Source organism: Cadophora gregata (genome assembly GCF_030347475.1).
Source record: "Cadophora gregata isolate MNR1 chromosome Unknown scaffold_14, whole genome shotgun sequence".
NCBI classification, from domain to species: Eukaryota; Fungi; Ascomycota; class Leotiomycetes; order Helotiales; family Ploettnerulaceae; genus Cadophora; species Cadophora gregata.
The window spans coordinates 1,328,874-1,398,450 of NW_026695937.1; the positions used below are offsets into that span (position 1 = coordinate 1,328,874).

The 69,577-nt window shown below is 40.4% G+C and overlaps 16 protein-coding genes across 17 annotated transcripts; 12 read left to right on the forward strand and 4 right to left on the reverse strand.

Moving 5' to 3' along the window:
- Positions 1-7,313: 7,313 nt before the first annotated feature.
- ONS95_004484 (uncharacterized protein) lies at positions 7,314-7,816 on the forward strand (the record flags this gene model as incomplete). The annotated part of the gene is made up of 2 exons (XM_058497847.1): positions 7,314-7,488; positions 7,731-7,816. The coding sequence occupies 2 exons, from the start codon at positions 7,314-7,316 to the stop codon at positions 7,814-7,816; spliced, it is 261 nt and encodes an 86-aa protein (XP_058352576.1).
- Positions 7,817-18,128: 10,312 nt separating this feature from the next.
- Positions 18,129-18,670, reverse strand: ONS95_004485 (uncharacterized protein; the record flags this gene model as incomplete). Its single annotated transcript, XM_058497848.1, has 2 exons — positions 18,129-18,436; positions 18,490-18,670. 2 exons carry the CDS (start codon positions 18,668-18,670, stop codon positions 18,129-18,131), a joined length of 489 nt encoding a protein of 162 aa, XP_058352577.1.
- Positions 18,671-18,838: 168 nt separating this feature from the next.
- On the reverse strand, positions 18,839-20,848 carry ONS95_004486 (uncharacterized protein; the record flags this gene model as incomplete). The annotated part of the gene is made up of 4 exons (XM_058497849.1): positions 18,839-19,796; positions 19,884-20,426; positions 20,544-20,693; positions 20,805-20,848. 4 exons carry the CDS (start codon positions 20,846-20,848, stop codon positions 18,839-18,841), a joined length of 1,695 nt encoding a protein of 564 aa, XP_058352578.1.
- Positions 20,849-22,139: 1,291 nt separating this feature from the next.
- Positions 22,140-22,707, forward strand: ONS95_004487 (uncharacterized protein; the record flags this gene model as incomplete). Its single annotated transcript, XM_058497850.1, has 2 exons — positions 22,140-22,338; positions 22,406-22,707. The coding sequence occupies 2 exons, from the start codon at positions 22,140-22,142 to the stop codon at positions 22,705-22,707; spliced, it is 501 nt and encodes a 166-aa protein (XP_058352579.1).
- A 139-nt stretch (positions 22,708-22,846) lies between these two features.
- Positions 22,847-23,477, forward strand: ONS95_004488 (uncharacterized protein; the record flags this gene model as incomplete). Its single annotated transcript, XM_058497851.1, has 1 exon — positions 22,847-23,477. One exon carries the CDS (start codon positions 22,847-22,849, stop codon positions 23,186-23,188), a length of 342 nt encoding a protein of 113 aa, XP_058352580.1. The 3' UTR covers positions 23,189-23,477.
- Positions 23,478-23,588: 111 nt separating this feature from the next.
- On the forward strand, positions 23,589-24,628 carry ONS95_015030 (uncharacterized protein). Its single transcript, XM_058508713.1, has 2 exons — positions 23,589-23,602; positions 23,681-24,628. The coding sequence occupies exon 2, from the start codon at positions 23,772-23,774 to the stop codon at positions 24,294-24,296; it is 525 nt and encodes a 174-aa protein (XP_058352581.1). The 5' UTR covers positions 23,589-23,602; positions 23,681-23,771; the 3' UTR covers positions 24,297-24,628.
- A 1,283-nt stretch (positions 24,629-25,911) lies between these two features.
- ONS95_004489 (uncharacterized protein) lies at positions 25,912-26,517 on the forward strand (the record flags this gene model as incomplete). Its single annotated transcript, XM_058497852.1, has 1 exon — positions 25,912-26,517. One exon carries the CDS (start codon positions 25,912-25,914, stop codon positions 26,515-26,517), a length of 606 nt encoding a protein of 201 aa, XP_058352582.1.
- A 1,681-nt stretch (positions 26,518-28,198) lies between these two features.
- ONS95_004490 (uncharacterized protein) lies at positions 28,199-28,688 on the reverse strand (the record flags this gene model as incomplete). The annotated part of the gene is made up of 2 exons (XM_058497853.1): positions 28,199-28,549; positions 28,620-28,688. The coding sequence occupies 2 exons, from the start codon at positions 28,686-28,688 to the stop codon at positions 28,199-28,201; spliced, it is 420 nt and encodes a 139-aa protein (XP_058352583.1).
- A 417-nt stretch (positions 28,689-29,105) lies between these two features.
- On the forward strand, positions 29,106-34,154 carry ONS95_004491 (uncharacterized protein). Of its 2 annotated transcripts, none has more exons than XM_058497854.1 (9): positions 29,106-31,472; positions 31,531-31,667; positions 31,717-31,974; positions 32,036-32,077; positions 32,135-32,461; positions 32,523-32,637; positions 32,763-33,480; positions 33,565-33,608; positions 33,660-34,154. In XM_058497854.1, exons 1-9 carry the CDS (start codon positions 31,411-31,413, stop codon positions 33,916-33,918), a joined length of 1,962 nt encoding a protein of 653 aa, XP_058352584.1. In that variant the 5' UTR covers positions 29,106-31,410; the 3' UTR covers positions 33,919-34,154. The 2 variants fall into 2 exon arrangements, with proteins under 2 accessions (XP_058352584.1, XP_058352585.1); XM_058497855.1 differs by having other exon boundaries at positions 29,106-31,293; positions 31,352-31,472; positions 32,763-33,608.
- Positions 34,155-34,976: 822 nt separating this feature from the next.
- Positions 34,977-35,415, forward strand: ONS95_004492 (uncharacterized protein; the record flags this gene model as incomplete). Its single annotated transcript, XM_058497856.1, has 2 exons — positions 34,977-35,267; positions 35,353-35,415. 2 exons carry the CDS (start codon positions 34,977-34,979, stop codon positions 35,413-35,415), a joined length of 354 nt encoding a protein of 117 aa, XP_058352586.1.
- Positions 35,416-35,957: 542 nt separating this feature from the next.
- On the forward strand, positions 35,958-36,803 carry ONS95_004493 (uncharacterized protein; the record flags this gene model as incomplete). Its single annotated transcript, XM_058497857.1, has 1 exon — positions 35,958-36,803. One exon carries the CDS (start codon positions 35,958-35,960, stop codon positions 36,801-36,803), a length of 846 nt encoding a protein of 281 aa, XP_058352587.1.
- A 1,703-nt stretch (positions 36,804-38,506) lies between these two features.
- Positions 38,507-39,177, forward strand: ONS95_004494 (uncharacterized protein; the record flags this gene model as incomplete). Its single annotated transcript, XM_058497858.1, has 2 exons — positions 38,507-38,634; positions 38,700-39,177. 2 exons carry the CDS (start codon positions 38,507-38,509, stop codon positions 39,175-39,177), a joined length of 606 nt encoding a protein of 201 aa, XP_058352588.1.
- A 1,865-nt stretch (positions 39,178-41,042) lies between these two features.
- On the forward strand, positions 41,043-44,489 carry ONS95_004495 (uncharacterized protein). Its single transcript, XM_058497859.1, has 2 exons — positions 41,043-41,731; positions 41,785-44,489. Exons 1-2 carry the CDS (start codon positions 41,403-41,405, stop codon positions 43,034-43,036), a joined length of 1,581 nt encoding a protein of 526 aa, XP_058352589.1. The 5' UTR covers positions 41,043-41,402; the 3' UTR covers positions 43,037-44,489.
- A 186-nt stretch (positions 44,490-44,675) lies between these two features.
- Positions 44,676-45,801, forward strand: ONS95_004496 (uncharacterized protein; the record flags this gene model as incomplete). Its single annotated transcript, XM_058497860.1, has 2 exons — positions 44,676-45,165; positions 45,218-45,801. The coding sequence occupies 2 exons, from the start codon at positions 44,676-44,678 to the stop codon at positions 45,799-45,801; spliced, it is 1,074 nt and encodes a 357-aa protein (XP_058352590.1).
- A 3,428-nt stretch (positions 45,802-49,229) lies between these two features.
- On the forward strand, positions 49,230-50,276 carry ONS95_004497 (uncharacterized protein; the record flags this gene model as incomplete). The annotated part of the gene is made up of 1 exon (XM_058497861.1): positions 49,230-50,276. One exon carries the CDS (start codon positions 49,230-49,232, stop codon positions 50,274-50,276), a length of 1,047 nt encoding a protein of 348 aa, XP_058352591.1.
- Positions 50,277-52,522: 2,246 nt separating this feature from the next.
- ONS95_004498 (uncharacterized protein) lies at positions 52,523-53,662 on the reverse strand (the record flags this gene model as incomplete). The annotated part of the gene is made up of 3 exons (XM_058497862.1): positions 52,523-53,259; positions 53,317-53,520; positions 53,650-53,662. 3 exons carry the CDS (start codon positions 53,660-53,662, stop codon positions 52,523-52,525), a joined length of 954 nt encoding a protein of 317 aa, XP_058352592.1.
- Between the last annotated feature and the right edge of the window lie 15,915 nt (positions 53,663-69,577).

Genomic DNA, 69,577 nt, shown 5'->3' on the forward strand with positions numbered 1-69,577 from the left:
CTTTACTAGCTATTATATCTGAGCTGCCTGATCTTTTTAAGGAAAATGTAGAAAGCATTTAAATAACAGCTTTTAAAGTCTTCACTATTACTTTTGCCTTTTAAAGTTTTTACAAGAAGACAAGTTGCGAACTTAACATAAAATTAAAGTAATGTCTTATTACGTTATAGTCTTGTACTGCTTGCCTTAAAGCTTTTATATACTTATAATTTTATTGTTAAAGCTGCTGGTTCTTGCAAATCTCTTGTGTAAGCTTAGTACGCGTAATCAACAGTTCTCGCTTAGCGTTGTTAACATAACTCTACACATTATACTTATTGGTAAGATTCACATTTTACGTTGTAAGCGTGAGAGGCAACTGTTTAAGGTTGTCGATGAAGACAGACTCTTCTTGTTACTTGTTAAAATTTGTTTTGCGCGCTAGGTGCCTTACCGATCTCACCTTGACACTTTACGACATTGTATTTCTGTAAGTCTTGGACTGAGATATCATAGACTTTTTAAAATGTAAATGGTTTATTGCGCGACGTCTATAAAGCGGTTGAAGTAAAGTTCCAGGTCTCTTAAAGTAGTTAAACAATAGGTTATGAGTCGTGCCTATTAACTTGCTGCTGCATCTGTAAAGACTACCTCTAGAGATAAAGCACTGACATTAGATGGTATGAACTAACATCTAATAATTGAGGGGTAGGTTAGCTAGCTGCAGTTCAGTCCGAGAGTATTTGAAGGCTGCAAACGCAGTCGAGTCAAAATCTCACATTATAAACCCTAAAATCCATACTTTACCTGGAGAGAAAGACATAACGAGAGGTAAGCATTAATGTCTTTTATAACAATCGAATCTAACAAATAAAGCAATGTGTATCGTCGTATTTCTTAACAAAGACTAATTTTAGGCAGTACAAGAAAGGATTAATAGGTCGAGATTTTGACGTGTATACTACTGACTAGTTTTGAAGTTTTCACCGGCCTGAGAAACATCTCCTCTTTTATATACAAAAAGAGCCTCCGTTTACTAGGCTTCTTAAAAATCAACCTTTAAAAGACCTGACTCTCTTACACTTCTTATGTACGCAAGCTACTGTAAGCATGTCAGCGCTTAAGTTGTGGAGGGGGCAGTTACTTTAAAAGAAACATAAGGGGCAAGTTTTAGATGGGGGATTTTAAATACTCTGTTGTGAATGAATTACTAGGGTGCACGATATTAGGTTACACTCTGACTAAGAGGATGTGGATGAGATTCTTTTTTGGTCAAATGGATTTTGTAATAACAATCACTTAAATCACTGTATTGTGTGCTTTGACCGAGAACACGTGATAGATTCACTCGCACCAAGTTCTCGGGCTAGCGGTGTGATTGGAGGGCTGGAAGTTATGAGGCGTCCCGGTGTTGACGACCCCCTTTACCACCTCGCTTAATCGTGACAACACCACCTCGCTTAATTTAAGCATCTGAAAAGCACCACCTCGCCTAATGTGACCACCTCTTGCCCCACCTAACCCACTAATCCACCTCACTTAACTGCTGGATGGATCACTACCACAATCGATCACCCATGACTCTCATCATTTGGCTGTCTCGTTCCACCACACACATTATCCATCGTCTAACAGGTATACATCTTGATCATATTCCAAAACAGTCAAAGTCTGAGCCTTGCCGATGGAAATCGGATTTGCATACAGACTGTCACTCAAAACGACCGGATCCGCCTCCAATCCAGTACCGCTAACATGGCGTTGTGTGCTCACCAATATTGGCTCCGCGTGCATAAGGATGAAAATAGTGTTAGAATGTAACATACGAACCGACTTCACTATATTTTGACCTCGCTTCCAGACCCTGTTAATCAACGCCTGTCTTTACTTTTCTTTCTTAAAAAGCAGTTCAAAACACAAGCACTAAAAGCTTTGTATCCCGGCAACACTATATTGAATTGTCGAAAGTACAGCATCGCAAACATCTGTCTCCTTCTAGCTACACAAAACGACAAGCATCTAATTCTGATCGTAGATAGCTATCCTGATAAAACACAAGTCAATTTAAAAGGCAAAAACACCTGTTATAAGACGATTAATCACCTTGTAAGCTGGATAGACAAAGGTGACCAGTAAAAGCAGCGACACTTAACTGACTATACCCTAGCTAGACTATTGTCATTATTTATTAATGTGTTGTGCATATTTGCCTAGGATTGTGGTAGCCTTGCTGGAATGGTAGATATGTTAACAAGGTAAACAGTAATCAGCTTAGCGTCAAGCTTCCTTAAGACTGTCTGTCCTTAATTAGTCGTTATCACAAAAATACCTGGCGATATTTTCACATCTAAAGCCTTTTAGTTCTGTCTAAGGGTTCTTTCTGATCTCAAGTTTTTAAAGTCATTCTCTTCATTGAATATAGTTAACGTGTTAAGCATCAGTTAAGGTACTTCTTACAAGCATTTTAGTAGGCTAGCAAAAGCTTTATAGCACGAAACACATCTGATTCGTGCCGAGAAAGTCAACTGCCACACGCTCTTCTTTATGATTTATGTTGTCAAGTTCTTTAATACGGCACTACGTTAGTTTACAATATCACCGCAGACTTTTAATTTTATATAATGCTTAAGAGAAGTATACCCTGTTTCCCACAGCTTCTAACATCACTTAAGCACCTTTATGGGCTTATGTTCCGAGTATAATACTTCTACAAGTATGATATAAGACTTTATTGCCTTAATCGTTATTTTTAACAGCTTCTCTCCTGACATGCACAGTAAGCGTTGATATTACAAGTCCCGCTAGTCCACGTAAGGAATCTAGCTAACTGGGAAAAGTGTTTAACCCTTTAGAAGTCTTCTGTAATTTATACCGTCAATCTTGTATACTAGGTATACATGACTACGTAACTTCTGAGCAGTTAGATGTTGACTTAGTCATTACAGACGTCGAGGCCTATATAATCTCTATGTTTTTACAGATGAAGTATAGTAGACAGTTAGTAGCTGCACTTTGTTAGAGAAGCTTAAAGTAAAACCTTTAACATTAGTCATCATTATTGTATACCTTGATCTACCTTACCTGTCTTTAGAGGAATTTAAAACACTATCTGAAGTGTGGACATATTATTTGCGACGATTGCCTTGTTGCCTTTAGTAAGTTAACGACAGGGGCAGAGTACTAGTACGACCTTGCTACTTGTCTTTTTTATTAAAAGGGGATTCTTTTTTAGGGCAAACTCTTGCCTTTTACTTGTCAAGTAAGATTCTTTAGCATTAATAGTGGCAGTTTTAAAGGTATTATCTCTTTGGCATTTATAAAAGAGCTGGAAAAGACGCTAGACCTGTTATATCCTTTGTAAGAGCACTTTAATTATAGTATCAAGACGAGTTCAGGTAAGGCTGGCTTTATAACCTAACTTTAGGCTAACAACTAATAAGTGGTGTTACAACCATTAGGTTCTTTGTAAAGTACTGGACTTTAAAGCAATACCTCGCTTTTTTCTTAAGTTTGCAAGGATTATCTTCCCACTAAAGCGCGGCTGTAAGTATTTAATCTGTGCTATACTCAGACGTATCTTTGCCTTTTATCTCGTAGATGGCCGGTACGACGCAGTCGTTTTAAAAAAAGCTCTAAAAGAAACATTAAGATTAGGTCGGGTATCTGAATCGGCAAAATCATGGCTGTCTGGAATGAAATTTGCCGTTACGGCGACGATAATATCAGATGCTACGTTATGCCTGATCTTTAACTATTATAGCAACAGCCTTCTTAGCAGTAATTTAAGTATGTTAACATCCCTTACACTTTATTAATACTAATACTCTAGGATATAAACACTTTTGTGTTAAAAAGACAACAGATAAGATACTACTCTAGAAAGCGTAGGTTTCTTTAGTTGCTTATGTTATGCTTGCTAACAATAGACAGCGTGAGGTGTACAACAGCTGCTTTAATGTAAGTGTTACATTTCACAATTAAAGACTGATACTAACTAGGCTAGTTACTTTACGCTAAAGTATCTTAAGTTATTTAGTACGTTTTAAGACGGCAGGTTAAAATATAATAACCCTGTCTAGCCTAGCCTGTGTGAAGTTCGCTAGATTTAAGGTGATGTAAGTTGCGACTTAGTGCTTTTAATTAAGACAGGATATTAGCAAAAGCTTGTATCGTCAGTAGCTTTTAATGTTTAGAACCTGCTATAAGATAGCGCCTTAGCTTGTGTCTATCGAGCTTTTATACAGTCGTTATCACTTAACAGCTAACTTAGCTGGGAAGATTACTGGCATGACTTTGATAAGGAAGAAAAGAAACGGCACTTTTAGCTTAATTTGCCTTTTACAGGTCAGGAACCTTAGATTGACAATGTCGACAAGATGTAATATCTTTGTGATCAGATTTACTATCACTTAAGTGATATAGAGGGTATTACTAGGGCATTTAAAGTAGCGTCCTTCTTTTTTGAGCTTAACAGGCCTCTGGTGTTTGAGGGTAGGTACTATACATGCTACGGTTTGATCTTATCTTAAAGCCCGGACAGTTGTGCTTTTGTGTAGAGTCTCAGAACGAGCTACCCTTTTGTATAGTTTTTACATTAAGAATCTTCACTTAGGTTCTTAGCCTTAAACAATCTCTGCGAGTTGTGTGGACGATTTTAAAAGCTGATCAAGTTTTATATATGTCATCCCTTAGATTAAGTTAACATTTAATTTTCGTTTAACAGATTGTTCTGTTAAAGTATCAGTAAGTGCCTACAGTCAATAGAATAGTTCGTCAAACAGTAAAGATTAAATGTAAAGTTTAGAATGCCTGACTATAAAAGCAAAAACAAGTAAGCTCAAAATCTGACTTATAGTTGTAAGCTTATGTATTATCTTGACAGATCTGTCAAGCTTTTAAAAAATAAACGGGCCCTTAGCGTTTAAACGAGAACACAAAATAAAAGGCAGCGCTTACAATAAAGGGAAGCCAATACAGTAAATCTCATCTTTAAAAGCTAGACACAAATCAATCAATTCTTTATTACTCGACTCTATTACATAATGAGTTTTTCGCTTTATCCTATTCCGTAAACATAAACAAAAATAGTCTCTATCTGCCTAACTGCCCTAGCAAGCCTTAAAACTAACCACACAAAACAAACAACAAACACAGATCCTGGGTTTGTCTAGCTATTAAACTCTCTAAACTTACACAGTATAACTGCCTTATTTTTTGATGTCAAAAGATATCAATCCTAGTATCTTATCTTAAACATAGCATAATCTCTGTACAATATAAAAAAAGCCAGGTTCTTTATCTGAACCTGTAAATAGTTCTTAAAGAGTTAGATAGACTTTACGTAAGTAACGTTCAAGCATTGTGAAAGTATCTAGGTCTTATGTTAGAAACAAACTGATAAACATTAAAACTTCTTTTAAGTCATGAATTTGTTTAAAATAAAGCTATACAGTACTGAAGTAATGCTTCTTTAGCAACTTTTTGTGCAAAGTAAGGAAAACTGTACTAAAAGATGTAAAGCGTGACTTGTAAGCTTTTAAGAACCTTACTATCGTTAAGAAAATATAGCCTTTACTATTCTAGACTTATCATACCACAGCTTTATGTGTTTTAAGACTAAGTCTTGTAACTATCTTGAAAGCTATTACTAGACTAAGCTGAAGACTTTCTAGAACTTTGTTTAAAATTCCTGCGTCTGCCTTTATTTGTTTAAATTTGCTTTAGGACAGAGAAATCGCTATTTAAGTGAGATAGTACGATAACGTTACAACATTATAGATAATGGCAGTAAGCAGTAACTTTAGCCATACTGTCTGTAGTCGTCGATAGGCGCTAGATGTATTCCTGACTGCCTTTATTACTAATAGTACTTGTGTGAGCTTTCTTTAATGTCGCCTTACTGTGTTTGTAAAATGATAGACCTGCTTGTAAAAGCTAAAGTAACAGTAAGGAGTTCTTTTAGTAATCTATATGTTAATGTTATCTAAAATTCTAAATAAAGATCTGTAGCAATATACAAGAGAGTTGATATGCTTAATCAAAGAGTTATATGCTAGAGGAGATCTATCTACAGGAAAGAATTTGTAGTTGTGTTGGCAACTCTCTGTAGATGAAGTCTGATTTATAATAGAAAAGAGAGGAGTGTAGTATAAAGAAGAAATGTGAAGTAATGAGAAGAAGATAGCTAACAGAGAGAGGGAAGCTTGTTTATTTATATCTTAAGAGCTTATAGGAGCTAAAGGCTTAAACTGCCTGTATAGCTAAAGATATTAACCTAGCTTACTATTCAAACTATGTTTAATGTAGTATAGTAAGTGTCTTGACTAGCTCCTTAAGGGTTTAACGTTACACTTTTAGCAAGATACTTTGAAGTAAAGCTAGTATCTTTAAGAACTTCCTTCCTTCTGACTAGTTTACTGTTTTAAATATGCTAGCCTGTCTTTATTGTAAAGAATAGCTGAAAATAAAGGAGCTTCCTTTACAGATACAAGAAGTAAAAGTTACCCTGAGATTTCCTAAAACATAAATAGCAAGTGGGTGTTGATCGATCTTAACAGTTCTAAGCCATCTTACCAGAACATAACATCTCCTTCAGTACAAACTACTGATTGTAGTCTAGGTAGGTATGGCGACTGTATAAGGTCGCAGAAGCGGAGTTATCAAAATGATAAACACTCACCCAAAATAGCAAGGCAGACTTGCCAGCGATGACTATGAGGGATCGAAATTAAAGAGGAGCTGGTGGAAAGTTTTACTCCCGTCCACCAGTCATCCTCTTTCCCATCCCAAGTCATTGTCCTGCAAGATGAGCTCCAATCTTCGGACCAAAACAATGGCCACGACAAATGAACACACTCTCTCTGTGAGTTGAAATACCAAGTGAACTGAACCATGTACCGATAGCGAGAAAGACTGCAGCTCAAGGTACGAAGGCAGTTTCGGAGAAAGACAACACCTAAAAGCGGCCGAAACGGCAGTTCATCATCAAATATCCATGTCACATGTGTGTAGACCTGGAACTGATCGCAGGCACAGAACCAAAGGAAACACCACGCCAACTTCTTCACTCGGCACTGAGCAAGCTCTTGAGCCAGTAGGTCATATGTGCATTCAACTGATACCTGACACTTCTGAACTAACACAGGTTAGTATGCACCCATAACAGCGCCTTGCGCCTCACTGATTAGTCTCACAGGACTTATGCTGTATCTCGAGCGTAGAACTGAGTCCCCAGTTCTACGGCCCAAGCCACATTGTACAGTACGAAGTTGACGTATCCAGTCAGATGCAAAGGGTTGGAGGAATGCATTTCTAGGGAAGAGATTGCAAGAACAATGCTACGAAACAAAAATGGCTACCTGCCAGAAGTGTCAGCAGTGACGGCAGTCTGGCAATCTACGAAAATGGTCGAGTTTCGGGGGGGAACCCCTGCAAGAGGTTGCGTCGAGGATGTAACGGAGGCGGAGGTTGAGCTGGATCCAGGGGAATCGGAACAAGAAGAAGACCTGAGTAAGCTAAGAGGGGTTTGTCTTCTCAAAATTCAAGCTTTTAGGCAGATCTATCCTAGCTTAGAGCTCTCTTTGATTTTAATAACATAAAGTTTCTGTCATTTTCCTTATGCTACCTTTACTTGTTAATGTTTTAAAGTAAGGCAAGCTCTCTATAAGCTACGTGTCTAAGCCTAAGCAGCCCTTTAATACGTAAGCTAGTCATAAGATACACTAGTGCTTAAGTAGTGTAAGACTATCTAGATTCTGAGGGTCTGACCACTTGTACCAACAACTTGTTCGCACTAATCACATACTGGTACCAACAAATCGTTAGTACCAAGAATTGAATGGTACCAATAATCTGTTGGTACCATAAATTAAATAGTACCAATAAGTCCTTGGTACCAATAATTTATTAGTACCATAAATTAAATGGTGCTAATGAGTCTTTAGTACCAATAATTTATTAGTACTATAAATTAAATGGTACCAATGAGTCTTTAGTACTAATAATCTGTTAGTACTATAAGTTAAATAGTACCAGTAAGTCGTTAGTACTAATAATCTGTTAGTACTATATGTCAAATCGTACCAGCAAGTTGTTAGTACTAATAATCTGTTGGTACCATAGATCAAATTGTACCAGCAAGCCGTTGGTACTAATAAGCTTTTGGTACTATAAATTAAGTTGTACCAGCAAGTCATTAGTACTAATAATCTTTTAGTACCATAAATTGAACAGTACCAGTAATATGAGGTGAAACAGCTATAGCGTCTTCACCGCTCGACTCCGTCACCTTGCTCATCCTTTACTCTCCTCCCCTCTTACCTCCTCTCTCGTACAGCGATATCGTCATTGTCAGCCAGCAGCCAGCACCACCAACCTAACCCAGTCTAACATCCTCCTCCCAGCCACCGACCCCCGCTCTCATGAAAAACTCTTTACATTTCTTGTTTCAACGTTTTCCATATCGACCATCATCCAGATCAGTAAAAAGACGAAGTGTCAAGTGACCGGCCAGGTCCTCACAGCAATCCCCTGTCTTTCCACCCTTTTGGAAGGCATACACTGGTGATAAGGCTATATATCTGGTCTAAAGTACTGCCACTACCTAAGATTCTTGACTTTGAATCTTAAAACGACTGAGTCGGGACACTAAAGAGCTCACATTAGCCTTTTAGTCCCTAATATTAATAAAGAGTCGCAAACCCTCTTCCTCCTAGAAGGTTAACCTACTTGTTTTAACCTTAAATGTCAGAACATAACAGCTAAAGTAGTTTGAGACTTCAACACTACAATTGACACAATATACGCACTTTACTATACTTAACTTAAGCAACGTAGATGATTAGTTTACAAATTGCGTAAAGAGGTGGGTTGATTTAAGGTTTAAAGTAATCATAACAACTGTAAGTTCTCTTTAGTTATTTAGTAGAAATCTTCTTATTTAAGAAATCTAAGCTATATGTTAACCGCTAGTAACTAATAGAGAAACTGTATCTGAATTAAAAGTCTTTAAACTTAAACTTTCAATAATATCCTAACTTGTATAGTAAATAAATAGAATTATAACAGTTAGCGATATATACGTTAAAAAGCGATGCTAAAACAAAATTAGTAAGTAGAGTTAAGGCAACAAAAAGACCTCTTACTTTCTGAACCTCTTGTAATGTTCCCTAAAAAGTGACCTTTAAAAAGTTTAATGCCTTTAGCGACTATCAGTCAGGGTGTTTTAAGACAAACTTCCTATCCTCTTTAAGAGAAATGCCATTTTGTATCATTTTAATAGCGATAACTTTAAGAGAACGTGTTGTAACAGATTCTGTGGTCTTACATTCATTAAAGTAGGCTTAAGTATTATTTATTAGACTTAGTGTAAATACTGTGATCTTAAGAAACGTACCTATCTTTACACACTTATCTAGTAAGAATAATACCTTAAAGCTATCAAGTTTGTTATAAGATATACTAAATCTAAATAAGTACTACATGCCTTTAAAGACTTAAGTACTTTAGTAGGTGAGTTTTTAAAAACATACGACAACGTACCTGACAACAAGTCGCAGACACATATAACTCTTTAAGAGGTAGTAAAATAGCGATCACTTGCTTAAAAGTAACAGTTGTATAGTCTGTAATGACGAAAAAAACGCCTTAAAAGTAATAAACCTTTAAGATTGTAAGTAAATTCTTATGCTAGCATTTTCTCAGCTTTATAAAGCTATCGGACAGAAGCTTTTTAATGACGACTACACACACTAAAACCTTTTAAGTATATGTTACTATGACTTAGCTGTTACGTTTAAGATGACAAAAAGATATGTATAGGTTTTACAGACTTTTTAGTCAAACAAAAGGAAGCTGAACTACTTTAGAGGTCTTAATGTTTGTTTTTAGCGTAGGGTTCTTTAAAACTACATCAGGAAGATTAACTCTTATTAGCAGTCAAAATAAGAGTTAAGTGGGTTGTTCTCTCTTTAGAGAAGATTCAATTCACTACTCTTCTTTCTCTAATAGACAGATGCTTTTAATATCTTTACCTCTTAAGAATCAGGTATGTCAGCTAAGGTTAGATCTCTTACTTACATTAGTTTCTGCTAACAGACTTTAGTCATTATATAAAAACTGTGTCTTTTGATTAAACTTTAGATCTATAGTTAATAGCGTTGTTAAAGTGTACTGTAGGCACTTTACAGTATGTATTTAAGTAGTGAGTACTTTTGCTTAACTTTAACGCTTTATAACTATTATATCACCTCGCTTAACTGCCGTTAACTACTACCCCTTTATATATAAAGGCTGAATTATTACACTACCTTGCGTAATTTTGACTACCTTATGCTCGCTAAATACAAAGGGTTGGTATTACTTAAGAAGTGACATACATTTATCACAAATGATAAAAAAAGGGAATGCTACTATAAATCCCTTAGTTGTCGCCATTACAGCTGCAGCACTGTTTTTTTACCTGCCTTGCAGTATCCAAATCCACTGTCAAGTGTTGCCAACCTGACATAAAAACCTTAAGTGTGAAAAGTCTTGCTGTTATAAAGTAGAGAATTGTAAGAGATAAGCTTGTCAAGTTTAAGGGCGTAGCTTGAGTATTGATTTAACATCTGGAATTTTCACACTTAACTTGTTAGATCAATAAGAAGGCTATTTAGCAGTTAATAAGGGAATTTAATAGTGAAGGATGTATTCAAGAGAAAGCGAGTCATCGTATTTCTGTCGTTATCGATAACTTGATATTGTAGGCTACACTTAAGAGGCTTTCTTTAACAGTTGAAACTTTTAGATTGAAAGTGAACTACCTACCTTTCTTAAAACTAGGAAGCAGAGTGAAACTAAAGTGTCTTTATAAACAACACCGAGTTTTAACAGTAAAGGAGCATCTTGTCGTATCGTAATTGTAGTAAGTAGTTGACATCTATAAGACTAGTAACTGTACTTATTTTAACAAGTAACCAAGCTGACTAGTGCCTAGATCTTAACAAAAATACTAAGCAAGCGTTTTACAAGGGTTATTCTTACTTAGCAAAATACACATCTAGTAAGTTGTTTTGTTACATATGCCTTTACTATTACGATAATGATCCTTTAAAAGTATAATATTAGCAGGGAAGGTTTAACTCTTCTTAAGACACGTTTTTAAAGCAGCTTCTTAAGCGGCTTATACTAGTTAAGGCTTTAGATTTTATTCTTTATATTTAAAGTGTCTAGAGAGATTTTTATATCAGATCTCTTGACGTTATCTTATTTTTAAAGTGTGACAAAGTCAGTTTTGTCAATCTTTACAATGTTTAGTCTAACTTAGTTTAAGAAATTACTTATTACATTAACTTTATTAAAGTTATTTTAGCCTGTATTTTTAACGGCGATATGATAATAATGATGCGTACTGATCTTATAATAATAAAATCTATACAGTTAAGGTGTCTTGCACTTTTAAAGTCAGACTATAACTTTATTAAAGAGAACATGGGGTCTGGCGAGCTTTTTCCAGAGTTTATCGATCTTGTAAAAAGAGCTAATATCACTTAAAATCTACTTACTAGTAAAGAGTTGATACCAAGTCTCTATACGTTAATCAAAGACATCAAGTACTTAAAGCAGCTAGTTACACACTTGTCCAGACTCTTACTTGCGTTTTGTAAGAAAAGTCTTTACTAGTAGTAGTTTTATATTTTCACTAGCACTAAGTCAAGTAGTAGTAGGGTTGTAATACAACAGTAAGTGTTAGGTCTGTACATAACTGTCTCAAGTGGAGGTCTGCATTTATTTGATGTCTGTTATCAGCAGCTGTGGCTTTACTCTTACAGGGTATGTAAATACTTAAATGTGTATGGCTGGCTGTAGTTAGCGAAGCTTACTTACCGGTTAAGATTTTCAACTTTAAAGATTAAGTTTAAATTAACTTAAGACCTTACGCAAGCTGTAATTAAGAACGCACTTTAAGACGTCTTTCACACCTTACAGCTAAACAAAAAGTTCAACTTTAATGCTAACAAAGCAAACCTTGTTGTAGCCTTATTTAAAGAATATATTAACAGCCAAAAGTCAATAAACACAAAGTCGACATTCCCCTTAATTACCGTCACTAAAAAAGACGCTTTGTTATCTTGTAAATGTGGCTATAGTAAAATAGATACTTGAGATCTCACACACTTTTTTCTAGACAAAATACACGCTCCCTTATTTAAATATAAGAAAGACAGAGATGAAATTAGTTCATTTTATGTTAAGTGTTCACGACATATTGCGTTTTTTAGTACAATAGACTTTATAAAAAATCAAAAAGGTCCTTTAACGTATTTAGTGTCTACTCCTTTATCTTTAAATCGCCGACAACCAGACGTATCTTAACTTACCGTCTAAATGACTAATTTTATTCCTTTTATAAGTTGTCAAGTTTGTAGCCTAGATAAAGGGATTAAAAGCAACTAAGTTGTTTTATTCTAGGAACAGGCAGTTAGATTTATAGAAAAGAGTGTCATTCTTTAAAAAGTTCTATTTAAAAAGGAAGATGTTAACAGCCAGGCTAAGAAGTACACAGATTAAGGCAGAAAATTGTCAGTAGAACAAGGCTTATACTTCACTTAAAAGGACTGTTTTAATATACTCACAAAAACAAAAAGATCGACTATCATTGTAGCTACAGTTGTTAAGTTACTGGCAGGGAAGAGACGCCAGGGTGCAGACTTACCTAAACGGTTACAGCCTGTAATAAAGGAGACTTTTGACTTTAAGATAAACAAGGATGAGGACAAGGAGGAGGAGTTGTAATCTAGTCATGAAATAACACTAAACTCTCTGCTAGCTCGCTATAAAAGAGTGACAGGACTAATATCTACCCAATCTTGATTCTCCTAACGATCCCTACCCACCTACAGATTACAGAACTTTTCCGACAGTTATGCCCTTTAATAACAGCAGTTCCTTGTTAGTTCACGATAATCAACAGTTCTAACATAAAGGTCTACTTATAGATAATGAAGCATATAATGTACTATTACAACACCAGGGACTTTCTTCTGTGGGGCATGTAGCGTTTTTAGGGCTATAATCTCAAATCTACTGCTTTTATTAAGAAGACCTAATTAGATTCCTTTCCACTCACTGTGACTACGTCACTAAAGACATGCCTAGGCTTAGCTATAGTTAGCGCTGGCGCTTTTACAAGAAGTATCTAAAAAGTGAGAGTATGTATTTGTCTTGTATCTATAGTATGTAGTGTTAAGGGATAGTGGGTATAATAGCGGGGATAAGGACATACATAATGTTACTCTTTACTGTTAGTGAGGCAGATTTAGTAGTAAAGGAGACTACATTTCACTTTTTACTAGCTATAATGTATAAAAGCAAGCTTAAGGCTACTATAAATCTATGTAAAAGAGGTACAAAACAGATGATCCTTGCTAAAATAATCAGCTAGTCTTCAGGTTATTAAAGCAAGCATACAAGGACTATAAAGAATGCCTGACAAAACCATCTTCAACAGCTCTAGGAAAACCAAGAAACAAAAAGGCCTATTAGTTATTTAATCCTGCCTACATTACATCTGTGAAAATATACAAGTAAGGTATAATATAATACATATAAGTTCTCTTACGTAGTATCTGCCAGTTCATTAAATCCTTGATTACAAGGCTGACAAAGCACTCTTAATTCTCTGTTAACACTTGAAGTCTATGCCTTTTAAGTTTGCCTGTAGATTAGAAAATTGTTTACCTTAATAACTATAGATTAAATAAGCCAGAGCACAGCTGTCTTAAAATATATCTACCTTTATTAACATATATTAAACAACATTCACTTAGGAAACACTTACCTATAGAGTTAAAACCTAATTGATTTGATGTGACTTAAGGAAGGAAAGAATGATGACACTAAGACATCTTAACAAGCTTGATATAAGTGTTAAAACTAACTGGTAATAACTTAATAAACTCGTGCTTAAACGCTAAGTGTGCCAGATCAACTACACATAAAAACTCAAGAGACTAAGAAATTTAAGGGTTAATAATATCAAGCTAACTTTAAGTATATAACAGCGGTTTTAGTGCTAAAACAATCCTTTAGTAATGAAGATAGTAGATTTAAAGAAGCAAGCTGATATACAAAAGACAATTTAGTAAAGATAGCCGAGAATTACGTTGACTTTTTTAGCTTATAATTTAGGCTAAAATATAGATTAAATGTGTACTCCTTAAAGAAATCTCTAAAGAAATATTGCCTAAGTCTTGTTAATATATAGTCTGTGACTAAAAATAGCTTCTTACTTGTTATATAAGTAAAACTCTCTTAGATAAAAGGAGCAATACTTTAATCCATTTCTTATTATAAGAAACAAAAAAGACTAACAGAGAGATGTTAAATCTTATAATAGCAGTAAATGTGATAGCAATAATAAGGATGCTTAAGATATATTCTTAAGATAAAGAGTGGTATTGGCGTGTGTGCTTATAGTGATGTCATTTAAAATGTAAGAAAAACGCGATGGCAATAATGACTACAGCTAGAGTGAATGATGATGCTATAATAGAGATAGTGTGTAGTATATACATGATAATAGTAAAAGTGTAAGGATAAATAACTAAGTGATCTGAACGAAAGGGAGGAAGGGGTATACTTGACTTATATAAAGACAGGAGTGTGGATTCTTGTGGAATCCTTATGCTTTGATAAGGAAGGACTTATAGGTAGGCTATCTTAGTTTATCTGAGTGCGCAAGTAGCTATGACCTGGAGGATCGCGCTTACCACCTAATTACCTTCAAGTTACGACTGCTACTAGAGCTCGCAGGACATGTCAACGCACTTTGCCGGAATAGACTATAAAAGGCGCTGATAAATGTCGGCCGGCTTATAAGAGTGGCGGAATTTGAGACTAAATCTTAAGATAGCTTATCAACAACACAGATTTTGAAAATCTTCACTATTGTTAATAAGATCTATCACTACTCGACAGCTATTCTACTCTTGGAATAAAAGGCTACCTGTCCTTTTTTAACATCTAATCTGTATGTAGCTAAAGTTACTATATAAACCCTACATTACGACGTAATATCAACTTAAAAAGTCACAAGTACAGGCATGGCTAGTCTGAGAGGCATTAAAAAAGGGATAGCTAAGCTTGAAAAGGGGTATGTCACGTGATCGTGTATTCTAAGCGATACCTTTAGTGAGAGGACGTATCTGTTACAAATTCATATCAAGGCAGACTTATAGCTTTAAAGAAGTTCCTAGTGTCTTTTAACAACACTACAATCCACTGAACTGCAGAAGCATTATGGCGCCAGCAAAGGCAAAGTGACGCGTACTAACCCCTATAAGGAACCCGGTTGTACATGTCAAGCGCTGGCTCGCATCCGAAATTTAGCTGTATAATAGAGAGGGTGGATATCTAGTCCTAGAATCCCTTGTCTAGACCTAAGATCTCACCCCGGTATGATATTATGCTAAAGTTCAAATTAAACTTGAATGTAACTAGTGTAATCTTGCTATGTTACGATTCCGTTTAATTAGTTAAAAACCACACTGATAAACATCTGTAACTAGCGGTAAGTGTACAGTTCTAACAGTATAAAAGACTTAATAATACCATTCTAAAGCTCGCTGCTACGCTTTTATCAGGATAAGCTTAAGCCATTTGCTACACAGATTATAGCTAAAGATCCTTTTTTGTCTGGTTAAAAAATAATTCCCTGTTAAAGATGTAAGAACTTTTTGACTAAGTGAGCTTTTAATGGTAGGTAATATATAGTCTTAAGATAGTGTTTGCTTGACTTTTTAACTTACCCTTAGCTTAAGCCTGATCTACACAGACTGCCGTGCTTTATTTGAGTTGATATGATAGTAAAGACAGGTTCTTTTTTTACAGTAAACAGTCACACTTGTTAAGGGCTTAAAAATCGTAACCCACTAGCTTAAAGGCTTACATACACATATAGTGGTCTATTATGATACGTTTGCTATAGAGTTCTCAAGCTTGCCAGAGGTTTAAAGAATAAGCCCTTGTGACTACTTAAGCTGTCTTTTATTAAATTAATATCAATACTTGCCTGCTTAACAGATTAACGCCTTTACAGATAAGGGTAAAGCTTAAAATTCCTTACACTATTAGTTGTTCTTAGATACTAAGTGTGAAGTACTTCTCTAAAAACTACAGGCTATTAGGAATTTAAGGCTTAGATGCGGCTTGTAATATCTGAGTTAGATATTACTTGCACCTTTAGCGTTGATTTCTTACGTATTTAAGCAAGGGTATTTAGCTTAGAATTGTAGTCATGACTCTTAGTAAAATAGTTGTTTATAATAGCAAGGCAAGCGAGACTTGTGTTGTCAGGGGTTTTTAAGTATAAAAGGAAGATAAGTAGTCAACTATCCTTTATTCTCATTTACTACTATTTAATACCTTTGATTCACGGTATAAGTCCACAATGCCAGAATACAATAAAAGGGGGAGACGATATTCAAGGTACCTAAGTGTAAGTCATTATCATGTATATTGTCCCCCTCTATAATAAGGACTAATCTTTCTCCTTATAGACTGTATAGTCGTTTTAAAGAGTCAACTTTATCAGATGTAGCTACTACTTTTTCCTTTAAGCTAGTATAATATAGATTTTATTTCAGGCTTGATATTTTAGACTGACTATAACATCAGGCGTTAATACAAGCCCCTTACTAGGGTGAGGACAGTCAAGTCACCTTACTGTAAAGTAAGCTTGCATTAATTACCTTTATCTACACACTCACTAACATCTTTAGATTTTAATGATAAGCTCCAGGAATAGGTAGCACTGTTTTTTACGGGGAAGTTTATAGAACAGGAAGGATAACCTAATAACCCTATCACTATTTCTATCAAGATGGCTCGCTTTTACTAACTTATAACTTGAGGTTTTATTTGTAAGTTTACCTATTATCTGTTAATAGCTATTTTTAATCTTCTTTTGTCCTTTTTAAAGGTTTTAGAAAAACTGTAATCAGAAAAGGGACAGTTAGAATGTAACAGTTAGAAATTGCAAAGTAAAAACCAGCATCTGTAACAACACAACTAGTAACTATAAGTAAAGTGGCATAAAATAAAAGGCAAGTAGCTTCTTCTCTAATAATCTTAACTAACTGTATACTTAACTAACTAGCATTACAGCCTGTACATGCTTTTTAAAATCTGAGTATAATCAATTAAAAGGTTGGTTTTACTATTTATTAGAATCCTCTTATAATACTAATTTTAGTAGTTAAACACAGTGTCTTAAAAAAGAAGGAACTTAAATGAGAACATACAGTTGCATGCTTAAATAAAAGTAATAATAACCTGCAAGAACAGTTAGATGCTGTAAAGCGTGAGCTACTTAAGAGTATGTGAGGTGGATTTAGTAGCTTGAAAAATACCATACAAGTAACAAAGCAAGGTCACATAGTAAGGACATACATATAATAAATGCTTATGTAGTGTAAATTCACTTAAAGCTGTATATAGTATAATGTAATTAAGAGAGGAATCTGTGAAAGTCACGTGTAGGTAGATAGATATTATATTCTTTGCAAAATTTAAAGACGTTATAAAAGACTACTCTGCTTATTAAGAGCTAAGAAAAGGTTTATAGTAATGTAAAGGTATGCCTTAACGACATTAATTGCATTAAAAAGGAAAATCATAATAAAGATCTGAGCTTAAAATATTAGCTTTAATATGTAGCCTTTAGATTCGATGACATTCTGTACCGCACTACCAGTGTTCTTAATAGTATCTGCAGTGTGACACACACCCCCCACTATAGTGATATGGGATCGTTTTCAAAAATACCGAGTGATATGGGACTGTTCTTAAAAATACTAAGTGATATTTATCGAGAGACCACTACACTGATTATCACTACGTAGTATACTAGCACACTGACTCGCCATAAAGTGGGACAAAAATAGGGGGTAATGCCAAGGCTTTTTAGCCTTCGAGCTCCTTCTTAACCAAATTTAGATAATAATCTATTCTATATTAGGTTTAGCGCAGTATCTTTGCAATATCCTAATATATTGGCGTACAATACGGTGATATTGTTACTCCTACCAGTGATATTGTTCTCAGAGATACGGTACGACGTACGTATCAGACCACCTGCAAACTGAGCTAGTAATACAGAACGTACACTATTAGGAACACTGCGCACTACCTTGTTCACCGTCCAAAACAGCATCGACAGGTGCCGTAATTCTAGAGAATTCTAAAATCATGTCTTGGCCCTCTGGAAGCTCACGGACAAAATCATCGTCGACCTTGATATTGAACCCTTTCTGGTTGACACTTATCATCTGGAGGATCTGCGTAGGCTCGAAGTTGTATTTTGCAGCGATGCTGATTAGGAGTTCTTTGACTTCGCGCTTTGTAACATACACTGCTTGATAATGTTCCTTCTTAGCTGAATCGTCTGGTTCCCGATACAGAACGTAGAAGCAAGCGACTTGAAGATCGTTAGTAGAAACTTCTCCGGGTGTATAAAGGTGCTAAACGTACCTGGCTTCATCGGTCGCTCTGGTGGGGATCTGGAGGAAGAATTCACCTCGAGAGCTTCAACCCCTTTCGCCAATGTGCCATGACTGTCTTGCTGCGGCATCTGAACCTCCACAGGCTGATCTGGAGGTCTTGGCAAATTTTGAGGATTCGACTGCTGCAGCCCACTGCTAGTCTGCGCCATCGGTTGGAATTCGCCCCGCTAGCCGTGTGTTGGAAACTCAGCCTCTGCTGAAGCCTCGCATCCAGAATGTACAATACCTCGAGACTTTGCTGAGCTAGGGCTTAGTAAAGGGGACATTAGCGTGCAGGTTCCAGCAATATTCAAGCTGCGACTGCTTATCCTCTGTCGCTAGGCCGTGCTCTCTTCTTGCTTGACTTTTACGAGGTCTGGAGGTTCGCCTGTAAGTTTGATAGGATGCAGATTAGGATCATCCTGCTCCTGTCCACGGACGTATAAGACGCTGACAGGCCGTGTGCTGGCGAACATGTCCTGTATCGTCTGCAGCTTGAGGGAGAGATCTTCCTCGGTGGGGCTTGCAGATGATATCGACCAAGTCCTCTTGCGCTTCAGAACGTTGCCCAGTCTGCTCCGCGTGACTTTCGTATCAATCGGCCTATCTCGTTTTCTCTTCCCGGATCTAGTCTCAACTTGAGCAATTTGCTGCTTGAGCTTGTCGATGGTCTTTTTGACACAGGTGATATTGTTCCAGAGTTTTCTTTGTGAGCCATAGTCTCTGAAGACCTTTACTTTGTAGAAGCAAGTCTCGGGAACTTCTGGAGAATAATGCAGCGAATTAGTTGAGATGACTTCTGTCTTTGCATAAAGTCGGCTTGGAATGCCTTTGACGCCTTTGGAGTGGCTAAAGTCTGTCGATAAGAAGTTGAATCGCATAGCGACATGGCAGTCCACTGAGCCGCCCGATCCTTGCGTCCAGAGGACTGAGAATCCATCGAGAGAAGCAGTCTCGAGATTGGCTCTGGTCCTTATGCTATGGTCCTCGGTGACCTGTGGTTCTTCGACGTACTCGACGCCTTGCAACTTTCCGCCGCGTTGGTGAACGTCTTTAGTTCCACGAGCGTCCTTCCAGAGTTTCCAATGCGTCGCAGCTGTGTGCCCCTGCTGCCCATCCTCGAAAGAGATACGAATAGCCGTGCGGTACTGAACAGGTATTGGCCCTGGCATTGGAGGAGCTGTATCAACAATTGAAACCGAGTAAACATGGCCTTTGTTCAAGTATGTCATAGGAATTTCATCGGCTTGGTTAATTATAGCAGTTGCTGCATTTAACGTAACGTGAAATCGAAATCTGTAATCAATAATAAGTTAGCGGCAGGCTCAGAAAGAGGGCTAACTGGCCGCTGCAGAACGTATAAAGAGTAAGGTGGATACACACTTATTTGTAGATGCCGGAAGAGGTGGGGACATGCTCGTATCGTACGGTCGAGACGAAATGTTCATGCTTGGAGAGTCGGAGTGTATCTCGGTCTGTACAGGATCGTCGCCTATCGGAGACGTTTCTCCTGAAGTACCTAGAGGCTCGACGTCTGGCGGCTGATCTGAGAGATAGTATGGTGCGAAAGTCTGATGAGGGTCGAAAAGGTTGAAATTATAGAACTCATGTGGTTGCGCTGTCTGCGGAGGGAAGCAATGTCTATCCGTCATCCATCCAATGTGTACTCCGTCTTCCGAGGTAGGGAGCACCAGTGGCATTCCTAGACCCATCCCCATTTCTACTCCAGGTATAGGTAGATCAGCATCTTCATTATAATGGAGCGTACTAGTCCCTTCTGCAATAGGTTCAAAGCATCCAGGAAGTTGGCCTGTAAACGGAGCAAAGAGGAAGGAGTTCGAGTTGAGTAACGGTGGGGTATATCTCCAGGGTTCGTGAGACGCTCGAGGCGTTATGTCTGGATCATTGAGACGTTGACTTCGGTTTCTGCAAGTATAGTCTTTCTATTAGCCAGAACTCCAATTCAAGTCCTAATATATTCTCTTGAGCAGTGGTGAAGTCCGCGAGTCGTTGTACTCGAGGAAGAAAGCGAGCGAGAATTACCTTGGTTGATCTGATGTGGAGTCGGTGAGGCCATCGCCGAGTGGTGTTTGTCCAGAACTTGCGGCGGCAGACGATGTAATAGTACTTACTTCAGGAAAGAACTGTCTGAAGCTGGCGTAGAGTCCGTCTGCGGGCTTTTGGGAGTTCGTTCTGATAGTGGGTATCTGTCAGCTCACGACCAAGACATCAATCCGTACGATAAGAAACAACGTGCAGAGCTATGATTGATTCTTATGCAGGATAAAAGCTGGACTAGCTCACCGACGTCGAAACATTTGAGATAAGTTGTGAGACGACGCGCTCATTCATGTTGTATGTTTTTAGTCTCAGTAAGGGTATGCGCGACAGAAAATACTTTGTGCGACATGTGAACGATGCTGGTTAGCGACCTATCTGGTGGACTGCGCGAGAATCGTCCGATCTGTTTCTTGAAACTCACCTTCGTGGGGAGAGCGCAAGCTCTCGCGATAAAAGCAAGGCACCAATATTTCTTCACGCCACATCATGCCAAAACAGATAGTGGCCGCGACAAGTCCACTGATATCAATGGCCACTTATCAAAAGACCCTGCATGCGGAGCCAAATTTCCCCGCATGGCCGCTCCCGATCCCACCAAGACTCGTGCGGGGTCGTCTGTTGCTTTCGCGGGTCATGCAGGGCTAATGACATGGGCCATCGCCTGACACCTTCGCAACTTCACCACGCCACACAAACGAACACCTTACTTCGAAAACGGGTATTTTAACACGGAGTATAGGTTGTGTAGTTTGGCTATTTAGAGAATTACCTACATCCTGCCCAGATCCCAATAATAATAGCCTTTAGTAAGCAGGTCGCCTGTGAAGAGGTAGTCTGCTGATGATCGTCGAGGAATCGTGTCGGACAAGAAAGCATAGACTGTGATGCGTGGACAAAAGAGGAACCCAACCGTTCCTAGTAAGTTCCGAGCTCATGATAAGCAACGACCAATCAAAGCAGATGTGTTGAAATTGTTGTGTCGAAGCACCAGATGACTTTTGCGATGGCAGGATGCAGGATTGTGGCCAGGGAGCCTGCGCAGGGTCCTCCAAATTAAGGGTCCAATGGCTTGCAGTACAGTCCAATCAATTTCGGAATGACGTCGAAAACAAGCCGAAAACAAGCCGAAAACATGCGAAAGCACGGCCCAAACAAGACGATCCTACTTGCTCGGCAGTTTCAAGGGTGCTTTTTGTTGGCAACGTCTGAACCTTATATTGATATGCTGGAAACTGTGAGCCTACGAATGACGTAACTGCATGGTACGACTAATATCGGTCACTGAAAGTTTTAATAAATTGCCTCGTTGCGTAAAATATAAGACGTATTGCTATTCAAAACGGCGGTTTACAAACAATCAGTAAGATAACAAAATGAGCATCACCAGCATCCGTCAACTCGCCCAGGCCAAGCTCTCCGCAGAGTGTTTGTGTGAGGGAATGATCAGGTGACGTTCATATTTTGTGAATAGTCTCACTTTATGAATATTGTGTAAATAGCTCTAGTCAGAGATTTCCTTACGAATCTCTTTCTTCCTTGTAAACAATCATTTTACCCAAGTCGCATTCGACCTCGTTCATGCTCTTGTACCGTCACAGTTTGCAGGCTGATCACAATCTGCTACATATTGTTGGTCATGCAAATCTTTTGCAGTCCCTCGCCATCGGTCTCACATATTCGAAAGACCAGAAAATACAAGAGTTCGATAAGAAGCTGGCAGCTTCGAACATAAAAGCTGATAGGTTGGATATGCACCCTGGACAGGCGTATAAGATTAGTAAGAAACAATATTCTGTCTGAACTCGGCCATATGCTATATTAATGCTAACTTAACTGGCGTAAAGATAATAAAGTAGCTGTCTTCACGAGTAAAAGAGTTCCAGTGTGCTCGACATACGTCCCCATTATCGTGGAGGAGATTGAGGTTGGGGACGAAGAGGACGAAGAGGATGAAGAAATTGATAATTTTACTTTTCCCGACATATCACCCCAAGTACAACCTCAACTTATACGCAGACTTTCCGATCAAACAAGGGCTTGCCACAGTAAAGGGGTTTCAACGACCGCTTCAGTCATCGATAAAATTCTTGCTAGTATTGCTCTCGACCGATATTTTGAAGCAGCAGGGTTCACCTTTAATAAATAACACCACTTGATTATTGCATGAATACAGCTGTAAGTGGTGTATCGGTGATATTCGGATGTGCCAATTACTAACATCTCCTTCTAGGATAGTCCTTTCTCGTCCCTTCAGCTTCATTGTCGACGCAGATAAGGTTCTAATTATGGTCTCTGTGGCCGTGGTTGCAGATAAATGCCCCGCCTTAGATTCGCTCATGCGAGGAGAGATGTCAGAGAGCCTAGCTGGTGAAGCTAAATGGAAGGATACGGGTCAAGGAACCTTTTTGCGGTTTATCGAGTTTGCATACACAGGAGATTACTCGATCCCGCAGAGCAGTATCGTAAAAGCCAGCGATCAGCACCTTGAACAAGATCTACACACAGACATGGTTAAAGAGGATGCTATGCCACAAGAGGTTTTCCCATCTCCTCCCGAACACTGGGTGAATTGGAGAGTATCATCTTCGAAGAAGGACAAGAAGCGAAGAGCAACGGGCGAGGCATAGGAACAGGAAAGGGAATGCAATTAGGAGAATCCAGGATAGATTCGAGTGCTGTGGGTTCAATGCGATCGTGCATGGCCCTTCCCGCGTAGAAAGCCGGAAGATGGGTATAGGGCAGATCAATGTAAAAGTATGTTTGGGCGAGATAGGCCATGTGTAGGGCCGTGGAGGCAAGCGGGGCAGATCAATGATGGGTTGTTCTTCGATCCTACAATCACCCCGCCTAACAATATTGATTGGTGTTCGCTCACTATCGTTTAAAGGTCGTCAAATTAGAAGGGTTACCGCCTCACCAGACCACCATGATACAGAATGAGCGCGCGAAATGGACTCTCATGAAGTGATGAGAGAAGTGCTGCACCAAACGGTTCTAAGTCAAGTCAACAAGTCCCACGATCAGAAGCAGTAACCGAACAGGTAAGAAAACACACAAATTTTCCCTAGCCAGACAGAATTTTGTCATCGACTCATGATTGGTGGCCCATTGGGTGTTAGACATGTCCACAAATCACAAAATAAGAAAAGCTATGCGCGATCTGCGGATGCTACGGGCTCCGCTGTACGTGTGACCTCGCTGCTTGCACGAATGATCATTTGGCTCGCAGAGTCGCTAACAAAAGGAATGTCCTTGTTCTCACGCTGTGCCCCGCTTCTAGATCTCTACCTCACAACCTCCTCGAAGAACACCAACTCTTATTGTCGACAACAGATTATGTGCGGCGTTGGAGTGGTTGTATACACCGCCGTTAAAGATAGCGGTTGTGTCCTTGCTAATACTAGAGGTGATCAAGGCCTTTCCACCTGGGTGGTCCTTAATGAAATCGGAGATATTATGAACAATACTAGCAACTGCAATAAGAGCACGACCGTTCTTGGCTTCGGTTTGGTAATCATCCCAGTTAATAATTGGCAATTGCTTAAGAGGAGTACCCTAGTCGAGAGTCTGCTTCTTCTGATTAAGCTTCTTCTGTATCTGCTGAAGACGGCCCTTCTCGATCTCGTTCTGCTTGAATTGCTTGAGATCATAGGCGAGGCCGAGCTTCTTCTAGATCTAGATAGACTACTTCGTTGGGTTATATTGATACTATTCGATAGAATTGCGGTAATCTAAAGGGAACTCGTGGTGGAAGTTATGGTAACCCTCACCTAAAGTGATAAGAGCGGTGAAGATGTGGTCGCGAGGAGAGTTGCGGTTATCAAATGGCTGGTCACCGAGCTAGTGAGCCAATGAGTTGATATAGAAAGTGGCTTGTTGGACGAAGAAGATTCGTACAATGCTAGCGTAGATGAACCTACCCATCCAGTCTCCCCAACTAAGGCCGGTCACGAGGCAAGGTAATATCATGCCTATGAAGATAACAGTCTTGATGTAGTTGCGATGCTGCCAAACAACGACCGGATTATCGTTCAAGTCGGAGATATCGGTGCGACTAATGCGCTTCGGGTTCTGCTTTATGATTATCCATCCGAAATGCGAGTATAGAAGACCTTTTCGAACGGAGTATGGGTCCTTGTCGGTGTCGGTATATCGGTGATGAGCTCGATGATCTCTTGACTACTATCGAATGGAGCCTTCGACGGCGCTACTACTAACAGTAGCAAGGAAGATCTTTAATGGGAGCCTTGCGGAGTATGATGTGTGTGCCTAAAGTCTATGGTAACCTGTAAGAAATCCTGTCAGTTGTAACCTCAACTTTCACTTTCTTGCAGATATAACGTACTAGCTGTAATTCCAAGACTAGTTATGAAGTAGTAAGAGATAGCCCAGGTAGTAGTCTTCAGCTGGAGAGGTGTCTAGTAAGCTGCGGTGAGTCCGTATATTGGAAGTCCCACGATAAGGGTGATATTGAGCTAATTGACGTGCTTGTACTAGTTTGATCTGCTGAAGGGTTCCTCGGTAATGTGAAGTTTCTTTGGGTTGTATTTCTTGCTGTGGTTTGGCTCAGATCGTTTGACTATGCTTGATGGCGGCTGAGAAGATGCTGGTGCTGGAGATGCCATGGCTATGAGATGACGAAGGGGATGTGTGTGTTGTGAGGAGAGAATAGTGTGCTCGGTGGGATGAGGGGAGTTATAAAAGCTGGTAGTGTCCCAAGGCATTGGAAAAATGGCGGAGGAAAGATATGACTAGGTGTTTTTAATAAGAGAGGGCCTCTGCAATGCTTAGGTGAGAGAGCGGATAAGTGAGCAAGACGTTAGCCTAGCTCTATGCTCTAAAACTTCTAATTGTTGGGTATCGGAATGGCCTCCGACGTGCGTCTTGTAAGACTAAGCTATCAAGATCGAATGTCAATTTTTATAAGGAATTAGATTTGACTAAGGGAGTGAAGGGAAGGGCTTGGAGAGGTGCTTTTAGTTGGCCCTATGGAGTTCTCAATAATTTTTGACACTAGGAAACTAATTGGAGGCGAAGCGACCCCCTTGGGGAGCCTATCAAGTACTTGATCTAGATCCGATTCAGTTCACGAGCGGACCTGTCCTATCACATGGAAAACAGGGGAAAACTGACGCTCATATGGGAGACGAGACAACGAGGCTCGGATTCTGTTGGGAGAGATACGGCTTGGTGCGGTCCCCGTTTAGACATAAGTTAGCACCACCCTACAACGAGCCACTATACGAGACGACATAGGTGATAGAGGTATTGGTCTTCGAGGCTCTGCTGACACAGAGGATTAGTCATTAACCTTAATCGTAGCGGCGCCGCTAGCGACGCCACCTTCGAAATGATAGGAACAACTATCTGGGACTACATCTTCATTCGGTCCTGTATATTCTTCCTTCACTCGATCGCGCCTCTTAGCATTCTCTATTGCCTAATCATCTCTCTCGTCCCTCCCTTGCCCTTCCGTGTCTCTTGGGGACTAGAAGCCTGGGTCATCTGCGAGGCAGCATTCTATCTCCTGGTCTACCTTCCACGCAAATTTTACCTCCAGACTGCCGCGACTCACCCTACGCCCGCCTGTCGCGAACACCGCCGTCTACTCTTCCAGCGCTGCCACGAGAATATTCCCAACCCGGAGCGGTATCTGTCAAAATGGTTTTTGGACGCCCCAGCGTCGGAGATTAAGCGTGACAACGTCAAGGACTTCTTTCGGTGGGCGTTTTTCAATACGGGAGAGCCTGATCCAGTGGACGATGAAGAGCTGGAGGAGTATATTGGAGAGATGGAAAAGTTGCTAGAGAGGAAGCTGGAAGCTGGGAGGGGGAGTGCAAAGTGCTTGAGATTGACCCTTGACAAGGTCGATATGTTACATCGGAGCTTGACGTGGTACCTGGTGAGCTTCTGCAGCAAGATAGGGTCGAATTCATCGTTTTACAGCACGAGCTAGGTTGCTGATCTTTACTCCTTTCTATAGTGCGTGTTTGTTGTAGACACCCTAGCATCTGGCTCTGTTTCGATTCGAACACCATGCCTCGCCCCAGTAACGGTTGTCAGGGAAATTAATATTGTGGATTCCGGGACCTTGGTAGAGGACTTATGTAACGCAGTGGAAGGTGACGAAGACATGTCGACGCTGAAAGTATCGCGAGTAATGACGAAGTCTGTCAGGCAGTTAGCTCATGGGTACGATGACACAACCACGTGGCTCTGATTTCTGGCTAAAGCCTTTTGGGTTAGAACAGTAATCGCATGCCACGGCAAATAAACTATTCCTTGACTTCCAGAGCGAGGTGTAAAGGAGAGCATACTTACAGCTAAGTACCCGTATCAATAAACATGGTCCGCACGCCACAACTAACTCTGCGGAAGTAGAGGATAGCAGGTGTGTGGCAAATAACGCTTAGAGTCAGGCGTTCGGCTTCGCGTTCCATAAGACAACTCCATACGATCTCACCTTGAATGCCCTCCTAGCACATTCACAGCAACGGCTTTGCTATGCCACTAAACTCATCAAACACCTGATTACCTCAACAACCTAAGGGATGCCAACCCGACACGCTTTCCTCTGCCACTTCCATCAAACGATGCCGAGCCTCCATACTCCCAGCCACCTCCTTCTACCTGACGAGCACCACGCTACTCGCACCCCGAAAACCACCTTATATTCGACCGGCAAGCCGAGTACCGAGCGAAGGTGGTATGACAAGATGGTGGGGGAAGGCGATCGGCTAGACAATTGGGATTATATCAACGATACCAGGAGGTGGAGAGATATGGGCTCGAAGTTATGGATACAGACTCTGACGTGTACGAGCATGGTTGAGGTGAAAGTGATATCCTTCTTGGGAGTTACTGCCTTTCCGCTGGTCTATCATTATCAGCGGGTATGTAGTGACGGAGTCCTGCTTTGCTACTTCCTCTTTGAAAACCACACTGACTGAGCATTCTAGTATAGTCAATAACGAAAGTTCTCTCCAACCGCTCGAAGTTACGACTAAGCCACGCGAAATGGGTTTCGACTCCGACTTTGAACCCTCCTCTGAAGCGCACGAAGGCAGACCAGGAGCAGTACGAGCTCTTCCTGCGCGAGGTGCTTGACACATACGGGCCACGGGACGGCGATGACGCAGAGCATGGTAATGGCGGCAGCGTTGTGCGTTTGAACACTGATTCGGAGAAATCCTGTATCGATTTCGAGGTTGGAGAATATCCACACTTACTACGCCGGTGGGAGCACTTCCTGTTGTCTAGATCTAAGGTCAGCGGCAGTTTACTCGCTCAGCCGTCCATCCAAGGAGCGAAGCAGATACATGATGTGTCTAGGACGTCAGTTTGCGAGAATACAGATCTTGAAGATAGCAGCCTCCACAGGATTGAGACGAACCCAAGCACGACCTTGATGGAGGGCTGGGGGCCTAACGAAGTGGACCGAGGGATTATCTGTTTGGGTCACCCGCGCCATCTGGATTGCACACTCTACTTAGATTGCGCACCTAACCTGGATTGTACGGGAGGTGCGGGGTCAGTCCCTTCTGGCCGAGAATCGTTAACGGTTAGTTCTGTCGATCAAAATTACCGAACCGCGTAGCGGCCCTGCAACTGTTTGCGCGCCACAGTAGCCACAAAGCTTATGAGGGTCTCGGACAAAAAAATATAGATCTGATCAGTACCCAGGTCGAGGGGGACCATCTGCCATCCCTCTGTACTGGCGATCCGTTGTAGGCCTGAAGGCTGGAGATAGCGTCCACCCACCCATCCCCGTCATCTCCTCCACCTGCCGGAACTACTGCGTCTGATGATGGCGGCTCGGGACCAACCTCGGCCGCGGCCGCATCTGCGAGCTCATTCCGTGCACGTTTAGCACCTCTGCTATCCTTAGAGCTTCGCTTGCGTTTGGAGCCACGTTGCACGATATCCAGCTGATGCTGGATCGGAGAGGTGACAGTCTCTGCGGAGGATTGCTCATCCTGAGCGTCATCCTGACTATCTGTGTTGTTATTGTGATAAAGTGGAGGCTGATGTCGCGGTTCGCCAGATGCTGAGAATCACCACGGGTCTGCTCATCTCCAGAATCGTCTGCTGCCTCGACGTATGCTTAGGATATAGGATGACCTCCATGACTGGTCTCTTGTGTCACGACTGGCGGGCTTTAGTCGTGGGTGTCGGCAGGGTCGTCTTACATGATATGCCGAGGGGATTGAAGTGTAGCTGGCTCTTCGCCAGGTGTGGAGGTAGGAGTAGGTAAGCTCGGTCGTGGGATGTTTCGAACAGCTGCCACGACTTCGTGATAAGTAGCAGTGTGGCTTTCAATATAGCTGACCAGATAATGCACTACCTATGAGACATTAGAAGATACCATCAAGGAGGATAGATCAGCGAAGTGAACGATTCTTAACCTGGTCCACGTCTGAGTTCAAGTCTAATTTGAGCTCTGAAGTAACATGCGACATCTCTCAACCTGGTTTTGGGGTCGTCGCGGTGTTGCAGATGACGGGCAGTCAATGCCATAGATGTGAAGCGTTAGAGGTGCGAGAGAGTGCGAATGGATTTAAGCGATTCGCACCCTTTCCCCTCCCGTTCCTGCCGAACCGTGGGACAACCCCGGCAACTCCCCGCTCTTCCGCGCACGAAACCAGAAAACTTTTGACAGAAGGCTTCCTAGATCTAGGATTTTTCCTTTGCGGCTCATATATTGAAAGTGAGAGGAAAAGACGACATTCAATTGAAATCTACGTCATATATCTTGAAGCACCATGCAGGTTCTCAATAACATCCAGTCTCACTTCCACTGCCTCAATACAGTCTCACCCTCTTTCACGCCCCCAAACTCCAAACTCTTCACCCAAAGCTCCCTCTGCAGTCCCTTATCATTCGCCTCTGGCACACAGTCTTATACAGCACGCCCCCATCCACATAGAGCGCCTTCGGGAACTCTCCAAACTTCTCACGATCAAAACACACCGCGAGCAGATACCCTCCATTCCTCTCAGGCGTACGGATCATCGGATTTGAGTAGAACATCCATGTGAAGAACGCGAGGACTTTGAGACTTGCGAAGCCGATCTTAGCAACGGATTGAGATGGTGGTGACTCTAGTAATTTCACCGGATTCTCCGACGCGATGGGAATGCTTGGAAGCTTTCAATGTATATGTTTCTTATTGGCGTCCATCTCCGGCCAGAACCCTCAATCCTAATTCCCCCATGTCCCGATAGGATATTGTGCTTGTGGCTAATCATGGCTGTGGCTGACCCATGGCTGCAATCACGTGGTATAAACACTGGAAGATAAAAGTTTCGCTTCCGGAGAGGCGATTTTGGTTGATTAAGCAACCATTTGAGTTACGGCAACCTGCGTATTTTATCACATCCATTGTTAATCGTCGTCCACCAGTTGTGGGAAATGGCCGCTCTATTACAGATTCACGAAAGAACCGAGCCTCCCAGCTTACCTCGAATACAGCAACGCCCCTGGACACCAATTCCACCGAAGCCAACACGGTACATCCGTGAAGATGGAGAAGAACTGGAAATCCTCGAGGCAGAAGCAAGAGTTACATCCCAGGTATGTCATCCTGTATAGATAGGAGCTGAAGGTAACTTGCTATTGCATTTCGGGCCGGTGACGGGTCTTTCGATCATTCAACCAACATCCTTCGTCTTATCAATGAGGACAAGAAACTAACTTTATTCTATCTTTTAACCGGACCTTCTATTGATCTGCAATTTCGACAAACCGATCTTCCACTGAAAAGGCAGACTCATCACCGCAAGGACCACGCCGTTGAAGTCAATCATCGAGCAGACCATGTCTGGCCTCCATTTGGTCACAACGACGACAAATGATGCTCATCCCTCTCAACCCCGAGCGTAACCTAATGCAACGCGCCTGCCTGCAAATGTCAAAACAAGCGAGGCGAAATTCGCGCATTGTTCCCCGCATTCAGGAGGGCCCGCATTCTGCTGCGCACCGTGCATCAGGAGTGCCTTCCCTTTTCGCCAATGAAGATCTGGTCTTTAAGCTTCGTGTGTTCATCCGGGCAGATCTGTATCTTTTATCAGTTATTTATATGCGTGGACTCCTCGGGAAGTTATTCTGCTGCTGAGTTGCTAAGCTAATCGTAGGTTCAGGCTGGGGTTACGTTACATACATACATGTAAATATTGCCGAAATAACGCTGCTTCAGCAACAAAAGCCCCGTTATCAGTGCCAATTCAAGCAAGCGCTGTCGCCATCTAAACCTCTCTTGAAATCACTCTCCCGCACGTCATGAAGCAAGGTGTTATTTCTAGGAACAACGCTGTACCCGCAGCATAGATCCCCTTAGCCAGCTAGACGCGAGGGTTCTGATAGCAATCATGGCAGCTCATAGGGTTCTGTACAACGGCAAAGCATTGGCCAAGCTCACTAATACGGAAAGAGAAGTTTGGATCCGATTTCATTGGAAGTTTGAAGGAGAGCCAAGACTTGCTCATGATTCTCCATGTTCGCTCAGCCACAACGGAAAATCCCTCATACCGTAGAAATATCGCATAGAACAGTCGACCAACCGCACTACTATCGTTGATTCAGTAGCACATCGAAGTCGAATTCGCGCCGCTGTCTACCTTTTGCATCTGCGTATTTTCACAGGTTCAGAAACCTTTTTGCTTGCTGGATATTGGACGAGAAGAGAAGCAAGACGCGATGTGGAAGCCACCCATAAACTTCATTACTTTGCACTGCACGTATCTAATCAAGTCCTTTCGGATCCCTGCTTCACCTACTGATAATATGTCTAGATGCATACATTATCGCCCTCGGAATCGTGGGGTTTATCATCATTTACCCGTATGGTAACATGCCATCGGTCGATGCGTACTTCTTCGGGGTCAGCGCATCCACAGAGTCAGGACTCAACACGTTCGTAACCACCCTATCCATATCCCTTCTGGCGTATCGCTGACCCAACGAATGGCAGCATCGACGTGAAAGCTTTGAAGACTTACCAACAGCTGGTCATCTACTTTATCCCGATCATCGGAAACCTGGGGTTCATTAATATCGTTGTCGTCCTTGTGCGTCTTGTGTGGTTCGAGAAGAGACTTAAGAAGATCAGTGAGCTCGTCTGCGCGAAGAGAAATGAGATGTTGTTGACGATGTAAAGCTTCTGATTTGGTTCTCCCCCGTCGTCGAGATGACCAGATCGCTCCCGAAGAGAAGGATTGTGAGGGCCAGACGAACATCGCAGCAGATAGGCCTACAACAGAAGACGGTGCCAAACTTGATCATAAAAGCGTAGTTGCGAACGGGGCGGTACATACCCCAGGCCACGAGGGAGCCTCTCTCATCTCGAACAGCACTGGTGCTGCAAAACATATTACGTTTGGCCCAGAGTCAGGACGCCATGAAGCAAAAGCTACAAGTAAGCCGTACTCCTATGTTCTGGATGGTAGTAAGAAGTTTCTAAACTGAGATATAATCAGGAGTGTCGACTCAAAATCCCGAAGAGGTCTTCAGCGAAGATGGTAAGTCCTCGAATCCAATCCAAGAGACTACCGATTACTGACCACAATATACAACAGAAGACGAAACAATAAAATCAACAACAGAGCCAAGACCAAGTGGGTTAGTCCAACGCCGAAGAGTAGGCGAACACAGCGGGCAAGCAGGCAGTTCCACAGCTCTCGCCCGCGTCGCCTCCTCCATGTTCGTCGTCGGCGTGCCAGCTCCCCGTCTGGAGGACCGACCCATTCCACAGCCCAACAATTCAGCATCCAATATACCATACCTCTCACGGCAGGCGACGGTAGGCAGGAATTCGCAGTTCCATCAACTGACGAACGAGGACCGGTTGAAGTTGGGTGGCATTGAGTATCGGAGCTTGAGGCTGCTGCTGAAGATTGTGCTTGGTAATTGATCATTTATCAGACTGAGCGATTGGGGAGAGCAAGACTGAAGTTTCTGTTTTAGGGTATTTCTTCGGCTTGCATATTTTTGGTGCGATCTGCCTTGTGGGATGGATTCAATATGCCCCTGCTAAGTACACGGAATATTTGCAGGAAACTGGCCAGAACAAAATCTGGTGGTAAGGACCCCTTGCTTTCCTTTCCGTTATTTCACTTACGAATATGTCGTCGTCCCATCTATCTACTCTCCTTCCTGTTGGAAGTCCAGTAAAAGCCAGCGGAGCCAGCTCGCTAATTCCACCAGGGCATTCTACTCCTCCCAAACAATGATGGACAATCTAGGCTTCACACTCACCCCCGACTCAATGATCACCTTCCAAGACGCCACCTTCCCCATGCTGATCATGACGTTCCTCGCCTACGCCGGCAACACCTTCTACCCGATCTTTCTCCGCCTCGTAATCTGGACCGCATCCAAGCTCGTCCCCAAAACATCCTCGCTTAAAGAACCACTCCAATTCCTGCTGGACCACCCACGACGCTGCTACACACTGCTCTTTCCCAGCCATCCCACATGGATCCTCTTCGGGATACTTTTCGTTATGAATTTCGTTGATGTGCTGCTCATCATAGTCTTGGATTTGCACAATGACGCGGTAGCTAATCTATCGCCTGGACCGAGACTGCTGGCTGCTATTTTCCAGGCTGCGTCTGCGAGACATACTGGTACGTCGACTTTCAACCTCGCGGAAGTAAATCCTGCTGTGCAGTTCAGTCTGCTTGTCATGATGTACATTGCCGTCTTCCCTATTGCGATCAGTGTGCGTGCGTCGAATACGTATGAGGAGAAGAGTCTGGGATTGTATTCTGATGATCGGTTTGATGTGGATGAGCATAATCCGCGATCGTATGTCATGATGCATTTGCGTAATCAGCTGAGTTTCGATTTGTGGTATATCTTCTTTGGGATCTTTTGCATCTGTGTTGCGGAAGCAGACAAGATCACTGATCTCAGTAATCCGGTTCGTATCTCCCAACTCCACCCAACAGTAAATGAGAAAACACACAAGAAGACAGCCTAGAGGCGATAGCTAACGAAATATCAGGCATTCTCCGTATTCCCAATCTTCTTCGAAGTTGTATCTGCCTAGTTGGTTCCCTCGTCCCCTGTCTTCCATAGCTTACTACTAACTCTTCCAAGCGGTAACGTCGGACTCAGTCTCGGGCACCCAACCGTCATGACATCTCTCTGCGGGCAATTCACACCATTCAGTAAACTCATCATCTGCGCCATGATGATCCGCGGCCGTCACCGCGGCCTCCCGTATCAACTGGACCGAGCCATCCTCCTTCCGAACGAGCGCCTTAGCATGTTGGAAGGAGATAGCCGGGATCCAAGTGACAGGGAAGTTGATGTGGGTGCTGAGAAGTTGAAGTTGAAGCGTTATCATACGCAGTAGCTCGGGAGTGGGGGAGTTGGATTACTTCATAGAAGGGTGGCTTGGGTGGTTCCGAAGGCTGGTTGGCAATGCTACAGTACTGGGCTTCTTCATGTGTCTTCGTTGGCGAGAGGTTGGGTGAGGCTGAGCGAGCTATCAGTTCAGTATGATCCCCAGATTCAAGTAAATAAAACAGTAGATGCACCAAGCACCCAGTTTAGCGAACCAATGGATGACAGGAAAAAGACAAAAGTGCTGCAAAACTTACGTGCCCAACCTCCTCCAGACTGGAAACTCTTGCCATGTCCCCGTTGCCATGTTTTCACTTCATAGCCTGTAATGAAACATGTGCAGATATGCAAGTGTTTCCAAGACTGAAGTTCTTCGTGGGTTGCGGTGGTGATTAAAGGACTGATGGTTGCATATTTTGCAGCCGTATGCATGCCAGTTTATCCTGAGACTAGATTCTGTGAACTCTGGACTAGGCAGCATACTCTGGGGAGTTGTCCCGACAAACAAAGCATAAGCGACGTGGAAAGTGGGTCTTGTCACGTGAACCTGGCCAGTCGTGCGATCAACTTGAACATCAGGTACAAGGACAAAGGCATGGCTTGTTATTCTAAGATCTCGCAGAAACTTCAATTTATCCTCTGAATCTTTCTCGGGCTTGAAACGCATGCGGGCAGCCCATTCCAAGTTGATTGAACCATAGAAGTAGAGAACGTCGATCTCAGAGATACTACTTAGAAGACAAATGAAGACAACATTTTTTGTAGTACAAAATACATGCGTCCTAATACCAATTACCATTCCTCCATGTCATTCAGAGCCTTTGGTTGTCATACATGTATGTCATGATGTAGATAGACATTGGAACTTGCCCACAATCCTGGCAATTGTCTATCGCGTGATTGTGTCTGCACCTCTCATCTGCCATACTCAAAATTCGAGGCATTAGTTGCAATCATGTTAATTAGTTCATCAGACAAATTGGGATACGTCGACACTAAAGTATGACCAATTCGGCCAAAAGGTGGTCCCTTGTACGGCAAGATATCGTACGAGTGTGGCCCTGACCAATGGTGATGAAACATTTTTGGGTACCCATCAAGGTACTCACTTGTTCTAACCATCAAGGTGTTCACTTATCTTTCCCCGCCAAACCCCCCAGCATTGCCGTTAATTCCCACGGCCATCTCAGATGGCTCTGCTTCCTTCATCTTCTCCAGTCTTCAACACTGTCGTTCAAACATCAAGCAGAAGCAGAAGGAGAACAGATACACATCTGCATCCTTCACACTCTTGGGACCATTTGTCTAGTTCAACCTTCCTTTGGTACATCAATCGAGCAATCTCTACCTGATCTTCTTGTAAGTTGGAAGCGATAACAACCCAAGAGGATGATGATGTCGTGTTCATCATAGTTGGTCTCAGATAACTAATATTGTCTTGCAGCGATTCCCTCAAAACCACGGCATCTGCGGTTTATATCTGGCAGGAAGAGATGGGGCTAAGTGAGGAAGCCGGTCTTCTAGTCGTGCGCGAGGTCGCGAACCAGAACAGTATTGTTCCTCTTCTTGTACGCGAGGACTCTGCAGCAACCTGTGGCACAGGCAATGATTACGATGGACGTATGGGAGTGCGAATATCTGCAATATTTGTCATCCTTATCGGCTCATGTTTCGGTGCAATTTTTCCTATTTTCGCCAACCACAACACTAGGTTTCGAATGCCAAGATCGATATTTTTTGTCGCCAAGTTCTTCGGATCCGGTGTTATCATTGCCACTGCTTTCATACACCTATTATCACCCGCTGAAGATGCGCTGAGGGATCCCTGCCTTACAGGCTCGATCACGGACTACGATTGGGTTTCAGGCATTGCCCTCATGACAATATTCGTTATGGCCTTCGTCGAATTGATGGCTATGCGCTCTGGAATGTTCGTGCATCAACAGCATGAATCCGGAGACGCCCCCAGCTGCTCAGGTGCCCCCGATGAGAGGGCTGTAAAGCGCCAACGCGAAGACCGCATCCTGCTGCTGATACGCGGCCACGAGAATGGCAATGGAGACTGTAGTCCAGCATTTCAATAGTGGAGCGCTGAGCTACGAAGAACTTACCGGCGGCTGCACAAGAGAACTCGCTCGATATATTGTCCAACTTTCTCCCGAGGTGGCACCAGAGTCAACCATCCTGGACAACGCTTGTGGGCCAGCGATTGTCTCTGAGGAGATTCTACGCACGATTCCCAGAGACGCAGGCCAGCCTGCCATCTATGCTGTTGATGCGGCCCCTGCCATGATCGAGCTGGCACGCTCCAAGCCAGATCTCACAGTACATGAATCAGTTCGACTTGAGACTATGCACTCAGAGAATCTCTCATTCTCCACGGACACTTTTACCCACTCTTACACCAACCTCGGCATCCTCTTCTTTACTGACGGGGTGCAAGGTGCAAGGGAGATTTACCGCACCCTTAAACCTGGAGGCACCGCAATCGTGACCACTTGGGCCGACCTTGGCTATCTTCCTATTGTTCGGAAAGCGCAAGCTGCCATCCGCCCCGACGAACCCCCCTACGCGGTTTCCATTAGTGAGTCCTGGTTTTCTGGTGATCATCTTGAGCGAGTCCTACGAGATGGAGGGTTTACGAGGATAGACATCCTGGAGAAGAAAGTGCACATGTGTGCCCCTAGCCTCACCGGAGTGATTAATATTTTGTACAAGGCATTCTATTCTGTATGTGAGGATTGGAGTGGAGAGGAGCAGGTACGTTTCAAAAGCCAGTTGTTGCACTTTGCGCAGCCAACAGCGAGGACTTTGCATCGGCGGGAGGGAGCATCAAGCGGGGGTGAACAAGTCGGCATACCTATGACAGCTATTGTCGCCATCGCTAGGAAATAAAAGATACACATTCACCGGAGCCAACGAAACCCCCAGCTTCGAATTCTCGGGCGGAGGGGAAGGAAGAGGCACAAACCTCGACGAAATCGCGTGGCTTGTCGCAAACTTGAAAGAGACCATCACCCAACAAAGCCAGGTCATAGAAACCCTTAGAAAGGAACAAGCGGTATTCAAAGCAGGCCAGGAGCATCTTAAAACCCCAAAATGCAGCGTTACAAGCAGAGATTGGAGAGAACTCAAGGAGGATGCACGCCGTGGAACCCCTTCATATGCGAACGCTGCCCGTACACCGCAAGTCAGCCTTCCAACGAACATGTCAACCACTTCGTCCTTCAACACAACACCGGCTACCTCTATCAACACGCTTCACTGCACGGTCGACATCTCGAGAGCGGGAAGAGAAGGTGATAGGACGTCGGCAGGCATGGTTAGAGCGGCAGTCGAGAAAGAGATCTGAATAATGGACGAATATGGAAGTTGGCGATGCCGCGCAGTGACCGTTGACCCGAAGAATACAAACTGGATTAAAATCGCCTGCCGAAATGAGGCCGAACACAAGCTGGTTAAGAGGGTTGCAGAAACGAACATTGGAGCTGGCGTACGGGTGCTGCGCGACGAGCTCTATCCGATCAAGGTTGATAACGTCAAGCGAACAGCGGTGCTGGATGAAAATAACGAAATCAGAGCAGGAGCGGCGGAGACCTTGAGCGAGGAGAATGAAACAACAGTCGCCAAGATCTCATGGCTGAGCAAGAAGGACGTTCCCAAGGCCTAGGGATCAATGTGTTCAGGCTCGCCGAATCCATCTGGTCTGGCAGATTCGGCACAAAGGTAAGCCTCTAGATGCGGCATTCGTATAACTACTAACAAGGCCAGCCGATGCGGCGGTAGCCCAGTCACTTTTGAATGATGCCTTGGAGGATGACAAGTTAGATGATGGTTGTGTAAGTCTCTGGACCCTCACTGATGGCCGATCGTCTGGCTGATATTCAGATTCTCTCCATGTTGATCTATTTAGAGTCCAATGATATTCCCATATTCCCGTTCGGCAAACGTGCGACGATCTATCCAGGCGTGGCGCTACTGTCGGGGATGAATTTATTACGCCTAGAATTGATGCTGATTGGGACTAGTCTTTGATTATATATTTCACATCCTTCCGCTATGATGTTCTACCACAATATTTATCACTACTGCGAGAGCGCCGCCCAACGTCGCCTGGAAAGTGCAATCCACCTGTCTCCTATTGTTACCTACTTCTTAAAGTTTGCATTTTTGTAGTTTAAACGAGTGCCAATATTTTGGCAAAGCGGTCAGCGAAATCAAAAAAGCTAGTAAGTACCCACAGCCAAGAAATAAGCAGCTCATCAAGGCAAAGGCCAAGCAACCTCACCTATATCACCATTCAATCATGCCTCATCACAGTGGGTGTTCTTGGTTGAGGTGTCTTGGTGTCTCTTGGTGCCTTGGCTTGAGATACCTTGATGGTTAGTGCTGAGACGCGAGGAAATCTTCATGCATCATTTAGCAATAAAGATGCGCGATGTGTGATTGGTATGCCGGGTAAGTATTGTTCACTATATCAGGTGGCTATATATTGGAGGCAGGTATGCGTCGAAGACCTGCATCTCCTCTCTGTCTCAACCATCTTGTCCCTACTCACCGTACCTGATTGCCAAACGTCGGTCGTTCAGTTGCCCAAAATGAAGGGCCCAATCACGTTCACTTTTGTCGCCGCATCTGCTTTCGTCACCCACGTCGCCCTTGCACAAGTGGATCCAGGACCGTCACCAACCAATTCATATGATTGTGAGCCTCATGGCGACCACTGGTTTGTCCACCCTTTCCAATATAATACTACCTCCATATCCAATGACCTGACTCGTACATGATCAGGCACTGTGAAGGTCCCATCACTCCGTCAGCCACACTCCCAGCGTCTGTAACCACGCCCTCAGTCGCAGTCATCACGACCACCTCCCATGCTGGAAATGGCCACTCTGCTGACACAGGAACACTGGCACCATCCCCAACCGAGTCTGTAGGCTGTGAGCCGCATGGCGACCACTGGCACTGCGATGCACCAGCCGCCACCGTCACCACTACTGGAACTGGTGCTGAGAGTGTCACAATAGCTCTAAGCCCAACTGAGTCTGTTGGCTGCGAACAGCATGGTGACCACTGGCATTGTGAGGCCCCCGCAGTCACGTCTGGCTCATCAGTTGGGACTATCACCAGCGTCGCTGCGAACCGCACCGTCACTCCTTCCTCGACCCAAGCCACTTTCATCCCGTCTAACGGTGCCACCTTACATGGTGCTGGGTATGGCTTCTTTGCTGCACTTTTCATTCTGGCTGTTTCCATGTCCCTATAAGTGTGCGAAGGGAGGAGGGATGTAGGTAAGTTTGGTTTGTGGTTGTAGTTGGGGTGGTGATTTGTGGTCGTGAGGATGATATTTCGTGGTGTGGTTCAAGGTAACGTGGCGGGATTGATTGTGAGACGCGACGTTGTTGAGGTTACAGTGGGGGAAGGCAGTTCGCTTAGGCGAGATGTGAGCCCCCGAGAATCGGGCCAGAAACATCAACATCAAAACATTAGAATAAGCACAATACAATGTCATCAACTTGAACACCCATACCAATTTCCTGACCCTAATACTAGGTGCACATCCCACTTATTAAGATTTTTTTTGTTGCAAATGATATAGCTTTATTTAAGAGGTAGAGAGCGACTACTACAAATTTCCACAGGGAAATAAATTCAACAAAACTTATGTTTAGGCCCATCACAACACGCCATTGTAACCAAAGGATCTCGTGCAAATTCTTCCCTGCTACAAACCGGAGTCAGCTGAGAACCTTGGGCTAATGCGAGTAGAGAGACAGGGTGCAGAAAGACAAACCATACTGGAGCACCGCAATGCTGTCCACGATGGAGCAGGACGCTACACATCTAATGGTCACTATCGCAGTGCCACGCAAACCCAGTTCCGACTATCAGGTCACAGGACTCAGGCTGACCTGAATCGAGATGCTGGTGACAAGCAGATAGTCCCGGATTGCTTGCACAGCAGTACTCGCATGGCTCGCCGGTTGAGTCGCAACCAGATGGCTCGACGCAGACCATTGAACTGCGAGAGAAAGGCAAGAGGTTGGGTAGCGCAGAGACGGTGGCTAGCAGGGTCGCGGCTTGGATGAGGAGGCTGAGCTTGACCATCGTTGCGGTATGTTGAAGGAAAGCGTCTACTGGGTTGTGGAAGTCTGGACTGTCTGGATGATGGGGTGATGGGGTGATGAACCCTTTGGGTTTGGATGACGAGGTGCGCTTTATACACGGTCCTACCTCTACAGTACCTTGATGACTCTCTATCTTGCACGGAGAGCGCAGCCCCTGACCAAAGCCAATATTGCCGTTGCTGGCAATTTGCAGATCAATTTGACCCCGCCATCAAGGTGGTCGGTCCTTTGAGCCTATTATCGGTTTCGCAGGGTAGCTTTCAATTCAAGTTCGTTCGGAGAACTTCCTTGAAAAGAATCTCATGCTCACATCTAACATATCCTTGGCTCTCCGAAGAGGAGGATAAAGTGGGGGATGTCAGCAGTAGCAGCAGGATGTACCGCCAGGGCCAACTTCTGGACTTCGTCATAATAATATCTCCCCTGAGTTGCCATGCTGAGCAGTCTGAGTGATACGGTACAACCACTGAATGTCTGAAAACGATTGGGAAATCAACCGAGCAGACTCCTGGTCCAAGTATTTACTGTACTTACAATTTTCTAGTTAGACTCAGCCATCGAGGTCGAGAAGCAGGAACCTCGAAGAGTCGAAGCATCTCTGGAGCTGGAAAGACGGGGTAGTGAGTGATTTTGGAATGGTTCTCCGTTTTTCTGCCGTGAAAAAGATGAAGGCTGACTGAGTTGGTAGGAGGTGGTATTGGAGAGTAAAAGCAAACCTTCGACCTGCTGCAATGAGAAGGGATCCTCACTGCTATTGGGAACGGGGGTCACATTAGTTTACTTGGCACGATTCCTTTTGAGTCTTTTGTTTGTCTTGGGGGCGTGGGGTGCACCCTCCTTTGTGATGAATTGAGAAATATATACACATGGCTGTGGACATCAAGGTACTCTCGGCTCGCCAAAACCCATCCATGGCAGCAAAGGTAAAAAGCCAGTCTGCACAAGATCAATATTCTTCCTGCACATGATTTGAATTGAATTGAATACGTAATGCTTATCATGGAGTTAAGTCGCCTCCCAAGAACGTCATGCGAGTCTCTAGATGAACTAGAAATGCCTCCCTCTGATCGTACCTGTGCCATGGCAGCGAAACTCACGATCACTGTACGGCACCTTGACGGCCTCCCAAACTTGGCTCTAATGCAGTGAGAAATTTCGATATCACCAACGGCCAAGACGGGATCACATTTGGTGCAGATTCAAAATCTGTCAAAAGAGGGAATTTCAAGCGGAGTGTAGCTATGGAGCACGGAACTAGTTTGGATAAAGAGGCCTCGTTTATCCTCAACCTGCGTCCTGCTTGCTGACACTCGAAAGCTAGCTAGCAGTTCTCGTCGTTAAGGTGTATCATCCTGCAGCAATTATGTTCTCTAGATCACTCGTTCCGATTCTGCTTGCATTTGTACCTGTTATTACAGGTACAGCAATCGCCTATCCCCGTGCTGCTGTGGACTTCATCGAGGCTTCAGAGGAGAATTTTGAGAACAAGATCTTGATCTTTCGTCAAGAGCCTACGGCCCCTACGAGCAGTGCTGCCCCGGTCTTCACGTTCGGTTGCAGCGTGCTCAGGACCTATACTGGCATCCAGTCAACCATTACCAACTATCCTGCTTTCTACTCTTCCATCGCTCATATTATCTCATCGGTTCCGGGGGTATCAGCAATTCCCGTCTACACAACTACGAGGTCTTGGTAAGTTGTCAGACAATCAATCAACTTAGAGAGCTACGACTAATTCTGAGTAGGGGAGAACAATATGCTTTCCTTGGGAGGAATATCCTTGAGGCTTACGGCATTACAGAGTTCACCACTGTGACTACTTATGCTCCTACGGCTTGTCCCCCTTCTGTTACAACCACGGCAACTGGAACATGTGAGCCACATGATGACCACTGGCATTGTCCTCCTGGTGTGCCTCAACCAACAACGCCACCACCACCGATAACAAGTTCAACAACGCCTCCTGCTTCAACACCAACTTCAAGTACGACGATTGCGGGCGAATGTGAACCGCACGAAGACCATTGGCATTGTCCTCCTGGCGTACCTCAACCAACAACACCCCCTCCAAGCTTGACGAAAGCAAGTTCAACGCGTCCTGCTTTAACGTCAATTACAAGTACAACTATAGTAGGTGAATGTGAACCCCATGACGACCACTGGCACTGTCCTCCTGGTGTTCCACAGCCAACTGCACCACCTCCAACTTCGACGCCCACTTCAACCACAATCCCATCTGGCGTTCCTGAGCCGACAACTCCCCCTGCTAGCTCTACATCAACCACAGCTCAAGCTGGCGAGTGTGAACCACACGGCGACCATTGGCACTGCCCTCCCGGTGTCTCGGAGCCCACAACCCCTCCAAGCACAGCTCCTTCGGGAGCCTCATCAACTTCTGCCTTTCCCACCGAGTGTGAGCCACATGGAGATCATTGGCATTGTCCGGATGGTGTTCCAGAACCTACAGCTCCTCCTGGTTCGATTCCTTCCGAAGTACAAGCAAGTCCTACCACGGCCTCAGTTGGCGAGTGCGTACCACATGGTGATCACTGGCACTGCCCAGAGGGAGTAGCAGAGCCTACTACTCCTCCCGGACCAGGAAGCTCTACCGCGGCTCCAGGCGGCGAGTGCGAGCCCCATGGAGACCATTGGCATTGTCCCGAGGGTGTCCCAGAACCCACAACTCCTCCTGGTTCAATTCCTTCCGAAGGAATAGCAAGACCTACTACAGTTCCAGGCGACGAATGTGCACCGCATGGAGACCACTGGCATTGTCCTGAAGGGATCGCAGAGCCTAGTTCGGTTGGTTTTGTTACGAGCGCAACTTCGTCCTCCGGCTCTACTCCCTCTACAGCTGACGAAACACTTCCAACTTCGACAGCGGTAGAGACCCCAATTCAATTTGAGGGTGCATCTAGCTCGGATCGCTCGATGTTAGCTTCACACTGGATAGGTGCCATTGTTGGATTAGCTGTATTGGTTGCGAGCTTCCTGTAGGCGTGCGTTGATCCTTTTCGCCACTATGCGGAACACCTGGACCTCTGCCCTTCGATGGATAAGGCCCAGCATGCGCGCCAGGTCTGAATGATTGCTGAGAGGGTACAAGTAGTTTTGCAGCGGGGTTTGCTGCCTGTTCGTGTGTAACCTTGGTGCAGTGTGCGGCTAGATTTCAATAAAAAATTCATAAGACCCAATGAAATCACCATGGAATTCCTTAAAGTTTCATGTTTGTCTTGTCGTCTTCCTCTTCTCAGGCGGCTCGCCAGGTACGGTCTGGCGGAGCAAAGAGTGGCAAGTCAAGATCGCCTGAGAATTCAATGTCTTTGGAGGGTCTCGTTGTCACGTCAAGCCACCTGGAAAGGATGTGGGAGTACAAGACCGACAGTGACCGTGTCAGGCGATCGTGAGTGGTGAAGTGACTGGAGCCACGGTGGCGCGCCGCGTCGGCTGCTGCTCATGACGGGCAGCCAGTTGGGTGGATCAACCGGCCCCTCCCCGCAGCATCGCCATTCGTGCCCACCTAAGGCCCTGAGGACAACACTAAGCGGGCTGACATGGCCAGACAGGAAACCGTACAAGCAACCTTACACCTCTCCTTATTCCACCACCAACTTTACACACAGCTTACCAGATCAATTCAACCTACAAGTCCCAGACAACTCCGTATTCTATCATCATGACGGATGCCAAGGCGAAAGAATCCAAGCCAACTGCAAAATCATTTGGGGCGATGGGGACTACGACCTCGACCTTGAGACCGACGATTGGGTGACATATGCATGCGTTGTTAAGAGGGACTATGGGACAAGCTTCGGACCACCATTGACAATGACTGGACTATGTAACTCGGCAGAGCAAGCTTGGAGAGAGCTGGATAGAATGTTAGGTATATGGGCTAGGCAGATACAGAGCGGACAGCCGATGACAAAGGCTCAGTCATTGGAGATATTCGGGGGACCGAATGGGCGTAATAAGTTTATTCTGGGGAAATTTCTCGATGAGGTTGAGAAAAGAGGAATGGATTTGTGAAAAGGCTCAAGGGATTGATTTCATCACTGTGCAATCTCTCCTCAAAAGATATTCGAGAAAGATCAGAATAGCATTACTCTAGCTCTGCCTCGAGCTGGCCTTGAAACTTTATTCCTCACAGCTTTCTTCATTGCGAATGAGGACGAGAAACTTTATTCGATCTTTTTAACCAGACTCCTGTTGATACGTTTTCGAGGACATTGGCTGGCATCCTGTCTACCAGTCTGCCCCCCTCCTGGCCCAGCTCGTCAATCGCTTCATCCGTGCCAGGCATTCCGACGGTAGCTGCAGGTAGGAGTGGCTTCTCGCTCTAGGAGGTATTAGCAGGGTCTAACTTGGATAAGAGAAGAATGGCCTGAGCTTAGCTGAACTCGTTTTGTGACGTGCATGTTGGGCGCGGCAGTTGAGCAGAGATCGAAGGATGTGGTTGATGCCGACTCTACCCCACCACCACTGCCTTGGCATTGTTGCGCCCACATCACGTGATCTGGCGTTGAGCCGCGGGCTGCGCCGCCACTCCGAGAATGAGTCGGCCGGTGTACCGCTAACAACCACGAGCTAAATGGCTTCTTTCGTATCAACATCCTCATCCTCATTCACCACCATCATGTCTCAAACCCAGCCTGCATATGTTACGGAGGAGATATACCAATCCCACCGCGCAAGACAGGACACCGACATCCGCGGAGAGTTCGGACGGCAGGCATCCCTCATCGAGAAGGGCAACAGGCAGCTTCGAAATGATCTCACTACCACATTCAGCGACAAATTGTCGAACGTCAACGGCACTCTAAGCGGCAGAATCGGGGAATTGAGCGATGAAGTACAACTGCTAAAGGAGGAGGTCCACCAGGTGAAGGACAGGCTCGATCATATCGAGGGCGATGTGGGCGAGGTGAAGTCTAGTCTTCTAGACTTTGGAGTCCGCCTCGAGCGTATGGAGAAAGTCAGGATGAATGGGACGAAGTCTCGTCTTTACGACAAGATTGAAATGTTTGGAAAGATTGTTCCTGGTGTAGGCTACCAAATGCCCCGATATGTCCCTAAGAATGCGGGCGAGTTCTGGAAGCTGAAACGCGACGTGAATGCAGCCAGTAGTAAGTATTACTTCACGAGAAACATGTTTCCAAGCTAATCCAAGAAAAACAGTCCGCCGGCTGATCTACCTGGTTGAATTCTACAACATTGACGACTACCAACATTGGCACAGGACCCAGTTCGAGGATGGTATGACAAGTGATCCTGATGATATGCAATCGGATGACGAGCAGTCGAGTTCGGACTCGGCGTCATCTGATTTATCTCTCGAAGAAGCAGTCCAAAGATATCCTACCCAAGCGGTCGAAAAGGTTGCCACAGTGCTTGGCTTGGTTGAAGAAAACTTCGAACGTGCTCTAAAGTATCAACAACTACCTCGAAGAATCGAGAAGCGACTACAATCGGGAGGAGACCAACCTATGGAAGAGGCAAAGCGACAGAGATTGCCATTGCGACCCTCCCCTCAAGCTCCAAAACCAACCCTCACTCTTTCTCAACTCATGCCGGACTCGAAATCCGATTCACTTGAATTCGACGAAACACCACTCGAGTATGATGATTCCTCGTCAGCCGTCAGAGCACGAGCCAAGATGATAAGGAAATTACAAAGTGGACCACAATCAAGAACCCCTTCTGTAAAGTATTCAGATGGTAGTCCAACAGAGCCAAATGAGTCATTGAAGTTGGAAGGCTGATAGGCATTAATTGATGGGGAAATTTTTTGAGCAGGCAACGCGGCGTGCCTTGAGTCGGAGATGGGGCTGGCATTTGTGTCGAGAAAGGTGTTAGTAGTGGAGGAGATTTGCCAGTGTCTTCGGCATTTAGCGGCGTCTGGAGTATTTCTAAGTCTTCTTACTTTGACCGAAAATACCGACATCTGTGTTTATGTTCTCCATCGCCGTGACCAAATCTGCCAAGTGAAATGTTAGTTGCAGTTGGAGTCAAAGGGTTGATAGGAATAGTGTCTATATATTATTACTTTCCCAGCCACCACCTCCTGGGTTGGTCATCATGCCAACAATGTAAGGCAGAACCTAGCCTGACGATCACGATCTCCCAGCCCAAAAGCTGGGTGACTGGCAGGTCGTTCTCCACAGTTATAATGAAGGCCGGCGATCGAGGCTCAGAAATTTTGGGGTCACTCGAGGAAACAAAGTGGTTGTGGTTGATTGCAAATAGCACTCCGGCAAAGGGAAAGACGACCGCTCACTCTGGGCTATTTAAAACACCCTCTGAGGTCAGTACTTTATATTTCAAATCTGGGATAGTACTAAATATCGAAGGCTTTATAGGCTATCCATACTTTCACGCATCTGCGAACTTCCCGCACTCTCTTGCTGAAGGGAACGGCGAGTACACCTGCAGTTCTCCACAAGGCCGATTAATTCAGAACTAGGGTTGCTGAAGGTATTGAGGATGGTTCGCAAGCTGCCCCACCGAATTAGCGTCAGAATAAGCTATTTTAGCCTAACCTCCCTACGCTGCAGAGGGTGAGTCGGCCATAAATGGAAATCTCACGTTGGCACCGCGATAAGTTTTGTTAGGTAGGAAGGAGAGGAATTCGAGCATATAGATATTTTTATTCCACCTGAACAGACTTCCAACATGAAACCATCATTCTCTTACCAGCCACAGTTACGTGATGGCATCAACTGTCCTTGGGGTCTCGCTAGTTGGCCTTCAACGCTTTGCTTTCTTCACACGTCTCCCTCTCAGCTTCGCTTCATCATATGGGAATTTACTCTCTCCCCCCGTATCGTGGAGCTCTCTTTTTCTTTTTTCTTTTTTAGAACGGCGCTTCCTGATGTCTTCCGGTATAAAATTCTTCGGGAGTGGATAGGTGGTTTGCTAATGTGTATTAGCACTGTCGTGTAGCTTAAGCAAGCCATCGCTCTACTTACTATCTCTGCGAAAGACGGCTGCTGTGACGCATAACCCCTGGACAAAAAGGTCGTATACTGGCCACGCTTGCAGATGAGCATTGCTACTTCGATGCCATCAAATTCTCCCAATTCAAAAGCCTTATTGACTAATGTTTCTTCCCTTCTGTTGATCCCTTCCTTTTCTCTTTTTCTTCTTCTTCTCCCCTGGTCGTTGAGTTTGACGTCCGTAGTACCCATAGGAGTCCAGTCGTTCTGATAAATGTCGAATAACACGTCCGATCAACTTCGATTCCGTTTGAGCATGGACCTAGTGATAATTCAGAACCAAGAGTTGCTCTCGGTCGTGAATTTCTAGAAGTCGTCAGCTCTGAAGGTTGTCACATGGAGGAGCCTGAACCGGCCACTTCAGACGGAGCCACATTTGAATCCACCAACCCAGTCGAACGTTATCATCTGGGAGTAAAGCCCTCAATGACTACTTTGGTACTCGGGGTAACAGTTCAGCCAAGCCTTCTAGATATTTCTGTCGGACATGGGCAGTTGGACCAATAAGAGATCTAGATTTCGAGAAGCGCTACCCTTTCAGGAAAGGTGACAATGTGGAGACTTTGGAACTGATACCCCAAGGACGAAGTATATGGCCGAGATAACCTGCCATACCCACTTTTTGCCCTATCGTCAGAATGCTGTTGTGTTTGCTTATTGGCCAATAAGCATAAAGTGTTTGACCCCTGCCTTCGCAGGTTAGTTTGGCCATGTACGAAGTACAAGCTGTACATCTCTTCATCTTCAAAACTGCTGTGGAACTTTGCCCTTGTTGACTTGTGCTTTACACTATCGTTCTCCAATCTACACCAAAGGTTCATCCAAAGCAATTCAGGTTGTGCAACTGTTCCGCAGAAGAGACGACGAAAGTGTACATGACTGGAAATCTCCAGCCATTTCCATCTTGCAAACGCGAGGAATACTTCTTTTCTTTTGATCCTCACACTACGTCTTTGTATCACAAGTCACACAATCGATGAACGGAAACCCGAAGACAGTACTGGAGACCTGCGCCCGTTGCAAGCGCAGGGAAAGCACAAGTGGGCTAAGCTCTCCGGCTGTACGGGATCAAGGCCCTCAAAGCATACGCCTTGCGAGATCCTCCAGAATTACCACGAGGGAAGCAGATCATCCTACTATTATGGGTCAGAAGCGGCAGTGCTAATAAAGATTTTCCAAGGTGCCAACATTTCATGCGACTCCGCCTACCGAGATTGAACGACACAGTCTGAAGGGCTTGAAGCTAGGGGATCTGGCAGCAAGCGAAGACGCCCTGAGACGGATATGATGGGCGTTTGATATCGTTAGGAGGTTGGCTTTGTTTGTTGCGGAGCAGATATATTGCAGAAGATCGGTGATTCTGCTACAACTGAGATACAGAATATCGATCAACTCCTTCGGCTGTGACGGAATTTGAGGTTGGCTGTGGAGGAGAAGTTGCAGACATGTCAAGACCAGTGAGCTCGACTTAGCGCCAACCGGGCCAGAGGCGTCGTAGTAACTCCGCAGATCTCCAAACTCCAGAAATGAGGTATTTGGGCCTTTTTGAATCGATATAGAATCTGCGGCGCGAATCTGGAATGGTGGTGGAGGTTGACAATTGTACTTTAGCCGCCTCAGACCATCCACTCCATCGCCATCGTGCTTACTTGGAATTTGTGTGTATATCGGGCTAGCTTCAGCTCACCCGCCTCAAACATGTCCGATAGCCGCCAAGGAATCATTTCAGCTCCGGCGGTCTCTGCTTGGCAAGACTCCGGTTCAGGCTCGGGACAATATGGCACATCTGCTGGTGGAGGTGCCTCGGGTGGGCCCGGTTCCTCCAAGTCATCTCGTGATGACGTTCGAGTATCAAAAGTACGTCGCCTTCTGGGACAAATACATGTAGCTCCGCCATCCCTGGCCACGTTCGATGCCAACGTGCATCCGTGTCCTCGTGGCAGAAACCCGGGGTATGTTTATTTCGTACTTCCTATTGCAATTGCTCAGCCTCGTAAACATCATGCAGGTGAGCTCAGCCCGAAGCTAAGCCACAGTTATAGGCAAGACCTGCCTTAATCGCACCCAACCCCTATCTTGTATGAATTTAACCCGACAAGATCCTTTCTCACAAACCTTCACTTCCTACAAGCTGAATTCAAAAACCCCTTCTACTGCTCAATTCGAAATCCGTATATACAGTCTCCCCTCTCATCATGCGACAAGCACGTGGCACAATGGACACGCCAATCGCCGCTGGCGAATTGTCCTGGCAAAGCGTCTACTGGTCCCTCTTCAGTCTCGCTCTCAACACAATGGCCCAACCATGCGGAAGCGTGTGCGGCTTTCGACCTTCACTGAGCATATATTTAAAGAGCTCGCCGGTTGTTTGTATCTTCGACACCGTCGCTCTTCTCACTCGATTCATCATGTACGCATTTCGAAGTCGATCACTTAGTCGCGCTGCTCGACTCGTTCGGAAGGCACGGAGATACGGCCCTGAGAATATCCTCGAAGAGCACAAGGGTTTCGAATGCCCTTTAATCTTCCGCTTTGGTGTTTTTGTTGTCGGTATTATCTATTCGTTTAGCAAGCTATTAGTATCGTCTGGAATCCCGTGGTCGAAGACATGGGCCTGTTGTTATTTTGTATCTTTCCTCACCTGGTTCTTACTGGGCCTCCTAGCGAATTCCCCTACAGAGGATCCAACCTTGCCTGGAAGCGACCAGCTAGACGACGTCCTCCATCGACTGGATAAGTGCTTAGGCTATATCGCCGTCTTTCTACAGTATATTATTCTGGCATTCGTTGATCCTGCCGCATACGAACCAGATCCGGACCTTGTCGAGCGGTACAAATATCATGGATTTCGGTTGGGAGGACATGTAGTCGCCTTTTTCGTTCATTTCATTTGCGCGTCGAGTGAAAGGCAGAGGCTTAAACTTTCAATCGGCTCACAGAAGATAATCATCCACGTACTAGCTTTACTTATTTTCTGTGCCCTCACCACTCTACACCGGTTCGCTCTTATGTACACACTGTACTGCTTTCTTTACTCTATCATTATCGCCATTGTCTCTTGGCTCCTGTTTCAGATTTCGGCAACCCGAAAGCTTGTCTGCCTTTCTGGCGTGGAGGACTATAAGAATGTTCTCGCATTTGACTTCTTTTGGCGAGTGTTCTGCCTTTCGCTGTACTGGTATCTCATGTGCTATCGTTATTCTGGAACTTCCAAGCCAGCCTGGGCAGAGTTTTTTGGATGAGTGGACCTCCACAAAGAACGACTTCACAATGAAGCAGTGATTAAGCAGCGCCGTGAAGACGAGAGGAAGAAATAAGACAAGACGAAGACAAAGCCCAACGACGGGATTATGTCGTCCTCGAGTGGTCACCCTTTTCCCACGGGTCATGGCTCGAAACCAAGAAAAAAAAGCTGCCTGGCAGCTGGCCACAGCTGGAGCCGATAGTTATTCACCATGGGATAGGACTTCCAGAGTGGTCACTATTGGTAGTGCGTGGCAAACATGACCAAGAGGAGAGAGCAGAAAAACTCAACAAAGCAATCGAGAATATGAAGCAGTTGCATAGAACTAGGCGTGTTTCGGGACACGGTAGGAACGAATCAATAGGAAGTTTGGCATCAGGACCACCAAGCCCGACTGCGCAATGGAGACGAGAGGCGCTATGAATGAAGGAACTAAGTGTGTGAACAGGTTCTTCCGACATCTGAGATGGCTCCTCCGAGGAGGGTCACCGAGTTCGGATGAGTTGCGATCACTGGAGAACTGAAACAGCTCCTCGAAGGGGTGATCTGACAAGTCGTGGGATGGGATTTCGCGAGGCCTTCTCGTTTAGCCAACATCCTATTCCTTTTTGGCAATGTCAAAAATCTCACGCTTGTACTGGGCCATTTCGATCAGGAGGGCGATGATTAAGAGCAAGGACTGCATTCTTGGCCGAGTGTCCTCGGTAAGGAGTGCTGACAGACAGAACGTGGATATTACATTCAGATCCAAACACGCAGCTTGGTGCTTAGGCGACGAGATGAAGTGGACTCTTCAAGCGTCGGTGAAAAAGCGCTGGTCGGCGAAGAGGCCCTCTGATACAGAACAGGCACTACGTCTTGTCGCAGACAAGGAGAAAGACAGGAGCCATGGGTCCGACCTGTGGAAACTCTTCCTTGAAAAGAGCTCGTGGAGGCTATGGAACGCGAAGGCGGTAGCGTGAGGTGACCTCACGATAGCCGCAGAGAGCCTGCACCAGTTCAGTGGTCTCAATCCGGCGGTTGACAGCGTCCTGCGGGGTGACATCCGTGATGTCCTGATGGTATACTCAGACCACGATCATGGAGCTAAAACCTCAACCCCCAGCAGAGGGGTGGGTGACCCAGATCAGTCTGGGACTGAGCATTGCCCATCTCAAATTGCGTTGAAGGTGGCTTCACGTTGTGAGGTCGTGCCAGGCAAGACCTTGGTGAGCTGGGTTTAAGGGGAGGCCGTTGGAGGCATCTCAGGCGACGCTGGGAACAGTCTCCGCTGCTTCGTAGGTTCTCGTCTTCCTCGTTGTCCTCGTCATCATCGTCTTTTGTGTCATGACCATGGCCGCTGCTTTTGGAATTGTGGATGCCAGGATTGATTCTCCGTCCTGGTGCTGCTGTTTCTCTCCCCGCTGCTCGCGCTTCACACTATCGTCATCATCATCGTCGGCCGTCTCCAGTTCCTACTCCAGTACCTCCTGAAATATCTCATCTGCTGCCATCTCCTCGTCCTATGGTCCACCTGGTCTTCATGTCTTGGGGATGTCATCTCCTCCACAAACGACATCTAACCTCTATAATCGGCATTTCAACTCCATCCAGAAACGGCGTTCAACTTCCCCACAAACGATATCCAACCTCTATAATCGGCAGTTTACACCCATCCCCAAACAGCACTCAGCCTCATCCAGAAACGGCGTCCAACCTCTTACAGGCGCCTTCCATTAACTGTACAGTACAGCACTGTATCCATTTCTTTGAAGTTCTATGTTCCTCCAAGCACATAGGCGACTGTTTCTCTCTCTGTTCTCAGACTTCCTTCCTCGTCTTCCCTCCTCACTTTGCGCGCCATCCATACACAGCCGTCATCTTCACCCCCGAAAATACAATTGCGTTCGATCACCTTCAGCCAGATCCACCGCGAAACTCACTAAACCAATGCTTATTTTGGTCTGATGATAGATATGGAAGGGTAGAGCGGTGTCCGTTAATTCGGCTGACCGCAAGTACGCACGAAACCGGAGCAAAGAGAAAGGAAAATTGATAAGGGGTTAAGGGCTGTAACTGAATAAACTGCATGAACTGAGACAATTGGTTGCTAAAGATGTGCTAAACAACGCTTCTCCTCTACGTTTGCTTCCGCGGTCGCCCTCGAGGTTTCTTCCCTTGCTGGCCACTCGATTCTTTGGCTTCCACACTCACTTTCTGCTTGATCTTTGATCCTAGTCGGCCTCGCTTGTTATTAACCCCGCGTTATGCTCGAATACGGGCCTCGAATTTATCTACCAACTCCTTTGCATGTCCCAGTGTGTGCGCAGGTAGTAGTGTGGGGTGCCAATCCACTAAGTAATACGAAACGCCATCAAGGTCCTCTTTACCAATAATCTCACGGACGTCCCAGTCCGGGTCGACATTAGTAACCACTGGGCAGACTTGAAGTTCTGCTGGAGAAGTGACGCCAGAAGCGGTGTTACTCCTAGAAGAGTAAGAGCTGGTAAGTCTGGCGTCGAGAGAAATGCTAAACGTCCCATTATCCCCTTTACTATCCTCGTCATCGTCTGATACCAGTAGAGATAACTGCGATAGGTTGTTACGGGAGACTTTCCAACGGCCTTGTGGAGTGGAAACCTTCCGCCGTTTAGAGCAGATATCGTCGGCTCTTGACTTGCCGGAATTGCTAACAAGTTCCCTGCTGCCTTCCTTATCTTTATTATGAGGAAGCAGCGACGTAATAGAATCAAGTGAGGTAGAGGTAGAGAGAGGAGAGTTAGACCTCTGTCGTTTGATAGTCTGATGAGGCATGGCTTTATTGATACCATTACCACTATCACCATGCTTATAGATCGTACAAGTGGAAAGTATAGGTAGGTGCTCTATATTAAAGGTATCACAGCCTGGTTGCCCACCTTCCCTTATGTAACGAGCATGTCCGGGACCGAGATTGTTATTCTCTTCCGACTCGTCATCGCAATATAATATTATTAGGTCATCTGTAATCTCGTGAGCAAATATTCTGTGTATTCACCCAAGGAACTCAGCGCGCTTACCGTGGGCACTACCAGCTCGAGATACACGAGATCCAAGAAGAATGTTATTTAGACCTTGATTATTACCCTGTCCTACAGTGCTCTCCACAGCTGGTCGCTCTTCCGCCGATTCGAGCTTACCGTTTGATGATAGTAATCGTATCAAAGATGAAAATTCAGTATCGATATCATTATCAAACCCACCTCTCTCTGTTATCGAGGCTGCTGTATGGTCAGACGAGTAAAGTAGTTGTTTTAGGACTTTCTTCTGAACATATGCCTTGAGTTCTTACTAGATTATCCTTAGAAACCTATGTGCCTTGGACGGTAGCTAAGTTATCTCTAACAGCCTACTGACACTAGTCATTGTTGTCTAGCGCTCTTCTTAACGCTAGCAGCGCTTCAACTAGTACGCTGCTTAATTCGGTCGCTAAATTCTTGTTAAATTTAGACGAGGATTTCCGAATGCTCGTTTTTGATAGTAGTTTCAGATCGTAGTGAACAAAAGCAAAGGCTGTCATGCTGAGAATAGAGCAAACGCAATAGAGCGCCTTCGGAATCCGATCAGTAGATAAAGAATATAAACTGAACAGACCATGAAAGGGGGATCGGAGGCTTTTATAGACCTGTAAACATGTACACTCCCAAGACCTGCTCTATAGGCCACATCTGTGGTCCTTCTCTGCTGATCTAGTACCTCACTGCCATCCTTTCCGTGAGATGCCACATTTGCACTTTCGCGTCGCAAATCCTTGTCTCAATCGCTAGGAGAGATGGAAACACTGATGGCCAATAGGAAGTCTATTTCGAGAATCTGCTTTGCATTTAGAGGCCTTCGTGTTAGGGGCTCTGCTACAAGGCGTCTCAGGGTCACCGAACCGGGTCGTACGTCACTATGCTGTGAAAGCTCTTCCGCAGATCCGAAATGACTTGCCTGAATCAGCACCATCTGGTCGCCGTAAAACCTCTCCAGAGTATCTCAGCTGGCAAAAAGGCGTGTTGCTCCGTGACGACCCCCTCCGTGCTGGCTCAGCCAGCCTTCCCCTGGAATAGTCTACTACATTACCCACGCCATGCCCAGACGCTAATACGTAAGCTCGGTATCCTGAGATCCTTTGAGTCTTCAAGTCTGGAAGTGTTTGCCGAATACGGAAATTAAGAGGTATTCTAGACCCTCCCAAAACCTGCTGAGTGTTCATATATGTAGTTGACTTGGCCGGCCTCGCTCTAGTTGCCCCCTTCCCCTAGCGTCACCACGTCATCCACTTGAGCTTAGGTTTTCCGTTCCCAAAGCGTTGCTATACGGAAAAGTGTCGCCTGCCTTAAGCCCTCCTCTTCCTTCTCAAGGCACTCCTGAATCCTAACAACGAGCGAGACCTTCGTAAAAACCTTCGTAGAAACCTGGCAGACACCAGACACGCAGGTGATTCCTTAAAGGGGAGGAGGCGGCGGTAGAGAAGAATGCTATGCTCACGAAGAGTGGCTTGCTATTATCGACCGTGGATCTATCCTAGGTGAACGGGAAGAACTGCCGCAGTGGTGTACGCGTCGCAGAGTGTCGGCAGCTCCGAAACGATCTAGGTTATAGTAGAGTCAGGATAAGGCAGATTCTTAACGGTAACGCTAGCGAGAGAACATTAAGGGGCACATTAAGGGGCACTTACAAAGGGCACTAGCTAATCAGAGCGCAAGCCTAGCCTAGTAGGGGAAATTTGAGGCGTGGTACAGGTAATAGGGCCGGCTCGTGAGCCATAGGATGATCGCGAAGGTCTGACGGCGAGGGTGGCATGTGGCTAGCATATTAGAAACTTGGTGAAGGACGAGAGAAGGTGAAGTTGGAAATAGCACTGGATTTATACACGAGGTAGGGTCTCAAGGGGAGCTAGTAGGGGTCGCGACCACTCGTTCCGCCCGTCTTAGAGTAGTAAGAGCGCTAGAGCAGCCAGGCCCTTAGGCGAGAGATTCCCTGTTCAGGAAATCCCGGTTTCTTAATACAGAATCACCGACACGCAGAATATTAATCTTATCTAGATTAAGCTAGGCTATATTTATAGTAAAGCCTTAGTAAATCGCTAAAGTTAGTAATAGTTCTAATTCTTATTTAAAAGTATTATCTTTATTAAGAATAAGATCCTAAGAAATCTTCCTTATTTTAGCTTTTTAAAAGAGATTAGAGATTTAAGCTCTAATCTTAACTTACTTTTATACTTTTTAGAACTTTTAAGTAAGAGTTAATTTAGAGAATCTCTTTAATAGACTTATAGATCTTAGTAACTTAGTAAGTAGTATCTTATTCTTCTTACTCACTTGAATAGTCTTTATTATCGAACTACTATTAATTACGCGATAAGAAGGTAATTTATTTTATAAAGTTAATAGTAATACTATAGAAAGTAGTATTTATAACTTAGAGTCTGGCTATAAGTAAGCTATAATAAGCTACTATACTAAAGAAAGTTAGTCTATAATAGGTCGCGGAATAAGGGTAAGTAGATTAATAGTTCCTAAGTAAGAGTTATTATTACTATCGCTTAATAGCTAGTTTACTACTTTTTCTTAATAGTTAATCTAGTAATCTAATATCTTGAATCGCTTCTTATATATAATATAGTATTAAACTAAGTATTAAATAGCTTATAGTTTACTTTATTATATCTCTAAGTCCTTATTTATTCTACTAAAGCGACTTATTATAATAATCTAAGCTAAAGCCTTATAGTAGTAAGTAAAAAAAGAGTTAATAGTAAAGTAGGTTCTATTCTTATTATTCTTAATATATAAAGTAAATATATCTTTTATAATATATATAGTCTTATTATTAGTAGAGTTAATATTAACTATATCGAAGTTAGGATCGACTTAGCTAAATACTTTTACTATATAAAGGCGAAGCTAATACTATATATTAAAGTAGTTAAATATATTAGAGTAGTTATCGCAGATAATATAAAAGCGTATTCGTAGATAGTAGTTCTTTATAATATCCTTAATAAGTCTTAAGCTAGTAGCTATAGCTAATTAGTTTATATATAATTAAGAAGGTTTATAAGGTTACTATTATAAAAAGAGTTTAAAAGGAAGTTAATTTATAAAAGTAAGTAAGGTTATTAATACCTTATTTACTTATTAATCTATTTTAAGTTAAGCGAGAATATATTTAAGTTATTAAGTTATATATACAATAAGTACTAAGTGAACTATAGCTTAGCTATAATAGCTATAAGCTAACTAAGATAAATAAAGAATCTTGAATTAACTATAGTAAGCTATAAATATAACTAGAAATAATTATAAATATAAGTAAGAGCGCTAATTAGCGTAATAATAGATAGAAGTAAGGATATAGATAATAATAGCTATAAATATAAGGAACTTTAAAAGGCTTATAAGCTATTACCGGGTTTAAAAAGATTTCAAGCGTAAAAATTATTAATAGCTTACTAAGTATATTCCAAGTTCTTTACTTTATACTAAGAATCGTAATTAAGACTCTAACTTTTCTAGTAGACTAAGTAATATAACTTTCTCTAATAGCTAGTAACTTTAGAGTCTAATATAGTTTTAATTTCCTATTTCTTTACTTTCTCTCTCTTATTATTAATAATAAACTTCAGGCCTAGCTTATTAGTGTTTATAAAGTAGTTAACCTAGGACATGCTATAATAAAGTAATAGAAAGTTTATATAGAAAATATTATAGATTTTCTAAGACTTAAGGAATCGGGGTTTATAAGCTTATATACTTATAGTCTCTAAAACTAGGAAAAAGCTGACTTTCTTAAGGCTAAGCTTCTTATATAAGCGATTAGTAGATAAATTCTTAGTACTAAGAAAAACTAAGTCCTTAACTTTAAATAAAAGATATTTATATTTTATATTATAATATTTTACTTAAAGGTTTTAAGTGTTTATAAAGTTAGCTTTAAGTTCCTTATATAACTTTACTAAGTAGTTAGAGAGCTGTTTTATAAGTTCGGACTTATATTATAAGAGCGACTTAATTTAGAAAAGTTTAATAGATACGCTATTCGCCTTAAATAGAGAGACTTTTGTAATAAGTAAGAAGTAATTATACTAAGTGTATTTCGTAAATCCTAGGAAGTCTGACTAATCTTCTTAATTAAACTATATAAAGGTATAAAGAAATATTTCAAGTATAGTATTTATATGTTCTATCTATCTGTTTATCTGTGAGTAGAATATTATAAAGACACTATAGTTGACCTAAAGAGCTTTAGTAATTATATCTTAAAATAATAAGATAAATAAAAACCTCTTATCTGAAATAAAATTATCTAGTATACTACGTTTAGAGAAAATATATTAAATAAAGAGATAAGCTAATTAAATCGAGTTTATATCTTTTATAATAAGTAGAAATTCCAGTTTCTTAGTAAACTAGTAAACTATTATAAGGATCGCGTTGTAAGTTAATATAAAACTATCTTTTTTATAAGAGAAGTCTGCGGAATATTTTACTTATAGGAGATTAGTAATAAAGTCTATTAATATACTATTCTAAGGTCTTATTAGAACTAGTAGTAGCGCGAGTTCACTTAGAGTTACTTCATAAGGATTCTTTACTCTTTTATATATAAAGTAAAATATATAGTAATCTTCTATATTAGTATCTATTCCTTACTAGTAAGAAAAGTTATTTTATAGAGATAATAGTTCTATCCTTTCCGAAATATCCTATAGTAAGGCTATTATAGAATTCTATAAGTAAAGACTTCTGGAATTTTCTATTTAGTAGAATATAAAAGTAAGTACTCTTATATACTAATATACTATTCTCTTAAGAATACTTATTACTAATAAGAGTAAGATATAGTTACTAAATACGTTTAATATTAAAGGTAAAATTATTAAATAGGATATTAGAATTAGTAGAGATAAAAGCTAGTAGGTTAGGGACGCGGATTTTCTATATCTTAGTAAAGTAGAAATAAAATCCTATTTTTATATATTCCTATACTATTATAATAATAAAGTATAATATATCTTTATATCTATCTAAAGCTAAAAGGGTATTAATATCTTATACTACTATAGGAGTAAGTAGTAGCTTAGAGGGAGTTAGTATTATTAGTATATAATTAGGTCTTTTTAATAAAGTATCTACGGGATTCCTAGACCTTAATCGATAGATAATTTTAAAATTAATTATAAATAAGGTAATAACTTATCTAACCTATTATCTTATTAAAGTACGTATAGTTATAAAATATTAAAAGTTATTATAATCTAATAAAATAGTGATTTTATATTATAAGCTTTATAAGTAATAGTACTAATACTTCATAGACTTAATAATTACTAAGAGTTCTTAGTTAAAAGTAGAATAATTAATCTCTATAGAAGTAAACTTATAGGAATAGAATATAATAAAGTATAAGTAACTATCTTCTTATCTTTATAAAATAATCCTAGCTAATACGAATATAAAGGCGTTATACTTTAGCTATAGTTTAAGGGCTAGGCGGAAATATACTAGTATTAGAGCTTCTTAGAAACGCTATTATAAAGCCTTAAAAAAGTCTATCGCTCTTTTATTCTATACGAATATCTACTTACTCTTAAGTAAAATAGTTATACTTAAAGTAATCTTATTATAATAATAGATAAACTATTAATAAAAATTATAAAACCTAAGGAATAATAGCACTTCCCTAGTAGTACTAGAGGTAAGCTACTAGTTAATTATAGTAAGGTATCTCTTATTTATACAAATACCGCTAAGCGATATAATATACCCTAAAAATTCAACTTTAGTAGTATTAAAGTCGCACTTCTCTAATTTATAAAATAGTTCTTATACTATAAGCTATTCTAGTATATTACAAATATAAGTTAAGTATATATTAAGGTCTTTTAAGAATACTAAGATATTATTAAAGTAAATAATAATATAAATATTAATAAATTCCTGAAAGTATTAGTTAATATAAGCTTAAAAAGTAATAAGTATATTATATAATCCGAAAGATATAACTAAATACTTAAATAAGCTGAAGCGAGTGTAAAACGCTATTTTCTATTTATATACTAAAGTAATACAAATAAGATTATAAGCGCTAAGTAAATCTAGCTTTATAAATATAGTAGCTTCTCTAAGCTAGTTAAGAATCTTCGAAATTAGAGAGATTAAGTATTAGTTTAGTACTATAATAGTATTAAGTACGTAAAAATCGATATAAAGCCTAAGGCTACTATTCTTTTTCCTTATAAATAATAATAAGATAGTAGCTTTAAACTTTAAAGTATAAATAAATCCTTAAGTAAGTATCTTATCTAAGTATTATTATAATATAATAAGTTCTTCTTAAGATAAGTTATAAATAGGGCTAAATAAAGGTTTAGTACTAAGTTATAAATAGATTTCGTAATCTAATCTTAAATAATAAGAAAAAAGCTACTAAGCTTTAATAGAGTTAAATACTTTTAAGAATATAATATACTTTAGTAGTAGTATAATAGATAATTTAACTGTAGTAGCACTAGAGTCGTATCCTAGTAAGCCTAGTAGTTTAGTATCATATAAATCTAAGTTATTAAGGAGAAGCGCTAAGCTATACTTATTTATTATAAATAGTAAGTTATTTATCTTATTAGTAGTATCCTTAGTAAGATATAGATACTCTATTACTACTAGTATACGATTAAAACCCTTCTTAAATAGTATATTATTACTTCGTATAAGTTCGCTAGTACGGAAATTAATCTTTAGATTATACTTTTTTAACTAAAAGAGGCTAAGGATAATATCTATTACCTCTAGTTCTATTTCTCGAAATAGTTTATTACTTATAAAGTATATTTAAAGTACTATTACTAAAAGCTATAGAAGAGCTATAGTTGATATAAGCGCTAGCACACGCTCTTTAGTATCTTTAACTAAGAGATAATAAGAATTATCTTATTAATATTAGATTCTTGTAGCTAGAGTTATATTAATAAAATTTAATAATACTTCTATATCTATAAGTATAGATATTTTAATAGTTAAGCTATCTAAAGATAATAATAAAATTATAACCTTATAGAACTTAAAGCAAGTAAAGAGTATATTAAGTATATTAGATAAGAGTTAAAATAGTAATAAGATATTAATATAATCTAGCGTATATAAGATTTATCCTAGTAGGGTATATAACTATTCTTAATAATTATAGATTTAGTCTACTAATAATTAATATTTATTACTAGTAATTAATAATATATTATTTATAGTATTATTACGAATTTCTCCCGAGAACTTATTCGCCTCTAATCCCGCTGGTCCTATTAATAGGGAGAGCTTCTGTTTCCTTTTAAGTAATCTCTAATTTAATAACTAGTTACTTTATAAGTAAAATATCACTTCTTTTATTATAACTTTTTTTTTTCTCTACTAGAATATCTAAGTACTAAGTTTCCCTCCTTTTTTTATTTCCTAATATATCTTATAAGAGCTCTCTTAATATAGTAGGAGTAGTATTAGTACTAGTAGGAGCTATTATAAAACTAATATTCTTCTATAGTTATACCGCGAGGCGTTTAGCTAAGGTATAAGATAGTTACTTATTAAAGAGGTAAGAAGTAGTATATAGATATTCTTTAGCTCGTAGTACTTATTCCTTTATTATTAGGTATATTATTAGTAAAATTCCCTTACACGTATTATAGATATATTAAAAGATAAGTTATATAAGTTTACTATAGTAATTTAATAGTATTACTAAAGGTTTATAATACTATAATATATCTTAAAGTAAGCTTTCAAAGAAATTAGTAAAATCCTAGACTAACTAATTATCGAATATTCGAATATTTATTATTTTAAGATCTGCTTTAATAGCTAATATTTATATTCTATATTCGAGGAATAGCTATTCCTTTAGTAGAAGTTAATATATGAACTTAGCGACCTCTTATAATATACTATTAAGTCAAGTGAACTAGATACGTTTCTTAATAAACACGTAAATATAGTCTCTTACTATAGTAGTTTATTGTCGTGCACCTAACGACACCTGAGGCACTCCCTAAGGCGCTCCAGCTAACTAGGGGCTGCTTATATAACTAGAACTCCTGAAGCTTCCTCTTATAGAAGGAAGCTTTAGAATACCTTAATAAATCAAGACTTTTATATTATATAAAGCTCCTCTCTATAGTATATAATAGTTAAGAGTTATATTCGCTTATTTAAGCTACTATACGAGTATATTATATAGTATAAGTAGAGTTATAAGTAATATTAAGAAATACTTATATCACTACTTAAAGAACTTCTTTAAATACCTCTCTAAACTTCCTAAAATACTCTTAATACTATTAGTTCTATAGAAAGCCTCTTTAATATATTAATATACTTTTAAGATAAGTTAATTAAATATAAGAGCGATACTTTTAATTAGAGAAAGTAGTAGCTTTAGTAGTAGACGACTTTTTAGTATTATACTAAAATTAAAGGAATCTAAAGATTTATTAACCTTAATACTAATAATATTAGAAATATTATTAAGTAATAACTAAATCTCTTTAGTATTAACGATTTTATATAAGAGGAGATAAATAGTCGCCTTAATAAGTAGATAATATTATTAATATAAGCTAACTTAGATTTACTAGCGAAATAAAATATTACTACTACTAAGGAAAGAGAGAGTATAATAGAACTACTAGCGTTTATAAATAAGCTCTTAAAAGCTAAGTTTAAAGATATTAAAGTACTCTAAGAAGCTCGAATAAGAGAGTACTTAAATAAGCTAGCTAAATAAATAGCGCTTAATAACTGTATTCAGAACTTCTTTAACTAAGTAAATAGTACTATTAGCTAGTTTATTCTAACTAACGTAATTAATAATAATACTACTAAAAGCGCCGTAGGACTATAAGCGCTAGTTAAGTCTATTAAGTATAATATAATACCTTTAGACGTAGTAATATTAACCTTTATTATTTCGGACTATACTAATATACTTAGCTTACTAATATATTAAGATAAGAAGTTACGAATTAAACCTTATATATAATATAAGCTATAGTAAAAGAACTTCTGTCTTATAAGAATATATAATATTCTTAATATATAAGAAGTATATAATATACGAGCTTTCCTAAATATAGTATTAGTTTAGTTAGAGACTTAAGCTGCTTAAGTACTTACTAATATTATAAGAGATAATACTCTAAGATATTAATATAGTATAACGCTAAAGGAGTATAGTCTAGTATTTATAGCGAATATAAAAGAGTACTACTAGAATAGAGGTAAGAGAGCTAATAGTTTCTACGTTATACTAATACTAGGTAATTATTCTAATATAAGAAGTTTATAAGATTATTCTAGAGGTTCTTAGAATCGCTTTTAGTTAAATTAAGGAGATAAGAAGACTAACTGCCCTTACGGAATTAGATACTAGTACTCTTTTATTAAGTACTAAAAGCTTTATTTCACTTATAATATTTTTTAAGCTAATAATATAAGATTCTATCTAAATAATAAGTAAATTAAAAGGATTCGTAAGGCAGCTTAGATACTTAAGTATATAGAACTATATTAAGAGATCTTAAAAGAAGATTAAGCTACTATTCCGATTATATAAATAACTAGAAAGAAATCTAGTAAAAACTAAGACTTATTATCTTAGTATACTAAAGGAAAGTACTCTAGAAATATTAATATAGCTATTATTAATTCAAAGCTCTTAGACCTTAAAGAGATACTTGAAATCTATAATAGACTTTATTAATATCTCTTATATATTATTAGAGAGTACCTTAGTAGATAACTATAGTACTTAGTACCTAGTAAACTATAAGAGTAAGCTAGTTCTAAGTTCTTTTAAGAGATTAACTAATAATAATTATATAGAAGCTAGAATATAATAAATTTTAGTAGTTAGTAGAGAAAAGTAAGTATTTAAGAACTTCTTAGCTAAGCTAAATAATCTGAATACTTAAGACTTATTACTTAATAATATCGCTATAGTCTGTGATTTCTATATTAATATTATCTTAGAGGTATTACTAAAAGATACTAGCTTATAGTACTTAGGGAAAGATATTACTTTATAATATAAGAAGGTTTAAATAAGTATAGTTATTAGATAGCTAGTTTAAAAGTTTAACTTAACTTTCTTTAAATATAAGCTTTTTAGATACTCTTATCACTTCTATAACCTAGTAACCTTAATATATACACTTATTATAATATACCTAACTCTAAGTTATAGCTTAAATAAGTAAGGTTTCTAACTATTAAGTTAATTACTTAAAGAGTGTTTTATAACTCTATAACTATAGTACTTATATACCAGCTATTTAAGAGAAAGTACTTTATAGGTATTACTTAAAGTAGAAAGAAGCGTATAATTTAACAGAGTATTAAGAATCTAATATAAAGGCTATATTATTATATACGCCGGAAATATTATATTAAGATAGGAATTAGAGAATAAGGCAGCTAGACTATTCTACTAAATTCTTTAAGACTTATTCGACTTTAATATAAGTTATAATAATACTTACTAGCTACTTATTATTAAGGACGAGTATAGTAGGAACTTGAAGCTCTTTAGCTATATATTACTAAATAAGTTAGCTAGCTATATTATACTAGTTCTAAAGAACTTTAAGTGTTAGACTAAGTATTAATATAAACTATTAGTTTATATTATTTAATATAATAATAATACCTTAGTTATAGCTATTTAAAGCACGTTAAAGTATAAGGAATAAACTATAAGAGAAGAGATAAAGGTAGAGGATCCTTTACTATATATTAAGGAACCTATAAGTAGTACTAAGCGTATAAGATAAGAGATTATTAATAAATCTATTAAGATATATATTTAGATAAACTTACTAGAGAAGCTTTACTTAGAGGTATATTATATAATAATCTACTTTTATAATATAAGTCCTCTTATATACTAAGAGATAAGGAGTCTTAATTAAGTACTTTAGGAATAGTTTTAAAACTACTTTTAGTAATATAATCTACTAATAGTAAAGAAGCTCTTAATAGACCTAAGACTTAACTAGAGTAGAATATATATATATAAAGCGTGTATATATCTAGTTATAACTAATAGAGAAGTTAAAAGGAGTTATAAAAGCTTTAAAGTTAGCCTTTATAACAGTCCGGTATTTACTCGCTATAAATACAGAAAGCTATAGTTAATCTCTAATAATCGAGAGGTAGGTATATCACGTAGATAGGAAAATAATTATTAAGTATTAGAATATTATTTAAAATTAAGTATAAAGCTCTTATCTAATAGTAGATATACTAATCTTATATAGAACCTTTATTCGCCTTAGATCTCTTAGAATACTAGATCCTTAGATCCTTAGATCTGTTTTCTTATAAGGGGATCTAAGGATCTAAGGATCTATTATATAACTTATTATCTACTATAATCTAAGTAACTATTACTACTAAAGTATAAGTATATAGTAGTACTACTTACTTATCTTATATTATTCCCTAGCTAGTACTACCCTATTAATAGTACCGCTCCCTCGTTAGTACTAATACCCTTATAGTACTACTAATAGTTTTATTATCATATAGGTGCTAACTAAACCGTAGCGCCAAGGAGTCCGTAATAGCCTTAAGGCGTATATTAGATACTTAGTTAGTTATATTACTTCTAACTTATATAAGATCTAAGTGCCTTAGCTATACTATATAGTAATCACGTATAATATATAATTTAATAAGATAACATTCTATTCCCTTAAGGAAAAGAAGAAGGTTAGCTAACTTACTTCTACTCTAAGAGAGCTTATTAAGAACTTAGAAAAGAATATTATTACTCTAGATATAAATTATAGTATTAGTAATATTACTAATATAATTATAGCGGAATATATAGCTAAATTAAATAAAGCTATATTTAAAGCTAATATTAGTATTAAGACTACTATACTAGTTACTAAGAAAGTACTAAAACTAATAGATATTACTCTAGTAGAGCTTTTACAAAGCTTAGGGGTAATACTAGAAGTATAAGAACTGATAAAGGTTAACTTACTAGAGCTTCTTTAGAACTCTGAATTAGCCTCTTATAAGAGTTAGACCTTAGAAGTAAAGAGTAATAATATAGTCTTTTATAATAATAATATTACTAATAATAGTAGAGATCTAACTCCTTATAAGAGATTAAGTTAAAGCGCCCTAAGAGATACTAAAGCTATTAAAGACTAATTATCTTTTACTCTAGTACTAGAAGAATACTATAAGTAGTAATAATACTAGTCTAAGTATTAAGGAGGTATACTAATAAATATACCCTTAAGTTATATTACTTAGCTAATAGCTATAAGACCTTAAGTAATAAGTTACTAAGCTTCTAGAAGCTCCTTCTAAAGTGATAAGAACTAAGTTTCTATAAGTAACTAGAAATAGCCGCTAATAACGATAAGTAATAAAGTATAATTAAATCTAAGTAATATAAGAAGCTTAGAGAGAATGTAAAAAGCTTACTACACGCGGCTATTACTTTATAGTAATAGCTCTAAGATAAGATAATTACTTATATCTCTAAGAGTTTACTATAACCTTTTATAGTAAGACTCTGATATAAGCTAATAACTATAATACTATTATACTTTATATAGTAGTTTTAAGCGCTATATCAGATATCTAAGTAGAGGCGAGAGTCTCTAACTTATAAAACTAATATTAAAGGAAGCTCCTAAAGTTACTTAAGAACTAAAGGAAGCTAGAGAGTTACTTATATAGCAAGTAGTTTAGAGCTAATACGAAAAAGAAGATATTAAACTTAGAAGCTCGAGATTATTAAAAACTAATTTCTAGAGAAAATATAGCTACCTTACTAATTCCCTTAAAGTAAGTATTTACTTATAAAGTAGATTTTATAAGATAGCTTAAGTATTATAAGTCTCGAATTATAATACGAGATAATATATAAGATAACTTTATAATATTCTTAACTTACGTAGCTATACTTATAGTAAAGTTATTCCGAGTTATAATAGTACTAGTAGCTTAATTCGACTTAAAAATAAAGTAATTTAATATAATTAATACTTTTATCAATATAAAGAGAGATAAGAGAAGCGCCTTAATCTTATATTTCTCTTTAAAAAGCTAGAAAAGACTAGGAATAGTAGTAGAAATTAACTAAGTACTCTATAGCTTAAAAGACTCACTTATACTCTAGTATAGCGACTTTACTAAGATACTTAGTAAGCTAGACTTATCTTTACTCGCGAAAAAGCTATATATTTTTATAAACTAATATAAGACTATCTTTATAATATTCTATACTAATAATATTTAGGTCTTATATTATATCAGATATACTAAAGAGAGCTAGATAATTATAAATAGACTATATAAGATATATAAGCTAATAGTCCTAAGAGATATAGAATAGTTCTTAAGAGTATAAGTAGTATAAAATAAAGAAAAGAAGATAGTATTTCTCTTATATAATATTTATATTAAGAAAATAGCTTAGAAGTTTAATATAGTAAATAAGAAGTGCCTTAGTATACCTCTCTTATACTATAAGCTAGTTAAGAACCTTAGTATAGTAACTTTTAAGTAAATTAAAGAATATTAAAAGAAAGTTAAGTTAGTATTATATATAGCTATTATACTTTAGCTAGATATCACTTTTATAGCTTCTTAACTATCATACTTCTTAACTAACTTAAGTATACTATACTTAGTAGTAATTAATTAAACTATATAATATTTATTTAACTTAAGATTCTTAGCTATTATTTATAGTTAAGAAAATAGAGAGACATACTTTCTTATTACCTTAAATATATTATTTACTAATAATACTAAATCGTATTATTCCTCCTAAAGATTCCTTATTATACTATTTAAAGGAGCTATTATTTAAAAAGCCTTCTAATAAGATACTATTACTATCTTAATAACTAAGGTAAAGCTTTTTAGTATAAAATAAATAGCTAAGGAGATAATAGCACTTTAAAGGTTCTTTAAAGAGCTAAGGCTTAATATAAGAGCTCTATAGAATATATTCTATAATAATAAATAAACGATTTAGCTAATAGTTAAAGAGAACTAGCGAATCTTAATAAAGCTTTAGTATATTAATATATAGAATATATAGCTATAATAGGAGTATAAAAAAGGAAGTTTTTAAGTAATATATCTCCTGATAAATAATATATTAGCTAATAGCTTAACTAAAAACCTACTAAAGTAGAAGTTTAAAGTGTTTATTACTCTTTTAAACTTTTAAGACTCTTAAGCTAATATTAAGAAGCTCGCTTAAGCTATATAGTCTATATAAATACTTTCTTTTATTATATTTCTTTTACTTTATATTTATAGTTCTTAAACGTTATTAGAGAGAAAAGAAAAAGTAGAATTATAAGATCTGATCTTAAGCTACTACTTTAAGGTTATAAAGTTATACTAAAATAACATGAAAAGTAAAAGACTTAATCCTAAGCTATAACTTTTAGGTTATAAAGCTACACTAATACACTAGCCTAAATTATAATAATAAAAGAGTAATATTCTTAAGCTACTACTTAAAAGTTATAAAGCTTATACTACTTACTAAGAAAGAAGAAGAAAGTTAATTAACTACTAAGTAGTACTAGCTATAATATCAACTTTTACTAAAGTAAAAGTATATAAGGCTAAACGTGTTATAAAAGTAATAATAATAGCTCTTATAAAGCCGGAGCTTATTTTTATAGCGCTAAAAATAAGGTAAGGAGAAGGAATAGTAGTCTCTTTATAAAAAATAGAGGTAAAAGTAGAGATAGCAGCTAATATTAATAGTTAGATAATATCTAAAATTAATAAGATTATAATTAAAAGACTTATAGATAGTAGTATATATCACTTCCTTATCCTTCTTCTTCTTAGCCTTTAAGGCCTCCTTAATAGTAGCTTAGCAGACTATAAGAGCTTATATATATTATAAAGTTAGCTTTACTTAGTACTTTAATATATTAATACCTTAATACCTTGTTATTCTAATATTATAATATAAGAAAAGACTTATACGTAAGTTCTCTAGAAGAGCTCGAGCTACTAAGTAGCTAGTAAAGAGTTTAATAGTATAAGTAAAAGTAGAGATATAACTTGATTTATTATTTTTATAATAATAAAAATAGTGTAAAGCTATCTCTTTATTATAATAAAAGTCGCCTAGTGTACCTTATAAACTACTATAAATATAGTAGCTATAAAGTATAGTATAAATAGCTCTTGCTATAGTAAGGTAGTAAGCGGGAGTTAGTAGTAGTAGTAATAGTAGTAGTAATAATAATAATAGTAATAGTAGTAAAGTAGTAGTAGTAAGGGAGCTATAGTAGCTATAAGCTTATTTTATAAGTATTAGCGTAGTTCTAACGATTTCTTATAATACTAACTATATTAGAATCTTTAAATTAGTAACTTATAATCTTCTTCTTTATTATATAAGTAGTAGTAAGATTAGAAGCGTGTAAGGCGTAAGCGGTATAAGAGCTTTTAGCTATATTTACTAATATTATATTAAAGTTATTATTTAAGGAAAGAGTATTTAGAGGAGCTTACTTACTTTATATACTTAAAGCTACTAAGCGCTTAAGACCTAATACTATTAGTTAGTATTAATTTTAATTATAGTTTAAGTTAATTATCTATACTATTTATATCGCTTCACTTACTATTATAAAGCTAAGCGAGGGGGTATATTATATACCTAATAATACCTAAGGTACTCCCTAAGGCGCTCTAGCTAACTAGGGGCTACTTATATAACTAGAACTCTTAGAGCTTCCCCTTATAAAAAGAAGCTCTAGAATACCTTAATAAATTAAGACTTTTATACTATATAAAGCTCCTTCCTATAGTATATGATATTTAGTAGAGTCGACTATTTCTTCTACTACTATATAATCCTTTATCTTAAGAATCTAGAATTATAAGTTATCTTTTAGTAGTATAAATATAAATAGAGCTTTATTTCGTAGTTAGTTCTTAAAACGACTTAAGTATTCTAGAGGTACTAGTACTATTAGGTATAAAGATATTAATAGTTATCCTAGAATAGGATTAGCTACGTAGCTAAGTAGACCTATTAATCCTAAGAAAGCTAAGGGACCTCTAAAGCTAAGTAGAAAACCTTTTCTAGCTAGTTATTCTACTATTATAGTATAAGATAAGATACTACTTATTATTAGAGTAGCTCTAATATATTCTTCTTAACTTAGAAAGCCTACTATTTATTAGTATTTTATAGCTTATATCTTTGCAGATATAGTTTAGTTTAACTCTTTTAATC

Excerpts from the sequence above, each read along its gene's own strand:
- ONS95_015030 (XM_058508713.1), top strand. The coding sequence starts at position 23,772 with ATGATCATTTGGCTCGCAGAGTCGCTAACAAAAGGAATGTCCTTGTTC.
- ONS95_004491 (XM_058497854.1), top strand. The coding sequence starts at position 31,411 with ATGCCATCGGTCGATGCGTACTTCTTCGGGGTCAGCGCATCCACAGAG. Across the intron at positions 31,668-31,716 it reads GAAGAGACTTAAGAAGATCA|CTTCTGATTTGGTTCTCCCC; the intron begins GTGAGCTCGTCT and ends GACGATGTAAAG. Across the intron at positions 33,609-33,659 it reads TTCGAAGTTGTATCTGCCTA|CGGTAACGTCGGACTCAGTC; the intron begins GTTGGTTCCCTC and ends AACTCTTCCAAG.
- ONS95_004495 (XM_058497859.1), top strand. The coding sequence starts at position 41,403 with ATGTTCTCTAGATCACTCGTTCCGATTCTGCTTGCATTTGTACCTGTT. Across the intron at positions 41,732-41,784 it reads TACACAACTACGAGGTCTTG|GGGAGAACAATATGCTTTCC; the intron begins GTAAGTTGTCAG and ends AATTCTGAGTAG.